The sequence below is a fragment of the Tachyglossus aculeatus genome, chromosome 9 (genome assembly GCF_015852505.1).
Source record: "Tachyglossus aculeatus isolate mTacAcu1 chromosome 9, mTacAcu1.pri, whole genome shotgun sequence".
Taxonomy (NCBI): Eukaryota; Metazoa; Chordata; class Mammalia; order Monotremata; family Tachyglossidae; genus Tachyglossus; species Tachyglossus aculeatus.
The window spans coordinates 64,751,977-64,823,574 of record NC_052074.1 but is presented as its reverse complement, the minus strand read 5'-3'; the positions used below and the strand labels follow the sequence as shown (position 1 = coordinate 64,823,574).

The window sequence follows — 71,598 nt, the reverse complement described above, 5'->3', positions numbered from 1 at the left end:
GTCATTCATTCTCTTCACACGCTCTACCCAGTCTAGCTGTGTTACAGTGAGCATGGCTTCAGTGACATTCTTTGTTCTCTGGGCCTTCGAGCCTTTGTAAATTAATAATTGCTCACGCACTCAACAGTTCACAAGTTCATTCAGTCGTTCATTCATTCAATTGTATTTATTGAGCACTTACTATGTGCAGAGCACTGTACTGAGCGCTTGGGAACTGCAAGTTGGCAACATATAGAGACGGACCCTCCCCAACAACAGGCTCACAGTCTAGAAGACATGCTCACTGGATGTATACTTAACTATTTAGAGTATTCAGTAAACCCCTATAGCATGTAAAATGCGAGGAAAAGGATGCATGAATGAAAGACAGAATCTCTGGCCTCCAGGGGTTCGCAATTTAGGAATAAGGTCGGAGGGGTTTGCTACTGGTAGTTGAGAAAGACGGAAATAACGAGTCTATGTGGTGATGACAATGATAACTAAGAGCAACAGGGCCTTTTAGCTAGAGGAGAGGAGTTTCAGGCTTCTCCCATCCTAATCCAGTGGTCGCAAAAGTCCCTCTACATCCCTCTTTTCCAATGCTGTTTTCTCTCTCGGGGTACAACCTAGATAACTTCAATACCCCAATCTAGAGGGTTCTAAGGGTTAAATGAGGCCCTGAAATTCCAACAAAGCTTTCTTCTGACACAGATAGCGGAAACAGCAAAATGCCACAACGTGGATCTCTTCTGGTATCAATTAGTTTAGCCAAAATGGAAAACAGGGCTGCTGCAGCATGAGAGTGTCCTGGAAATTTTCAAGCACTCCAGACTCATTAGACATTCTTCTCCTCACCACCAGCTGAAGTGCACACACCATCTCTGGAACCTGAGAGCCTTGTCATTTTCTTCTCCCTCGTGGCAGGGAAGTTATTTGGGCCGGTTTATTATCGCCGAAATGGGGTCAAAAGCCCAGGAGCAGAACGCAGCATCAGAAATGGCCTTTTGCTAAAAGTTTCCGAAAAGCCTGTGGTATGTATCCCTGAATACAGTTTCACGTGCTTTGAACACAGGACATAATACCTCCAATATGCTATCTTAGAATGGCAGGCGTTCACTAAAGAAAGACCTCATCTCTCCACTAGATAAGTACGTACAAAATGCAGACCAGGCCAGGCTTTTCTGCATATCACACTGAACTGATCAGTTCTGCAGTCCTCTCTCATTCATTTATTCATTCATTCAATCATATTTATTGAGCACTTACTGTGTGCAGAGCACTGTACTAAGCATTTGGGAAGTACAAGTCGGCAACATATAGAGCCGGTCCCTACCCAACAACGCGTGCACAGTCTAGAGAACGGAGACAGACAACAAAACAAAACACATAGACAAGTGTCAAAATCGTCAGAACAAATAGAATTAAAGCTATATGCACATCTTAACAAAATAGATAGTAAATATGTACAAGTAATGAATAAACAAATCTGTACAAATATATATACAGGTGCTGTGGGGAGGGGAAGGAAGTAGGGTGGGGGGGAAGGGGAATGAGGAGAGGAAAAAGGGGGCTCAGTCTGGGAAGGCCTCCTGGAGGAGGTGAGCTCTCAGTAGGGCTTTGAAGGGAAGAAGAGAGCTAGCTTGGCGGATGTGTTTTGTTTTGTTGTCCGTCTCCCCCTTCTAAACTGTGAGCCTGCTTTTGGGTAGGGACCGTCTCTATATGTTGCCAACTTGTACTTCCCAAGTGCTTAGTACAGTGCTCTGCACACAGTAAGCACTCAATAAATACAATTGAATGAATGAATGCGTGGAGGGAGGGCATTCTGGCCAGGGGAAGGACGTGGGCCGAGGGTCGACGGCAGGACGGGTGAGAACGAGGTACAGTGAGGAGGTTAGCGGCAGAGGAGCAGAGGGTGCCCTGCTATTTCAATAAATCGATCATTCAGTGGTATTTATTGAGCACTTAATATGTGCAGAGCACTGTTCAAAGTCCTAAGGAGAGTACAATAAACAGAATTGGCAACACGTTCCCTGCCCATAATGAGCTTAGAGTCTAAAGGGGAAGACAGGCATTAATATAAATCAATTAGTATTTTATCAAAATAATTTCAAGGTATGTACATAAGTGCATTGGGGTTGAGGGTGGAGTGACTATCAAATGTCCACAGGTCACAGATCCAAGTGCATAGACGATGTAGAAGGGCGAGCGAGCTAAGGAAAAGAGGGCTTAAGTGGGGAAGGCCTCACAGAGAAGATGTGACCTTAGTTGTGCTTTGAAGGCGGACAGAGTGGTGATCTGGCATCTATGGATGGGGAGGGAGTTCCAGCCTAGAGGGAGGACATGGGAAATGGATCAGCGGCGAGATAGACGAGAGCGGGGCACAGTGAATAGGCTGGCTCCAGAGGAGTGGAGCGTGTGGGCTCTTCTGCCCTCGAATACGTGAAATTTAACACCATCCTTAGCAACAGCCCACCTTAGCCAAGGCTGGCTTTGGACTTTCAGCTGCTCCGAGGGAGAGGAGAAATCTGCGGCGTGCTCCCGGTCCCCGTTCTGTTTGCCATCGCTGTATCCCACTGAACCCGCCCATGCTCTGCACATAGTAAGTGCTCAATAAATACGATTGATGATAATGTAACACCAGACCATCACGTGCAATGTTTCGCTGAACCGTATTTCCCCATCACCGCCACGTAATGATAATACCCTCCTCCCAGGGCACACTGGGCAGCTCAGCTTGAGACCATTCCATTCCATTCTGTTACTATCTTTGGGAAGGCCAGTGGTGCAGCCGTCCTTGGGAGGCCCTTAGTGGTGGCCATCATTTGGAGATCCCATGAGGCCATCATCTTTGTGAGGTTCCCAGTAGCTGACCTCATCGTGAGGAGCTCTGGGGAGATGTTGTGTCTTATTTAACTATCTAAAGCTCGCCCTGATCATGCCTCACTGCTGATTATAACCCAGGATTTGCCTAAACTGGATAGATCAGTTGTCTATCCGACCCATTATCCTTTCTCCAACAGTAGCAGAAGATGCATGGATAGGAGTAAGATGGTTGCCTTCCCAAATAGACTTCTTCTTTCCTTCAAGGAAACATCTAGGACTACTTACCCTCCTTTTTATTTTCTGCCTGCACAGCTTCTTGTGACAACTAAGAGTTTCCATCTTGTTTGTTTCTGTGGGGAGTTGGGGAGGACTGCCCCCCCAAAACAAACACATGGGTTTTGGAGCAAATTAAGCCAATGCAGTCTTCGGAAGGTCAAATGACTCGACCTAGATTAGCAAAATTTGGACACACCATCAGGAGAACTAATTCTCTGAAGAAGATATTAATGTGAGGAAAAGTCCAGGGAAAGCGCGGAAGAGTCAGACCAGCTGCTAGATGGCTAGAAAGCATAACAACGATATTGGAAGAACCATTAGCAAAGTTATGGATTATGTCAGAAGATAGGACATTCTGGAAAAAATACTTCCATAGAGTCACTATGAATTGGAAGTGACTCGATAGCACTTGATAATTATAGTAATAACTTCTCTCAAACTAAAGTGGATGCCCCCTACTTCCCTGGTGTATTGGGATTTGGTGACCGACAATTCTGTTTGTGGAGAATAATGATCCCTACATTTACTGTTCAGGATTTTCTAGATTTTAATTATGTTTCCTTTTATCCTGTACAGTCCCTTCAGACTGGACCCCCGCATCTTTCAGAAATAAGTATTTCTCCATCTCCCTGACCATCCTGGTCACACTTCTATTTCCTCCAGTGGTGTTCTGTCACATCTAGGATGCAGTGGGAAGAAATACTTGAAGCCATATGGGGGGGGGGGAAACACACCCAATCGTGTCTCCATTGAATTCATCTTGCAAGCCGCTTCTGCTTAATATCTCGACTGATGACTTGAATTGGCCAATTGATTCTCTGCTCATCAAATGTGCTGATGAGCGGGGATGCTGGTCACTGCAGAAGGTGGACGCAAAACTGAAAGTGACCTAGATAAAAAAAAGGGAAGAATGATGGCCCAAACAGATTCAAGAGCCAGAGAGCATCCTTTGACTTCACTTGGCTTCACTTGGCCAGGATCAGACTTGTTTGGGTATTTGGTTCTGGTTTGGTAACCAGGTTTTAAACAGGTTGTGGAAAAATTGGAAAACACTCAGAGAGGAACAATGATGATTCAAGGTTTGGAAAAGAGGACCCTAAGACAAATTATTGGGAACTGGAGAATTAGGAAGTAGGAGACTCAGTACTGGATTGAGCTTGCTCCTAATCCCAGCTTCGCCCCTGCTGTGTGGCTTTGGGCAAGCCACTTAACTGCTCTGTGCCTTACCTCATTTGTAAAATGGGGATTAAGATAGTGAGTCTTATGTGGGATGTGGATTGTGTCCGACCTGATTAGCTTGTATTCATTCATTCAATCGTATTTATTGAGTGCTTACTGCATGCAGGGCACTGTACTAAGTGTTTGGGAAGTAGAAATCGGCAACATATAGGGATGATCACAGCCCAACAATGGGCTCACAGTCTAGAATCTACTCCAGCCCTTAGTACGGTGTCTGGCACATAGTAAGCACTTTTCAAATAACATAAAAAAAATTAGGCATGATTAGTCTGGGGAAGGGAAAGCTGAGAGGGTGGAATAACTGCCTTATTGTAGTTTGAAGGCTCCATTGAGCCACTAAGTGCTGGTAGAATTGGGGAGAAAGGGGGATGAAAGTGCTGAAGGCATCATCTCCTGTCAGGGGGTTGGAGCAAGGCAGTATCGATTTTGATCAGCCACAAGATTGGGTGCGAAAACAGATCTTATGGTCCCTTCTGAGGAAGATACTGGCAAGTCTTCTTTCGTGTTTGCTGAGAGGCTGAAAGCCAGAAAAATTTCAGGAGGGAATTCCAGAAAGAGCATTGGAATAAGTTTTGAAGAGAAAAGGGGGTTGGCCCTCCTGGAGAGTTTTGTTGTTTATCTGCGTGGCAGGGGAGTGGTACAGATGATGGCTCAGGTCCTGAGCTAGGACCATCTTCTGCAATCTCAGGGTGGAATTGTTCTTTCCACTGTTTATGCTAATCTTCCCCTCAGAAGTTTCTACAACCAGGGAGGATGAATACTTCACCTCTGCCTCACTCCCTCAGAGCAGAAGCTAAGGGTGCCAGCTCACTGGCAGAGATCGAGGAAACACTCCCCCTACTTTGATAATAATTGTGGTATTTGTGGTATTTGTTAAGTGGTTACATATGGTAAGTGCTAAGGTAGATACAAGATACATTACAAGATACAAGAGACAGTCCCTGTCTTCCCTATCCTAAAAAACCCTCCCTGGACCTCACGGCTCCCTCCAGTTATCGCCCCATCTCCCTTCTATCATTCCTCTCCAAAATCCTTGAGTGAGTTGTATACACCCGCTCTCTCAGATTCCTCTCCTCCAATTCTCTCTTTGAACCCTCCAATCTGGCTTCCATCCCCTTCACTTCACAGAAACTGCCCTCTCAAAGGTCACCAGTGATCTCCTTTTTGCCAAATCCAACGGCCTCTATTCCATCCTAATCCTCCTCGGCCTCCCAGCCACCTTCAACGCTATCACTTCCTTCTCCTGGAAACATTCCCAAGCTTGTCTTCTCTGATCCTGTTCCCTCCTAGTTCTCCTTTTACGTCTCTGGCTGCTCACTCTCGGTCTCCTTCGGAGGCTCCTCCTCTGTCTCCCGTCCCCTAACTGTGGGAGTTCCTCAGGGTTCAGTTCTGGAACCCCTTCTATTTTCCACCTACATCCACTTCCTTGGAGAACTCATTTGAGAAGCAGCGTGGCTCAGTGGAAAGAGCGTAGGGCTTGGGATTCAGAGATCATAGGTTCAAATTCCTGTTCTGCCACTTGTCAGCTGGGTGACTTTGGGCACGTCACTTCACTTCTCTGGGCCTCAGTTTCCTCATCTGTGAAATGGGGATTAAAACTGTGAACCCCATATAATAATAATAATGATGATGGTATTTGTTAAGTGCTTACTATGTGCAAAGTACTCTTCTAAGCACTGGGGAGGTTACATGGAGATCAGCTTGTCCCACGGGGGGCTCACAGTTTTAATCCCCATTTTACAGATGAGGGAACTGAGGCCCAGAGAAGTGAATTGACTTGCCCAAAGTCACACAGCTGGCAGTTGGTGGAGCAGGGATTTGAACCCATGACCTCCGACTCCAAAGCCCGGGCTCTTTCCACTGAGCCACGCTGCTTCTCCATGGGACAACCTTATCTCCTTATCCTCCAGAGTGCTTAGAACAGTGATTTGCACATAGTAAGCGCTTAATAAATGTCATCATTACTATTATTATTATTTGCTCCCATGGCTTCAACCGCTGCCACAATGTGGATGATACCCAAAATTTACATCTCCAGCCCTGATCTCTCTCCTTCCCTGCAGTCTTGCATTTCTTCCTGCCTTCAAGAAATCTCTGCTTGGCTGTCCTCCCATCATCTCAAGTTTACCATGTCTAAAACAGAACTCCTTACCTTCCCTCCCAAACCCTGTCCTCCCCTTCACTTTTCCCTCACTGTAGACGGCACCCCCATCCTTCCTGTCTTTCAAGCCCGTGACTTTGGCATTATGCTTGACTCCTCTCTCTCATTTAACCCACATATTCAATCCATCACTAAATCCTGTGAGTTCCACCTTCACAGTATCACTAAAATCTGCCCTTCTCCATTCAAACTGCCACCGCGTTATGATGATCACTTATCCTATCTGGCCTGGAATACCGCATTAGCCTCCTAGCTGACCTCCCAGCTTCCTGTCCCTCCCCACTCCAGTCCATACTTCACTCTGCTGCCTGGATCATTTTTCCGTGAAGACGTTCAGGAAGTGTTTCCCCAATTCTCAAGAAACTCCAATGGTTGGCCATCCACCTCTGCATCAGACAAAAACTCCTCACCATTGGCTTTAAAGCACTCATTCACTTTTCCCCCTCCTATCTTACCTTGCTACTCTCCTGGTATAACCCAGCCCACACGCTTCCCTCCTCTAACCTTTTCACTTTATCTCGATCTTGTCTATCTTGCTGACTGTCAATTACTCTTCTCTTCTTCAAAGCCTTATTGAAGGCACATCTCTTCCAGGAGGCTTTCCATGACTAGGCCCCCCTTTCCTCTTCCCCCAAACTCTTGACTTGCTCCCTTTCTTCATTCCCCCTCCGACCCCCATGACACTTATGCACATATCTGTAATTTATTTATTGAGATAGATGTCAGCCTCTCCCTCTAGACTGTAAGCTAGTTGTGGGCTGGGAATGGGTCTGTTTGTTGTTATATTGTACTCTCCCAAGTGCTTAGTACAGCGCTCTGTACACAGTAAGTGCTTAGTGAATTCGATTGAATGAATGGGACTAAGTAGGTGTGATACTAAATACTGAATTCCCGTTTTACAGATGAGGAAACTGAGGCACAGAGAAGTGAAGTGACTTAACACACAGAAGACAAAGAGTGGGGCTGGGATTAGATCCCACATCCTCCGCTTCCCAGGCCCAGCCACTAAGCCATACTGCATCTTACGTGGCACTGTCCAAATTTTCCTCATGAATTGGGCTCCGGGGCCGGTGTCCTGAGGTTACTCACCCCTCCCCAGCAGCTGGCTCAGGTTGAATCTCTGCTTCCTGACACCTCCAGTGCCTTCCCATTTAACGGTCCGGGGGGCCCAAATCTCCCTTCTACCTTGCCAAAGGCTGAATGTGCGCTAAAGGTTGACTCGATGCTCATTTGGGTCACCTGAAAAAAAAAGACCAGCTATTTTTTTTCTAAATTCCAGGGCGATCCAACCCACAGGTAGGGACTTTGCGTGGTGAACCTAAATGCGATTTCTCAAAAGGTGTGTGTCCCCACAGGCTGGCCCAAGACTTCCCTGAAAATCTGGCACCAGTGTCTTCTAATAAATACGCAAAACCCAACCATTTTAAATATGCAGGAAGCAAGAATGATCCCACTCATTGAAAATTTAAATAACTCTGCTGCTAATTGTGTGTATGTGTGTAACTTTGGACCATCATTTGATTTCTCTGAATTTCTGTTTTCCTAGTCACAAAAAGCGCAAAATCACCAGTCACCTCCCCCTCACACATAGGCTGGTAAAGAGGAGAATGTGTTTCTAAAGTGAATATTTTCGAAGAGATGAATCATATACCGCGCCGAGTATTATCCACCGTGGATAATTCTAAATTAATCTTATTTTTAACTTCCAGTTCTGTAACATTCATTAGGTCGTAACGCACTTTCGGGGTAATTTTCCGCCTCTTAGTTTAGTGATCCTCTTCTGTTTCATTAATTCTTAGCCCTGTAGTGAGGAGGAACTCTTGGTCAGGCTACCGATGATTGGTATCAGAGAAGACCTTTCGGGCTGGATTAGACCAAGGGCCTGTTTAGGGAAACATTCAATTCCCGACAGGGCCTCGGGTCTAATATTTGTCCTGTAATGGAAAGGGGAAAGATGGCAAAAATAGGTTTCTTTTTATTGTTATGGTATTTGTTAAGCCCTTAATGTCAAACAATCAATCGATCATGTTTGTTGAGTGCTTACTGCGTACAGAGCACTGTACTAAGTGCTTTGTTCATTCATTCATTCATTTAATCGTATTGAGTGGTTACCGTGTGCAGAGCACTGTACTAAGCGCTTGGGAAGTACAAATCAGCAACATATAGAGACGGTCCCTACCCAACAACAGGCTTTCAGTCTAGAAACGCTTGGATGGATACAGTATAAAAGAGTAGGAAGCCCTGTTCCAAGCCCACAATGCGCGTATAGTCGAGAATGGGAGACAGATATTAATATACGTTATGCAGATTTATAAATTAGTAAGTAAATTATGACTATGTCCACAAGTGCTGTGGGACTGAGGGAGGGGGCGAATATAGGGAGCAAATTCAAGTGAATAGGTGATGCAGAAGGAAATGGGAGGAGAAGAAATGGCAGAGCACGGGTGAGAGATCGGCAGTGAGATAGATGAGAACAAGGAACAGTGAGTGGGTTGGCATTAGAAAAGCAAAGTTTGTGGGCTGCATTGTAATAAGAAAGCAGTGGGGTGATATTGGAGGGAGCCAACTGATTGAGTGCTTTAAAGCCAGTGGTAAGCAGTTTCTGTTTGATGCGGAGGTAGAAGAGCCACCACTGGAGGTTCTTGAAGAATAAGGAAACATGGACTGAACGGTTTAGAAGAAAGATGATCTGGGGAGCAGCATGAAGTGTGGACTGGAGTGGGGAGAGACACGAGGCAGGGAGGTCAGTCAGGAGGCTGATCCAGGAATCAATCCCTGTCTCCATGTTTTATCTTGTCGTCTGTCTCCCCCTTCTAGACTGTGAGCCCGTTGTTGGGTAGGGACCGTCTCCATACTTCCCAAGCGCTTAGTACAGTGCTCTGCACACAGTTAGCGCTCAATAAATACGATTGAATGAATGAATGAAAGGGTGGGATGGGATAATTGCTTGGATGAACATAGTACCAGTTTGGATGGAGAGTGATGTTGTGAAGGTTGAACTGACAGGATTGGGTGACAGATGGAATATGTGGGTTGAATGAGAGAGACGAGGATAACGCCAAGCTTACAGGCTTGTGAGACAGGGAGGATGGTTGTGCTGTCTACAGTGATGGAAAAGTCAGGAGAGGACAGGGTTTGGCAGGAATATGAGGGGTTTTGTTTTGGGCTGGGCTGAGGGAGATACAAGTTAATCAGATAGAACCAAGTCGCCCATCAGGGGTCACATTCCAAGTAGGAAGGGGATCAGGTATTTAGTCCCCATTTTACAGTTGAGGAAACTGAGGCACAGAAGAATTGCCTTGCTGGGGTAGGTGTGAGGTAATCGGTTTGGACACCATCCATTTCCCAAATGGTGTTCACAGTCTTAATCCCCATTTTACAGATAATAGAGAAGCAGCATGGCTCAGTGGAAAGAGCCTGGGCTTGGGAGTCAGAGGTCATGGGTTCAAATCCCGGCTCTGCCACTTATCGCTGTGTGACTTGGGGAAAGTCACTTAGCTTCTCTGGGCCTCAGTTACCTCATCTGTAAAATGGGGATTAAGACTGTGAGCCCCCCGTGGGAAATCCTGGTCACCTTGTATCTCCCCCAGAGCTTTGAACAGTGCTTGGCACATAGTAAGCGCTTAACAAATTCCAAAATTATCATTATTATTATTATTATTATTATTATTATTATTATTATAACTGAGCCACAGAGAAGTGAAGTGACTGGCCCAAAGTCACACAAGCAGGCGACTGGCAGAAATTGGATTAGAACCTAATAATAATGATGGCGTTTGTTAAGCGCGTACTTGTGCCAAGTACTCTTCTAAGCACTGGGGTACATATAAGGTAATCGGGTTGTCCCACGTGGGGCTCGCAGTCTTCATCCCCATTTTACAGATGAGGGAACTGAGGCCCAGAGAAGATAAGTGACTTGCCCAAAGTCACGCGGCTGACAAGTAGCATGGCTCAGTGGAAAGAGCCCGGGCTTTGGAGTCAGAGGTCATGGGTTCAAATCCCGGCTCCGGCAATTGTCAGCTGTGTGACTTTGGGCAAGTCACTTAACTTCCCTGTGTCTCAGTTACCTCATCTGTAAAATTGGGATTAAGCCTGTGAGCCCCCCGTGGGACAACCTGATCACCTTGTATCTCCTCCAGAGCTTAGAACAGTGTTTTGCCCATCGTAAGTGCTTAATAAATGCCATTATTATTATTATCATGATTAAGTAGCAGAGCCGGGATTAGAACTCACGACCTCTGACTCCCAAGCCACGCTGCTTCTCTCTGACTCTAATTTCCCTGCTTTTCCCTAGGCCATGCTGTTTCTTCCTAGCCTCTGACCCCAAGTGACATTCCAAAACCGAATAGCACTCCTTCAGGGAGAAGAAAATTTCCGAGTTGTAAGTTTTTTGAGAGCAGGGAATGTGTCTATCACATCTATCATACTGTACTTTCCTAAGCACTTAGAGCAGTGCTCTCCACCCAGTAAATGCCCAGTAACTTCCATTTATGAAGGAACTGCACAGCCTACTGGAAAGAACACAGGCTAAGATGTCAAAGGACTTGACTTCTAATCCTGGCTTGCTTGCTGTGTGACCCTGGGCAAGTCACTCAACTTCTCTGGGCCTCAGTTTTCTCATCTGCAAAATGAGGATCAAATATCTGTTCCCCTTCCTACTTAGGCTAAGCCGTACGGGGGACAGGGACTTTATCCCAACTGATTATCTCTTACATATTACAGTGCTTGGCCCAAGGTAAACACTCAACGAATGCCACAGTTATAATTACTACCATTGATTGATACTTGGAATAATAATGATAATGATAACAGTAATAATGATCATTATGGTGTTTGTTAAACATTTAATATGTACCAAGAACTTTACTACCCGCTGAAGTACATACAAGATGATCAGGCCAAACATCGTCCCTTTCCCTTTTGGGGCTAACAGTCTAAGTAGGAGAGAGTAGAATATAATCCATATAGTACAGATGAGATAACTGAGGCACAGATAAATTAATCTGCGCTTAGAACAGTGCTTTGCACATAGTAAGCACTTAATAAATGCCATTAAAAAAATCTCTGCATATTTCAGAGGAAAATGAACTCTTTCTCTTAAAATGTGATTTATTGATCAAGGTTTTCTAAAGAGGGAAGAATCTTACCAAAAGCTTGCAAATCCCCTTCCAGGGTTTGATTGGTTTATCTTCAACAACAACAGTTCTGGTTTTAAAATGATTCATTATTATCAAAAATAGGGTAGAATGCTATGAGTCAGCGCTGAACTGAGAACAAATCCTAACCATTTCTTCTCCCAGACTTGCTTAATTTTCTGAAAATCTCGTAGTCCAATGCCTCAGTTTCTCCAACCCTAAAATCCAGAAAATATGCAGATCTCCTGACAGAGGTGTGGGAAGAAACAGTAAGAAAGGCCACGAAATGTTTGAGACCCTTTGGAGCAAAATAGGATGTATTTTGAAAGCCAGAAGGGGTGATGTGATGACTTTGTTAGAGAGCTTCTTAGGCTAGACAAACCTGGTGTGAAGCGTTTCCTTTTCCGTTTCCTTGTTTGACTGTTCTCCGCTCCCTAGGACGATGCCTTTTTTTTTTCACCGGGAGCCACACGGAGAAAATCGCTTGTGTTCCTGTTTGATTGGCGGCTCTTCCTCTGAGACGGAATAACTCATTTTGGTCAGTCAGTTGTCACTGAGGAACCGCTAAATTTCCGACCGAGTCCCCAAAGCAGACTTCGGCCCAGCTGCCCGGTGTTAGCTGCCAACCCATGGTCAGTTGCTGGAAAAACCCATTTGCTGTAATTCTTCGTTAATTTATTCAGCGCCGGCCTCATAAATCAAAGAGCTCAGTTGCGATAAAATCCTCCATTAAGAATGAATGCCAATAGACGCTTAAAGAATCAAATGCAGTGTTTCACTCTCTGCTCAATCACTATCCTGAGTGGTTTAATAATAATAATAATAATAATACTGAAGGCATTTATTAAGCGCTTGCTATGTGCAAGGCACTGTTCTAGGCGCTGGGGTGGATACAAGGTGACCAGGTTGTCCCACGTGGGGCTCACAGCCTCCATCCCCATTTTACAGATGCGGTAACTGAGACTCAGAGAAGTGAAGTGACTTGCCCAAAGTCAACCAGCTGACAAGTGGCGGAGCCAGAATTTGAACCCATGACCTCTGACTCCAAAGCCCGTGCTCTTTCATTCATTCATTCAATCATATTTATTGAGCGCTTACTGTGTGCTGAGCATTGTACTAAGCGCTTGGGAAGTACAAGTCGGCAACATATAGATATGGTTCCTAACTAACAGCGGACTCTTTCCACTGAGCCACGCATCACACATAGTAAGTGCTTAGCAAATGCCGTCATTATTATTGATTATGTTTTAGTGTAGGAACACCGTGTGAAAATCAGAAATACCTTTGTTTTGCTTTTCTGTACTGTGCCACAATGATAAAAAAACACTCGCTTCATGGGACTTAAACTTCTGATTCATTCTAGAGTTTTGCTTTTAACTCTAGCCGTAATTTCAAGTGTTATTAAAATAACAGCAGCTGCTTCCCTGTGTGCTTTTAAGAAAAGGCGCTTTTGTGTATATTTCCATATGACCTTGTTGCCAATTTGTACTTCCCAAGTGCTTAGTACAGTGCTCTGCACACAGTAAGCGCTCAGTAAATACAATTGAATGAATGAATGAAGGGTACATGGAAGAACTGCCGCGGACACTGCTGACCATTCCCCTTCTCCTGGAAACGTTATCCAACCTTCGCTTCACTGTCACTGTCCTCTCCTGGTTTTCTTATCTCTCTGGCTGCTCATTTTCAGTCTGTTTCATGGGTTCCTCTTCTGCCTCCCACCTCCTAATTGTGGGGGTCCCTCAGGTTTCAATTCTGGGCCCTCTTCTTTTCTCCAACTACACTCTCTCCCTTGGAGAACTCATTCTCTCCAGGAGCCGCAACCACCACCTCGAGGCGGAAGATTCCCAGATCGGCATCTCCGGCTCTGATCTTTCTCCCTCTCTGAAGTTTCACATCTCCCGCCTACAGGACACGTCTCCTTGGATGTCCTACCATCACCTCAAACTTAACATGTCCAAAACAGAGCTTCCCACCCAAACCCTGCCCTTCCCCTGACTTTCCCATCACTGTATTCATTCAGTCGTATTTATTGAGCACTTACTGTGTGCAGAGCACCGTACTAAGCGTTTGGGAAGTACAAGTTGGCAACACATAGAGACGGTCCCTACCCAACAATGGGCTCACGCCGCCCTCCTTCCTGTCTCACAAGTCCATAACCTTGGCATTGTCCTTGACTCTTCTCTCTCATTCAAATCACGTACTCAATCTACCACTAACTCCTGCCAGTTCAACCTTCAAAACATTAATAATAGTAATGGCATTTATTAAGCACTTACTATGTGCGAAGCACTGTTCTAAGCACTGGGGAGGTTACCAGGTGATCAGGTTGTCCCACGGGGGGCTCACAGCCTTAACCCCCATTTTACAGATGAGGAAACTGAGGCCCAGAGAAGTGAAGTGACTTGCCCAAAGTCACACAGCTGACAAGTGGCGGAGCCGGGATTTGAACCCCTGACCTCTGACTCCAAGGCTCTTTCCACTGAGCCACGCTCCTTTCCTCTCCATCCAAACTGCTCCCATGTTAATCGTTACATAGTAAGCGCTTAATAAATGCCATCATTATTATTAATCCAAGCAATTGTCATATTCCGCCGCTATTACTGTGTCCTCACTAACCTCCCTGCCTCCTGTCTCTCCCCACTCCAGTCCATACTTCACTCTGCCTGCCCAGATCGTTTTTCTACAAAAACGTCTCGGTCCATGTTTCCCCGCTCCTCGAGAACCTCCAGTGTTTGCCCCTCCACCTATAAATCAAACAGAAACTTCTTACCTTTGGCTTTAAAGCATTCAGTCACCTTTCCACCTCCCACCTCGCCTCACCGCCCTCTCACTACAACCCATCCTGCACACTTAGCTCATCTAAGTGAGCCCCACATGGGACAACCTGATTGCCTTGTATCTAATCCAGTTCTTAGGACACTGCTTGGCACATAGTAAGCACTTAACAAATACCATAATTATTATCCTTATAATTATTATTGGATTCAGACTGACTTGTGTTCTAATCCCAAATCTGCTGTGCGTAATCTAATGCCAAACTACTCTCTGTACCTCGATCTCATCTTTCTCACCGCCCACGTCCAGCCTTTGGCCTGGAGTGCCTTCCCTCTTCTTATCTGACAATGACTCTCAATCAATCAATCAATCAATCATATTTATTGAGCGCTTACTATGTGCAGAGCTCTGTACTAAGCACTTAGCACTGTACTAACTGACTTAGCTTAGCACTTAGCTTAGTTTAGTTTAGCTTAATTTAGCTTAGCTTAGCTTAGCTTAGCGCTTAGCACTGTACTGACTCTCCCCACCTTCAAAGCCTTATTGAAGGCACATCTCTTCCAAGAGATTTTCCCTAAGCCCTCCTTTCTTCTTCTCCCACCCCCTTCTCCGCTGATCTGACTCGCTCCTTTTATTCATTCATTCAATCGTATTTATTGAGAGCTTACTGTGTGCAGAGCACTGTACTAAGCGCTTGGGAAGTACAAGTCAGCAACCCATAGCGACAGTCCCTATCCAACAATGGGCTCACAGTCTAGAAGGGCACCCTCCCTTCCAGCCCCCATAGCACTTACATAAATATCTGGAATTTTATTTATTAATATTATTGTCGGTCTCCCCGCCTAGACTGTAAGCTCATCGGGAGCAGGGAATGTATCCGTTACATTGTCATACTGTACTCTCCCAAACTCTCTGAATATGATTGATTGATTGATTGATTGATTCCAAAGGGGGAGTTCTCTGGGTTGTTTCTGACAACAGGCAGGAAGAAATCATTGTTACTATCAAACCCTGCCATTACAACAGTGAAACCAGAGGAGAGGCCTGAAATAATAATAATAATAATAATAATAATAATAATAATAATAACAATAATAGCATTTATTAAGCACTTACAATGTGCAAAACACCATTCTAAGCGCTGGGGAGGTTACAAGATGATCAGGTTGTCCCACGGGGCCTCACAGTCTTCATCCCCATCTTACAGATGAGGTCACTGAGGCCCAGGGAAGTGAAGTGACTTGCCCAAAGTCACCCAGCTGACAAGTGGCAGAGCCGGGATTTGAACTCATGACCTCCAACTCCAAAGCCCGTGCCCTTTCCACTGAGACACGCTGGAGCAGCCTCACCTGGTGGAAAGAGCATGGGTTTGGGGGTCAGAGGACCCGGGTTCTAATCCCAGCTCAGCCACTTCCCTGCTGTGTGATCTTGGGCAAGTCACTTACCCTCTCTATGCCTCAGTTTCCTTTTCTAAACAACGGAGATTAAGTACCTGTTCTCTCTGTTCATTAGTGTGGCTCAGTGGAAAGATCATGGGTTTGGGAGTCAGAGGTCATGGGTTCAAATCCCGGCTCCATCAATTGTCAGCCATGTGACCTTGGGCAAGTCACTTAACTCCTCTGGGCCTCAGTGACCTCATTTGTAAAATGGGGATGAAGACTGTGAGCCCCCCGTGGGACAACCTGATCACCTTGTACCCTCCCCAACACTTAGAACAGTGCTTGGCACTTAACAAATACCAAAATTATTGTTATTATTATTAGACTTTAAGCCCTTTGTAGAGCAGGGACTGTGTCTGTCTCCATTCTTTTCTATCTACTCCAGCACTTAGTATAGTGCTTGTCACATAATAAATGCTTCACTCATGATTAATTATGATATTATTATTATATGATATTATTTTAATTATTAATGACTACATTTGTTAAGCCCTTACTGTCTGCCAGGCACTGCGCTAAGCGCTGGGGTGGTTACAAGCAAATCGGGTTGGACACAGTCCCTGTCCCACATGGGGCTCACAGTCTTCATCCCCATTTTACAGATGAGGTAACCAAGGCCCAGAGAATTTAAGTGAGTTGCCCAAGGTCACACAGCTGACAAGTGGCAGAGCCAGGATCAGAACCCATGACCTTCTGACTCCTAGGCCTGTTTATTTATTTATCATATTTATCATATTTATTGAGCACTTACTGTGTGCAGAGGACTGTACTAAGCGCTTGGGAAGTACAAGTTGGCAACATATAGAGACGGTCCCTACCCAACAGTGGGCTCACATTATGCTTCTCTTCTTTTATTATTCTGCTTCTCTTATTATTATTATTGTTATCATCATCATCATCATCATTATTATTATCCCTACAAAACCTTTTGACCACATCACCAAGCATCAGGATCAGATGAGGGCCAATGTGGCTTAGAGTTTGGGAGGATCAAGGCCAGAGACCGTGTCTAATTTCCACCTATATCCTCTTTTCCAGCACCTAACACAGTGCTCTGCACACAGTAAATGCTTCATAAATATGATTACTGCCACGATTATCACTGGAGGCAGGAGGATCCAGGCTCCTGGGATGGATGGGATTTAGCTCTCCTCCGAACAGTCAAGGCCTCCACCTGTCTTGGGGCAGGAGGATGGACCAGACGGCCCCTTGAAGCCAAGTGTTCCCGTGACCATAAAATAAATAAGCATTTATGGAACTAGGGAGTCAATAGAGACATCTGGGAGCTAATTCCTTTCAATCTGCCCTCTGGGAAAATAGATGCCCCAGATATTAGAGGTAGTGGGGTCAGCTCTGGAAACATCATCTCCACTAAAGTCGGGGCTGTGAGATCAATCACTCAATGATGATAATAATAATAATAATGGTGGTATTTGTTAACGCTTACTATGTGCAAAGCACTGTTCTAAGCACTGGGGGAGATACAAGGTGGTCAGGTTGTCCCTCGTGGGGCTGACAGTTTTAATCTCCATTTTACAGATGAGGTCACTGAGGCCCAGAGAAGCTAAGTGGCTTGCCCAAGGTCACACAGCCGACAAGTGGCAGAGCTAGGATTTGAACCCATGACCCCTGACTCCCAAGCCCACGCTCTTTCCACCAAGCCATGGCGTCTCAGGGATTTTCCCCCATGCAGCTGCAGCTTGGAAAATCCCCACAAAGTAAGTTCATATTTCCCGAAAGCCATGGCAAGCCTTCTCTTCGCAGGAGAGCAGCATAGGTTTTTATCAGCTGACAGTCCTGAGCTCTGACCCAACTAGTGTCGCAAACACAGATATATTCCATTTCCAAACGGGAATCATCTCCGGAAACGCCTAATTTTAGACCCTGGAACATCTGTAACCTTATATGTTTTATGGACTATAGAGAACTTTTTCTCCCTCAGTCGTAATGACAAGTTTAGACCAGGATTTATGGTAAACGCTTTTTTTCCATCTCAGCCGAGCCATCAAAAGAGACAGTTTAAATGGCAGCGGGAAGGGAGAGGAGGTAGGGAAGAAGCCATCGCAAGGGTGGGCATGCTAGCTATATGGTAATTACACTTTCAACAAATTTCAAGCCGTCAACTTGGATTTCCTACAGCTCAGGTTACACACAATGGGAAGGAATGCTGCAGTGTGACTTTTCCCTCCGCTTGCCGAGCGTGGAAATTGAGACTTCAGGCTAAACTTCTCTGTTAGAGAGTAGCCATCAAAGGCTGGCCAAGATGTCAAGTGGGAAAACCAAGGGCCTGGGAGACGGAGGAACTGTATTCGGATCTCCACCAGAACGCTTTTCCCCGCCGTGTGGCCTTGGGTGAGTCACTTCCCTTCTTCTTGCTTCAGTTTTCACCTCTGTAAATGGGGATTCAATCCCTGCTCTCCATCCCCCTCAGCCTGTGAGCCCCAGGGGGGATAAGGACTGCGTTGGACTCGATTATCTTCTACGTAGCCCAGTGCCTGGCACTTATTAAGGGTTTAAGATCCAGGGAGAGGTGTTTGTGGGGTGAATTTGCTTCAGACTTAGGGACTGGGTAGAGAGGTGGCCTGGGGTCGGAGAGTGAGCAGGGAAGAGAAAGTGGCACATGACAAAAATAGTTGGGAGAGGGAAGCGGAGGGAATGACATAGCAATAATCAGTCAACGAGGGTACTTGTTCCAAGCAAATGAGAGAAGAGAGCAAGAGTGAAACACACATCTCCTTCCCTCAAGGGATTTACGAGACCGTAAGCTCTCTGTGGGCAGAGAACATGTCCAGCAACTCTTGTGCTCTTTCCAGCCCTTAGTTCAGTGGTCAGCATTCAGTAAACACTCACTCAATCTCATTGAAAGGATACAGGGGAGAAGGATACTGACAGGTAGCGAGAAGGTGATAAACAATTGTAAAGCAGGAAGCAGTATAAACAACTGAATAGTGGAGTGTACGGATAAATATATAAAAGAAAATACACTTGTGTACGTGCTGCTCAGAACAGGATTAAAGTACCCAAGGGCTAAGGTTGTTGGTCTGACTCCACCTCGGTGTGGTGAATTACTCAGAAAAGATTTCCTGGTAGAGGTAGGATTTTATTTTATTTTTAATACTCTTCAGGACCTGTCACCCAAACAATTATCTCCAGCAATACGGAGAAACGTTTCTGAGCCTGGGTCAAGGGGCATTAAGAAGCAGCGTGGCTCAGTGGAAAGAGCCCAGGTTTGGGAGTCAGAGGTCATGGGTTCGACTCCCGGCTCTGTCACATGTCTGCTGTGTGACCTTGGGCAAGTAACTTCACTTCTCTGAGCCTCAGTTCCCTCATCTGTAAAATGGGGATTAAGACTGTGAGCCCCACGCGGGACAACCTGATCACCCTGTATTGCCCCCCTTCAGCTCTTAGAACAGTGTTTTGCACATGGTAAGTGCTTAACAAATGCCACCATTATTATTATTATTATTATCAATGGTATTTATTGAGCACTGCACAGAGCATTGTACTAAATGCCTGGGAGAGTACAACAGAGTTGGTAGACACGCTCCCCGCCTGCAGGATGCTCACAGTTTAGAATCCTTCCTATGCTCCTCGCCCCTCCCTGCTTTTTTGTCTGCGACCCCCCGAAAAGTCCCGATAGTATGAAAGCGGCTTCCGGAGCGAATAGCCTCCCAATCGTCCTGGGTTCTCCGAGCCGGATCTAGGCACGGATATCCTTCCTCTTCATGCTTCTTCCAGAAATCAAGATGCCATTTCTAGTCAAAACCTCCAGTCTTTCAATCCCTTCCCACCAGCCATGACCAACCCAACCATCCAAGCCAGGGGACAATAGCCCATCGTCCTGATGAGTCCAATAGTCCAGTCCCGAAACTTCAGCAGGCACTCGTTTTATGGACAAGCCAAATCCCAGGAACACAGTTCAGCCCTCCAAATGGGGACAAAAGCAACCGACATGACTAAATACTCACCAACTCCTTGGGGAGACATTGTGTTCAAGTTTGGTGCTTTTAGTGGAATCTGATGCTTTTCTGAATCCGTGGCTTGTTTTTCCTGTTTAAAAAATGTGCTCACTTAATGCTGACTTTTACATTCATTCTGCGATCAGCATGCCGCAGTGCTCTAACGAGATGCAAAGAGATTTTTATGGCTTCAGATTTGTGTTCGGCTGCTAGCCGCCATAAACTCTTTGGGTTTTGCGTTTCGTGATCCACCAATCAGAAAAGCAGGTTAGATGCTGATTTGTTTTCGTTTTTATGACTTTTATTGTAGGAAATAAAGCTCCCCAGGTCTCAATTTTCTAGATTAAGAGGGATTTTGCTAATGAGATATTTCCCTCCTGTCTGGCTTCCTAGGGAACTCTAGACCCTAAGAAAATACAACCCTGTGACGCATTAAGAAGAGGCAGAGGTCATCCAAACAGGCCTTGTTTATGCAATTTTCTCTTCTGCCGGACTTTATTTCGGCACCATATGCTTTGCTCTGTTTTCTTACTGTGTGAGGTTGGATGCTTAGGCTAGCTAAATTTTTAATTGGACTTGTCAGGAATGATGTACACTGTGACCATCATCCTGTAGCTGTTGATGAGATGAAAGTCGATGCCTATCAAATATGGTAATGAAAAGAATTTCAATATACATTTATTATCTAAACACATTTCTGGAGAAAAAAAGTTCCTTTGGCAACCAGACAGTTTTTATGGAGAATTCAGTGCTGCAGGGGTGGCATATTTTCAGTACAAATTAATTAGATCGGTGAAGTGAAGTGGGCTGAGTCAAAAGAAATAAAAGGAGCCACATAACCTGAGCTTTGCGAGTCCCAAGCCTTTCCTTCTGCAATTTTAATTCCATTTAGATGATCAGACATCGGATACAACCGAGCAGGCTTTCCGCTGGCTGATTACGGCAGAAATCACAAATCAGATTCATTTCGGTAAGACGAGATTGCCTGCTTTGAAAGTTTCTGTTTTGAAATTAACTTGCGTGGACCGAAGGCATTTTCTAGACATCTCTTGGGTCCAACGTTTTCTTGAACGTCAGCTTTATTTGGGGTAAGTTTAGGTATCGATTTCACGCGACGGTTCAGATGTCCGTCCTTTAGGTTTTCCTGTGGGTTCCGGTAACCAAAATGGGAGAGGCGAAGATTTCAAATTGAACCCCATAATTATGCTATTTGCTAGATAAATGAGGTACTGTGTGCCTGGAAGAAATCATATCATAAGAAAGGGTAAAGGGAAAAGCAGCGTGGCCTAGAGGAAAGCTCACAGTCCTGGGAATCAGCAGACCTGGATTCTATCCAACTTATCACTTCCCGGCTGTGTGAACTCGGAGAAGTCACTTAACTTTTCGCCGCCTCGGTTTCCTCACCGGGGAGTGCATCACCGTCCTCCCTTCTGTGAGCCCCGTGTGATACAGGGATCGTGTCCAACCTGATTATCTTCAATTTACCTCAGGGAGTAATACAGTGCGTAGTACAGAGTGGGCATTTAACAAATACCACCATTATTATTATTGAAACACTGACTGTATCAAAGGAACTATTTTCCTTCAGTGGAGGTTTGGAATGCTCACCGAGCATGCACGATGGCTGCGAATGGGTAAGGAGTCCAGTGTAGAATTACACAAATTGTGTAACGCTCCCAATCTCAGACACCATAAGCTTCGCCAAAGGATTTGAGCAAAACAGAGCAACGAGCAAAATTCTTTCAAGTGGTCTGATTTTTTTTTTACGTATAAGATGCATGGCAAGAGTGATTTTGTCATTATTATTATTATGAATAACAACATTTCATCACTTTACATTTATGGAAACATTTTCTGCCTCTCTCCCTTGGGTGCTTTCACCCACATTAGACTGCCTGGATTATTTAGCGGCACCGATCCACTCAACAATTGATACGCTTTTCCTTTTAGACCTGGGGCTTCACTGGGAAACATTTTCCCTTAAATATCTTCTTCTGGAATGAAGTTCGCTGAGCAGTCTCTGTAGATGCCGTGCCAGTGAGTATTTTCCAATCTATCTCAAATTGGGATGCTCAGATGAAATATGGAGCAGATAAAAGACACATTTATTTTAAGATCCAAGGGAGGAAAAAAAAATCACAGAAAATGAGAAGTTTAATCACGAATGCATCAATGAGTTTTCCCAGAGAGCTGCAGAAACGGTTACTGAACCTCGTCATGGCAGACTCAGGTGATGACTCTCTCAATATTTTGAAGTGAGGCTTCTAGCTTATCCTAATATCCCAAACAGGCTAAAGTCAACCTTTGGCAAAGGCCCAGAGGGTGAAGGGAAGCAAGCCAGTTACATTTGGTATTGAGCTCCCCAGACTCCTGCCTCTTTTCTGACAAAATGACCTCCTTCCTTTGGGATGGGAAGGCGGGCGCTTGCCTAGCAGTCTCTTAAATGGTAATTTTATAGCAATTTGGACTCCAGGAATCGATCGGGTGGTCTTTAAACTCCAATTTCTTTTTTAAAGATCATTTTTATCATCTTACATACAAGAAAATTGGATACGGAGGATTCCAGAGATCGGAGGGCTTTAGAGACTTCTTTTAGACCAGACTCTCAGGGACTGGATCTCTGGGAAATGGAAATTCCCATTCAAGTCCATGGGAGCTCCTGCAGCTGTCTATTCTGCGAACTCTGATCCTTCTGGGACCATCTTTCAGACCATGGCAGTTCTTCACACCTCCAAGAGGTGATTAAGGCCTTCCAATCAATCAAGCAATCATTGGTATTTATTCAGAGCTTACCGTGCGCAAAGTACAAGTCGGCAACATCTAGAGACAGTCCCTACCCAACAACGGGCTCACAGTCTAGAAGGGGGAGACGGACAACCAAACAAAACATGTAGACAGGGGTCAAAATCGTCAGAACAAATAGAATTAAAGCCTCTTCAGCACTGAAGTTCTAATGACCAGCTGTCTACATACATAGCTTCTTTAGTCTATTGCATCCTCTTGACCATAATCTATTTTAGTGTCTGACTCTCCATCACCTCACCCCCTCCTACCTCGCCTCATTTCTCTGCTACTACAGCCCAGCTCACAGACTTTGCTCCTCTAATGCCAAAATACTCACTGTACCTCGATCTCGACTATCGCCCCGCCAACGTCTCTTCCATGTCCCGCCTCTGGCCTGGAATACCCTCCCTCGACAAATCCGACATTTACTCCCCCCCCTTCAAAGCCTTCTTGAAGGCCCATCTCCTCCCAGAGGCCTTCCCTGACTAAGCCCTCCTTTCTTTCTCTCTAACTTCCTCCCGCATCGCCCTGACTTGCTCCCTTTATTCATCCCCGTCCGAGCCCCACATCACGTATGTACATATCTGTAATCATAATAATAATAATGACCTTTTTAAGCGCTTACTATGTGCAAAGCACTGTTCTAAGCGCTGGGGAGGTTACAAGGTGATCAGGTTGTCCCACAGGGGACTCACAGTCTTTAATCCCCATTTTCCAGATGGGGTAACTGAGGCCCAGAGAAGTGAAGTGACTTGCCCAAAGTCACACAGCTGACAATTGGTGGAGCCGGGATTTGAACCCATGACATCTGACTCCAAAGCCTGGGCTCTTTCCACTGAGCCACGCTGTAATGTATTTCTTTATATTAATGTTTGACTCCCCCTCTAGACTCTAAGCTCACTGGGGGTAGGAAATGTGCCTGTTTACTGTCATATTGTAATAATAACAATAATAATGGTATTTGTTAAGTGCTTACTATGTGCCAAGTACTATGTGCCAAGAAGTACTGTTCTAAGCACTGGGGGAGATACAAGGTAATCAGGTTGTCCGACATGGGGCTCAAAGACTTAATTCCCATTTTGCAGATGAGGTAATCTTACAGATGAGGTAACTGAGGCACAGAGAAGTGAAGTGGTTTGCCCAAAGTCCCACAGCAGACAAGTGACAGAGCTGGGATTAGAACCCATGACCTCTAACTCCCAAGCCCAAGCTCTTTCACTATACCACTCTGTTTCCCTATGCCATGCTGCTTCTCTCTCCCAAGCGCTTAGTACAGCGCAATGCCCACAGTAAGTGCTCAATAAATATGATAGACTGTCCAACTCTCCCATTAGGTCTCTGAGGGAGTGATTGGGTATTCTTACTCTACTGTCTTCTCCCAGTTGATTACTGCAGTGCTCAGCGCAGAGTAGATGCTCAGTAATTCCTACTGATTGATGGATAGAATGGAAAATCACTGGCTCACATGTTTTATATATTGGTTTCCTCATCTGGCGAAAGGGGATTTCTCTCCCCCTAAGTCTGTGAGCCCCGGGTGGGACGGGGACTGTGTCTGACTTGATTATTTTGTGTCCTCTAATAGTAATAATAATTTTGGTATTTGTTAAGCGCTTTCTATGTGCCAAGCACTCTTCTAAGCCCTGGGGGAGATACAAGGTAATCAGGTTGTCCCACACGGGGCTCACAGTCTTAATCCCCATTTTCCAGATGTGGTAACCAAGGCACAGAGAAGTGAAGTGACTTGCCCAAAGTCACACAGCTGATAAGTGGCGGAGCCAGGATTAGAACTCATGACCTCTGGCTCCCAAGCTATTTCCACTAAGCCACGCTGCTTCTCTAGAGTTTTTAGAGTCTCTAGACTCTAAACTCATTGTGGGCCAGGGATACATCTGTTTATGGCTATATTGTACTCTCCCAAGCACTTAGTACAGTGCTTTGCACAATAAGCACAAATCAACATGATTGAATGATGGAATGGATGTACTCTAGTGCTGAGCACAGTGTTTGACACACAGTAAGCACTTACCAAACGCCACAATTATTACTTATTCTGGCGTGTGAGCTTTCCGCAGGCTCCTACACATATTTGTGTTTCCCCTTCTGTCACGGTCCTGGTTCCAAGCTCCTCTCCAGCCCTTCCATCATATACCACTCTAATCCTCACACCCAGGCAGGATTCTCTGTTGCCATAGAAACCCCACTCCCACCCCCTGATGCTCAGCTTCACCAAAGCCCCATTTCCCCCACGTTATTCTAAAGCCCCATCGCCTCCGTGAAACCTTCTCCGACCGCGGGGAGATGAAATAAAATACGGCCCATTCCCTGTGACACACTTCCTTGCAGCAAAGCCACAGATGTGCACAAGAGCACATTTAAATTATTTATTTGATGATAAGCCATAAGGCATGCATTTTAGTGACCAAAGCATGGGCCTGGAAATACAGGGACCTGGGTTCTAAAACCCGCTCTACCATGCCTGCTGTGTGTCCCACGCAAGCCACTTAACCTCTCTGTGCCCCAGTTTCTTCATCTGTAAAACAGGATTAAAGACCAGTTCTCCCTCCCCCTTAGACTGGGAGCGGAGACTATGTCCAGCTGGATTATCTACCCCCATGCGTGGCACATATAAAGTGCTTATCAAACACCACAACCGTTATTATTATTATCTCAGAAGTATAGTTTTTTCTGCTATCCGTTAGGCACTTACTATGTGCCAGGCACTGTTCTAAGTGCTGGGGTAGATGCAAGATAATCAGGTAGATGAAAGATAATCTGATCAAGAGAATAAATCCCTATCCCTTATGGGGCTCACAGTCTTAATCCGACTGAGCCCCTTTTTTCCTCTCCTCCTCCCTATCCCCCCCACCCTACCTCCTTCCCCTCCCCATAGCCCCTGTATATATGTTTGTACAGATTTATTACTCTATTTATTTTACTTGTACATATTTACTATTCAATTAATTTTGTTAATGATGTGCATTTAGCTTTAATTCTATCTGTTCCAATGACCTGTCCACAAGTTTTGATTTGTTGTCCATCTCCCCCTTCTAGACTGTGAGCCCGTTTTTGGGTAGGTACTATCTCTAGATGTTGCCAAATTGTAATTCCCGAGTGCTTAGTACAGTGCTCTGCACACAGTAAGCACTCAATAAACATGATTGAATGAATGAATATGCCAGGCAGTGTAATAAATGCAGAGGCAGATACAAACTAATCAGGTTGGACACAGTCTTAATCCCCATTTTACAGATGGGGCTCACAGTCTTAACCCCCATTTTACAGATGAGATAACTGAGGCACAGAGAAGTCAAGTGACCTGCCCAAACACATAGCAGGCAACACTTCAAATGGCATGCTGGATTTTTAAATTCTATATTTTCTAGTGTGCATCACTGGGGAATGGGTTGCCTAGGTCACGGAATTTGGTGTCTGCTTTTTTGCTCTGTTTTTGATGTGAATAGGCTTTCCTGGAACTAAGCTAAGTCGCGACCTCCATTTTTTTTTCACCGTGCTGAATCTCCAAAGGGATTCATAATCTACTTGTGTGGATGGCTCTACAGCACAGTACTACCACTTTACAAGCAAGAAATACAATTTAAAGTGGCCTTGATTAGTTAGAAGGATGGCCCTTAAAAGAAGCTGAAATTCAGAAAGCACAAAAACAACCCTGTTACAGAATGTGGAAAAATTGGATTTTTTTTTTGGTCTACCTGACCAAAAAAAAGTCATCAACATAATGGTGTGGTTTCAAAAGCCAGCATGACACAAAAGCACATGAACAGAATGGTGACCGGATGATGATGGCATTTGTAAAGTGCTTACTATGTAATAATAATAATGGCATTTATTAAGCACTTACTATGTGCAAAGCACTGTTCTAAGCACTGGGGAGTTTACAAAGTGATCAGGTTGTCCTACGTGGGGCTCACAGTCTTAATCCCCATTTTACAGATGAGGGAACTGAGGCCCAGAGAAGTGAAGCGACTTGCCTAAAGTCACACAGCTGACAAGTGGCAGAACCAGGATTAGAACCCATGACCTCTGACTCCCAAGCCCGGGCTCTTTCCACTGAGCCGCGCTGCTTGTGGGTTTATTCCTTCCCCTCTGCTCCATCCTGGCTGGATCTTTGCTCAGGTTTGGTGTCCAGTTTTGCTCATTCTACTCCAAAGGGGATGTGGAGGAATATGGAATATGGAATGTGGAGCAAAAACCTGGCAAAAAAGAGAGAAGAAAGGGGTCCTCGAAGAAAGGGGAACAGAAGCGGGAGTGCTTAGAAACCGTTTTCAAATCCTTGACGAGTTTTTTTTTAAGGCGGGGCCTACTGACCAATTGTCTGGGCTGCCGCCGAGGAGTAAACTAGAAGAAACATGCTTAATATAGAGCAAGGGAGGTTTCGCTTGGCTGTAAGGAAGAATTCCTCGATCGTCAAAGTGAGACAGCACTGCCTTGGGCTTCAAAGGGAGATAGTCGTGTCTCCGTTGTTGGAGGTTTTCTGAGCCAGACACCTATGGAGCTCTTGCTATGTAATAAATGCTGAGGAGAGTGCATGCTTATGAGATAACAAGATGAACTCTTGTTATCCCCGTGACTTCATCTCAATGACTATTAATGGGCTGACTCTGGGGCACCTGCTGAAATGCACTCTACTGTTCCGAGTCTCCAGTGAATAATAGCTTTGCCGAGTCCAAACATCCGTCAGGACAACACTCTTTCAAGGTCAGACCTCAGGATAAGACAGGGCTTATTCTCCCGTCTCCCATGATTCAGGCAGAATCCTTTCACCGCGATCATCACCTCATGGCTGGTGCCAGTCAACGCAAACTGCACTCTGTTCCTTCAAATTGACAGTCAGAGGCCTTGAGTGACAACTTCCAAAGAGGAAGGAGAGGAGAATAAGGAGATGTGTCTCCACTCTGGCCCCTCTGCTCTGACTGTCTGAGTGCATCTCTCAAAACTCAGCTGCTCAGTTCCATGTGTGATGCTGCATCTGTTTCTCCTTCCATTCTGTGGGGAGACAGTTCCTGATATGGAGCGAATTCTCTGTGTTGGGCATTGTGGCCCATAATTACATTGGATTTAATTAGATTATTGTGTGGCCTACCTTGAATGGGAATTTTTTAGGAAGTTAGGGGAAGCACAGCCATGGAAACATTTGAAAAGATCCTTTCATCCATCTAATAAACTTTCCCAGACTGTGGGGGATGGATTGATGGATCAGTCAGTTGTATCAAATGCTTACTGTGGGTAGAGCACTGTATTAAGCTCTTAGGAGGGTACAAACTCTTGGGGAAGCAGCGTGGCTCAGTGGAGTCAGCGGTCATGGGCTCAAATCCCAGCTCCGTCAATCGTCAGTTGTGTGACTTTGGGCAAGTCACTTAACTTCTCTGTTCCTCAGTGACCTCATCTGTAAAATGGGGATGAAGACTGTGAGCCTTCCATGGGACAACCTGATCACCTTGTAACCTTCCCAGTGCTTAGAACAGTGCTTTGCACATAGTAAGCGCTTAATAAATGCCATTATTATTATTATATTAGGAAAGGGTTGGTAGACATATTCCTTGCCCTCAGGGATGTGTCAGATAAAAAGGACCTAGAACAGAACCCCCATTCCTCTCCATTCCCCATTCCCATTCAACACTCCCCAAATGCAAACTATTAGTCTGGAAGCAGAATTGAACCATTTGGGACTAAGATAATCGGTTTCGATTTATTATTGCAATTGAGCACCAAATTAAGAGATTGGAGAAGTTCATATTTTTTTCCATCTAATTCCTGACATTTATTGCAGTTTAAACCGCTAAGATATATGGGAAATGACACTGGTTTTTATTAGTATGTAAAAGGAGACGATATTTCATTGAAACACAGAAGCGGAATGAAACAGATGACTAGCCTTGTCTGTAGCAGTGACTAGGTAGGAACTAGAAGAACTGGAGATTTAAATTGAGGCTCTATTTTATTGTACTTTCCCAAGTGCTTAGTACAGCCCTCTGCACACAATAAGCACTCAGTAAATTTGATCGGATGATTGTTCTTGGCAACGCTTTTGTTAAGCTTATTATCATTAGCTCAATTTGTTGATGGAAAACCGATAGGCCTGAATATTCCCTTAAACGACCCTGATAGATCAAGCAGATGTCGGTCTCCTCAGTTAGTTGATAAACTTCATGTGGACAAGGAGCACGTAACAAACTTTGGTTGTTTTTCCCCAAATGCTTATTTCAACACAGAGCTGTCCACAGATTCTCAATGAACACCGTTACAAAAAGTCCACGAGACTGGTTCCTGAAAACCACTATCAGATGTGGAAAGATGCCTCGCTGACACCTCCAACTTGACATTCCCAAAACAGAACTCTTCTTCCCACCCAAACTCTGCCCTCCCCCCGTCTTTCCCATCACTGAAAACAGTACCATCATCCCCCCATCCCACAACATCGCTAAAAACCACCCTTTCCTCTCCATTTAAACTGCTAACAGGTTAATACAATCACTCATCCTACCCTACTTGGGTTCCGCGTCAGCCTCCTTGTTGACCTCCCAGCCTCCTGCTCTTTATGGGAAGTAAAATATTTGCACATTTTTGTTTAAAATCCTCGAATGGGAACATCCCCCAAACCCAGTTTTTTTTTTTTTTAAATGGTAGTTTCTGAGAATAGGGTGTGATGGTTATTTAGGACTCATAGGGAAATCTTTCAAAGTCAGTGGGGAATTGCTGCCATCTAATCAGAGGAAATCCTTCCCTGCAGAAAACTATTTTGCCAGGTGAGGCCCATGCATTGCTGAAAGTTAAATTTTTATCTGCAGCAGAGTATGTGTTGTTAGAGCTTCCTGATAGTTAGGGGTCGTGAGGTCAGTTGGCGGTTTGCATTCTCTGGAATGTCTAAAAAGTAAATAAGTCAAAAGGATTCCGGCTGGTGAGGGAATGGAAGATTTTTGTTTCTTCCTCTGACCCTGAGCCCGTGCAGGTGGGGGGAAATATCTTACCGAGCAAGGTAGCTCCGAGATGGGTAAAGTTGTAAATTCTGACAACAAACATCAGCCTCCTGTCACAATTTTGCCATCACCTTTCTCATTCGCTTCTCCAGACAGCCAGGGTCACCTTCGCATCACTTGAGCATCCAGCTCCTTCTTCACATTCCTCCCTTCCCCTCCAAGCCATCCATAAATCGGATTACAAAAACGTCTCTTGAGATTAGCATTGATGGGAAAATGGAGAAATGCATGGCAAAGACTTCCACTGTTTACCTTCCTATACCCTTAGTGGGTGATTCTTGTGTTTTAAAGCGCTGCCATTGTCCGTGAGTTGTTATCCCAAATGTAATTATCTTTTCCGTAGGTTTGCACTTCCCCCACCTTAATGGGGAGCACTTGAGGGCGAGACACTATGTCTGAATGATTTTATTTTGCAAACTACTTGAGGTCAGGGATTATGACTACTTGTGATACTGCACTCTTCTAAGCTCTCAGCACAGTGGTCTGCAAACAGTAATCATTCAATAGATACCACTGATGGATTGATTTACCCGGTGTTGAGCACAGTGCTCACTCCATAGTAAGAGTCTGTTAATAATAATAATAATAATAATAATAATAATAATGGCATTTATTAAGCACTTACTATGTGCAAAGTGCTGTTCTAAGCGCTGGGGAGGTTACAAGATGATCAGGTTGTCCCACGTGGGTCTCACAGTCTCAATACCCATTTTACAGATGAGGTAACTGAGGCCCAGAGAAGTTAAGTGACTTGCCCAAAGTCACACAGCTGACAATTGGCGCAGCGGGGGTTTGAACCAGGACATCTGACTCCAAAGCCCGGGCTCTTCTCCACTGAGCCACGCTGCTTCTCTAATAATAATAATGATGGTATTTGTTAAGCGCTTACTATGTGCAAAGCACTGTCCTAAGCGCTGGGGGGATACAAGGTGATCAGGTTGTCCCATGTGGGGCTCACAGTCTTAACCTCCATTTTACAGATGAGGTAACTGAGGCACAGAGAATAATAATGATGATGATGGCATTTACTAAGTGCTTACTACATGCAAAGCACTGTTCTAAGCGCTGGGGAGGTTGCAAGGTGATCAGGTTGTCCCATGGGGGGCTGGCAGTCTTAATCCCCATTTTCCAGATGAGGTAATTGAGGCCTAGAGAAGTGAAGTGACTTGCCCAAAGCTCCATAAGCGCTGGGGAGGTTGCAAGGTGATCAGGTTGTCCCATGGGGGGCTGGCAGTCTTAATCCCCATCTTCCAGATGAGGTAATTGAGGCCTAGAGAAGTGAAGTGACTTGCCCAAAGTCACACAGCTGACAATTGGCGGAGCGGGATTTGAACCCATGACCTCTGACTCCCAAGCCAGGGCATGACCTAACAAAATAGATACATTATGGTCAATAGGAGACGCTTGAAGATCAATTAGTCCATTTGAAAATTGATGACCCAGAACCCCTTTTGGTTGTCCCCAAGGCATGCAGACTGATCAGTCGATCGATCAATCAATTGTGGTGTTTGTCAAGCGCTTACTATGTGCCAGGCACTGTACTAAGCACTGAGGTGGATACAAGAAAATCAGGGTGGACACAGTCTCCGTCCCGCATAGGGCTCACAGTCTCAATCCCCATTTTACAGATGAGGGAACTGAGGAACAGAGAAGAGCCCAAGGTCACACAGCAGACAAGCGGCAGAGCTGGGATTAGAACCCATGACCTTTTGATTCCCAGGCCCGTTATGCATCCACTACACTGTGCTGCTTCAGATGGCATTTATTAAGCACTTACTATGTACCAGTCATTGTCCTGAGTGCTTGAGTAGATACAAGGCGATCAAGTTGGACACAGTCCAGTCCCACAAGGGGTTTACGATGTTAATCCCCATTTCACAGATGAGGGAATTGAGGATTAAGACAGTGTGTGGAGCACTTTACCAAGTGCTTGGAGAGTACAGAGAAGCAGCATGGCTCAGTGGAAAGAGCACGGGCTCGGGAGTCCGAGGTCATGGGTTTGAATCCTGGCTCCGCCACTTGTCAGCTTTGTGACCTTGGGCAAGCCACTCAACTTCTCTGGGCCTCAGTTGCCACATCTGGAAAATGGGGATGAAGACTGTGAGCCCCACGTGGGACAACCTGAGCACCTTGTTTCCCCCCAGCGCTTAGAACAGTGCTTTGCACATAGTAAGCGCTTAATAAATACCATCATTATTATTATTACAATATACCAGAGTTGGTAGACACGTCCCCTGCCTGCGGAGCTTGGAGCCTACAGGAGGAGACAAACACTAAAATGAAGTGTGGTTATGTACATAATTGATGTGGGGCAGAGTGGGGGAAACATAAAGGGCACAAATCCTGGTTCAAGAGTGATGCAGAAGGGAGAGAGAGTAGAGGAAATGAGGGCTTTGTTGGAGAAGGCCTCTGGGTGGAGACTTGATTTTAATAAGGCTTTGAAGGTGGGGCAGGTGATTGTCTGTCGGCTAAGAGGGAGGAAGTTCCAGACTAGAGGCAGGACGTGGGCAAGGATTGAGTAGAGAGATGGATGATATCAAGGAGCAGTGAGTAGGTGAGCATTAGAAGAGCCAAATGTGCCGGCCGGGTTGTGTGGGAGATCAATAAAGTGAGGTAGGAGAGGGTTGGGTGCTTTATAGAAAATGGTAAGGAGTTTCTGTGCTATAGAGGTGGGTGGGAAACCACTGAGGGTTCTTGAGGAGTGGGGAAACATGGATCGAACATGGACCGAACAGGGACCGAAGTGTGGAATGGGGTGAGGAGAGAGAGGAGGCAGGGAGATCAGCCAGGAGGCCGAGACAGTAGGCGAAGTGGGGTAGGATGAGTCTGAGGAAACATCTGGAAACAGGAGAAGAGAAGCTCGGGATGTGGATTGCCAAGATTCACTACATCTGGCAGGGGTGGAAGTGAGAAGGTGGTAGAGAAAGACTGCCTCTGTTGCCCACTCCTTAGAGAACCTCTCACTGACTTCCAGACTCTCTTACCCCAAGCTGTCAAGGGCTAAATCTCTGGCACATCCTCCTCCTCCTCTCTCCTCTGAGACTCCCCCACTTACTGATGAATCCCCTCGGTATCTCTTTCCAGGAAGGGAGGGGCGGGCTTGTGAGCAACTGTCCCCAAATCAATCCATTTTCTCTAGACACACCCTGGGAAAAATCTTTGACAAAAGCTAAATAGAAGGGAACAGCGAACTATCTTCAGGACTGCCTGATGGTTAGAGGGGCTCAGACTATGCAGTGATGCAGCTCATATAGGATTCTGATGTCCAGGTGAGGTCTTAAATCTGAGAACCAAGTTACCTTCAAGACATGGCTTTCCAAATGGAAATTAATGGCCTCCTTTGGGGCTGGAATGGGAAAGAAGCTCTCGTCCCATTAGGAAACTGGAATTCTCCCTGCCATAGGAATGTGCCCGTCCTCCAACTACGGGCTCACGGGTGAAATGCCAAGAATCGTGAATCCTTCTACTTAATCAAAGGAACAGATTTTACTTATTTAAAAGAATATCCCTCTAAGTCACAGCTTGGAGAAGCAGTTTTCTTCTGTAATAAAATAAAAATGGAGAAAACCCTGAAGATGATGTCAGAATTGTAGCAGGATTTATTGCTGAGAAGATAGAATTTAGCCAGGTGCTGCCATTTCTTAGAAATTCAATATGTCTCTGCAGGATTTTGAGCCGCAGATACAATAATCCTGTTTGATTTATATAACCCTGATGGAAAAAAAAATGATAGAAAGAAAGGTCTGGACCGATTCTTTATGAACAGGGCCTCCTTTCTACTAAGATCCTGTTTTCTAAGAGCTGTGGCCTAACACTCTGTGCTGGGTTATCTCAGCTTGGGCCGCATTTCCATGTAATTGCTTTGCTTGGTAATGATTTGATTTGGAAACCGTTGTCCAGAGCATGACTTTCCCCAGGTGGGCCTCTGAGCAGAGTAGTTTGGGGACGAGATGATATCATACTTTTATGCCAGTTTTCTTTGAGGTGGGGGAAGACCACATTTACGGGACAGGGAATGATGCCCTTTCGTTATCCCGATGTAGCACCGTTGAACCGCCAACAGATTCTTCTGCCGCTGGGGTCTCTCCAGGGTCCTGGGTCAGCCTTATCCCAGTGGGTTTCTTGTCCCGGGGTGGAAATTGCCACTTTTCAAATTCAAAGCACATCAAATCTTTGTGTATCAAATATGTCCTCATTAAGCTGTACTAAGTGCTGGGGTAGAGGCACGATAATCAGGTTGGACATAGTCCCTGTCCAATCTGGGGCTCACAGTCTCCATTTTTACCAAAGAGGTTGCTGAGGCACAAAGTATTGAACTGACTTGCCCAAGGTCACACAGGAGACACGCGGTGAATCCGGGATTAGAACCCAGGCCCTCTGACTCCTAGGCCTAATAATAATAATAATGGCATTTATTAAGCACTTACTATGTGCAAAGCACTGTTCTAAGCACTGGGGAGGTTACAAGGTGATCACGTTGGCCCACGGGGGGCTCCCAGTCTTCCTCCCCAATTTTCCAGATGAGGGAACTGAGGCCCGGAGAGGTGAAGTGACTTGCCCAAAGTCACACAGCTGACAAGCAGAGGAGCCGGGATTCGATCCCATGACCTCTGACTCCCAAACCCTGGTTCTTTCCACTGAGCCACGCTGCCTGGGTTCTTTCCATTAGGGAGCACCGCTTCTTAGTGAATTTGCCCGGAGAGTAGCTCCCTTTCCATCCTCCCTCACCTGGCCTTCCCCATTGCTGGTAGGTTTCCTGGACCCTCCCAGAAGGAGGGAGGTCAAAGAGGAGAACCTCCTCCTCTCCTCTCCCTCCTCTGCTGCTACTTGCTGTCTCTTAGCCTCCTCTGACTCCATCCCCTTCCCTGCGTGGTTATGGAGAGTTGTAGGGGGAGAGTCTCTGGACGGTGAATTCTGAAGAAGCAGCAGAACTGTACGGCCTAGTAGAAAAAGCGCCATCCGTGAGTCAGGAGACATGGCTCAGCCACTTGCCTGCTTTGGGACTTTATCTTTGCCTCCATTTCCTCGTTTCTAAAACAGGGATTAATTACCCCTTCTTCTTCCCCCTCAAAAAGAAAACCCTGTATGGGACAATAATTATATCTGATCTGATATAATATATATGATTTGACACCTGTCCACATGTTTTGTTTTGTTGTCTGTCTCCCCCTTCTAGACGGTGAGCCCGTTGTTGGGAAGGGACTGTCTCTATATTTTGCCAACTTGCACTTCCCAAGCACTTAGTACAGTGCCCTGCACACAGTAAGCGCTCAATAAATATGATTGAATGAATAATAATAATAACAATAATGTTAGTATTTGTTAAGCGCTTACTATGTGCCAAGCACTGTTCTAAGCTCTGGGGGGATACAAGGTACTCAAGGTTGTCCCATGTGGGGCTCACAGTCTTAATCCCCATTTTACAGATGAGGGAACTGAGGCACAGAGAAGTTAAGTGACTGGCCCAAAGTCACACAGCAGACAATTGGTGGAGCCGAGCTTAGAACCCATGACCTCTGACTCCCAAACCCAGGCTCTTTCCACTGAGCCATGCTGCTTCTCAATCTGATCATCTGGTATGTAATGTGGGGATTAAATCCGCTCCCTCTTACTTAGATTCTGAGCCCCATGTTGGACGGGGACTGGGTTTGACCTGATTATCTCCTATCTAGACCAGTGCTTAATACAGTGCTTGATATAATGTCTGACACCTAACATGTGCTTAATAAATACTATCTTCCTTTCACTGGAATTCACAACCTGTGCAACCTTGAACTCTTTTTACTTTGAACTTCGACACGCAAGAAGTTCTGCAAATTGATACAGACTGCACACAAGCTCCTTTTCATCCTCTCCTTTTCATTCATTCATTCTTTCAATCGTATTTATTGAGTGCTTACTGTGTGCACAGCACTGTACTAAGCGGTTGGGAAGTACAAGTTGGCAACATAGAGAGACGGTCCCTACCCAACAGCGGGCTCACAGTCTAGAAGGGGGAGACAGACAACAAAACAAAACATATTAACAAAATAAAATAAATAGAATAGTATTCTATTTATTTTCTCTCTTCTCTTCTCTTCTCTTCTCTTCTCTTCTCTTCTCTTCTCTTCTCTTCTCTTCTCTTCTCTCTTCTCTTCTCTTCTCTTCTCTTCTCTTCTCTTCTCTTCTCTCTTCTATTGTATTATTCTATTCTATTCTCTATTCTATTCTATTATTCTATTCTATTCTCTATTCTATTCTATTCTATTCTATTCTATTCTATTCTATTCTATTCTCTATTCTATTCTATTGATTCTATTCTAGTATTTCACCCTCTACAGACTCCTGGTGTTTGGAGTCTGTGTTTACCGACTCTATTATACTGTACTCTCCCAAGCTCTTAGTAATAATAATGATAATAATAATAATGGTATTTGTTTAGCACTTACTATGTGCAAAGCACTGTTCTAAGTGCTGGGGAGGTTGCAAGGTGATCGGGTTGTCCCATGGGGGGCTGGCAGTCTTAATCCCCATTTTCCAGATGAGGTAACTGAGGCCCAGAGAAGTGTATTGACTTGCCCAAAGTCACCCAGCTGACAGCTGGCAGAGCTGGGATTTGAACCTATGACCTCTGACTCCAAAGCCTGGGCTCCTTCCACTGAGCCACGCTGCTTCTCTACTTTGCGCACCGTAAGTGCTCAATAAATGCAATTGATTGATTTATCAGTGCCCTCAAACGTCGTGTGATCCCAGCAGACCTAGAAGGAGGCTCTCTTAAAGATTATTTTAAAGATTCTCCTAAAGCAAAGTGTAGGAATATCTGGTGAATAGAAGAACGATGTAATAGCAGCCTGTTACATGAAAGACATTGCATTGTGAGTCCCTTAAGGATAAGGATCATGTCTAGCTACTGTATTGCACTCTCCAACGTGGCTCAGAGGAAAGAGCCTGGGCTTGGGAGTCAGAGGTCGTGGGTTCTAATCCCGGCTCCATCACTTGTCAGCTGTGTGACTTTGGGCAAGTTACTTCACTTCTCTGTGCCTTAGTTACCTCCTCTGGAAAATGGGAATGAAGACTGTGAGCACCCATGGGACAACCCGATCACACTGTATCTACCTCAGCGCTTAGAACAGTGCTTCATACATAGTAAGCGCTTAACAAATGCCCTCATCATCATCATCATTTAGTAGAGAAGCAGCGTGGCTCAGTGGAAAGAGCACGGGCTTTGGAGTCAGAGGTCATGGGTTCAAATCCCAGCTCCACCAATTGTCAGCTGTGTGACTTTGGGCAAGTCACTTCACTTCTCTGTGCCGCAGTTACCTCATCTGTAAAATGGGGATTAAGACTGTGAACCCTCAGTGGGACAACCTGATCACCTTGTAACCCCCCAGCGCTTAGAACAGTGCTTTGTACATAGTAAGTGCTTAATAAATGCCATTATTATTATTATTATTATTATTATTATTATTATTATCTGCACCCAGTAAGAGCTCAATAAATACTACCAATTGATTGTACTGAGAGTCTTTGGCACGAAGAGTAACATACTGGAAGCTCATTGTACATACTGGTTACTTACTGAATTTAGAGAACCTATTTCAACCTCCAGGCCTCATCTCCCTGGATCTGTACAACCAACAGATAAAAGAAACAAGTGGGTTGTCTATGCTGACGGCTCTCCGAGATCAGTCAGGGGAGTAACATGGCCTAATGGAAAGGGCACAGGCCTGGCAGTTAGAAGTCCTGGATTCTAATCCTAACTTCATCACTTAACTGTGGTGTGACCTTGGGAAGGTCATTTATCTTCTCTGGAGCTCAGTTTACTCATTTTTTTTAATTAATGGGGATTGAATCCTACTCCCTCCTGCTTAGACTGTGAGCTCTTTACCAGACAGGGACTGAGTCTCAGCTGATTATCTTGTATGTAGACTAGTCCTTAGTACAGTGTTCTGCACACAGTAAGCACTTAACAATTGTTATTAAAAAAAATTGTGTCCCCACAGAATAATAATAATAATAATGATAATGATGGCATTTATTAAGCGCTTACTATGTGCAAAGCACTGTTCTAAGTGCTGGGGAGGTTACAAGGTGATCAGGTTGTCCCTCATGGGGTTCACAGTCTTAATCCCCATTTTCCAGGTGAGGTCACTGAGGCCCAGAGAAGTGAAGCGACTTGCCCAAAGTCACACAGCTGACAAGTGGCGGAGCCGGGGTTTGAACCCATGACCTCTGACTCCAAAGTCCGGGCTGTTTCCACTGAGCCACGCTGCTTCCGTCCAGGAACAAATAATAGAAGAAAAAGAAGTGGTTTCTGCTTTCAAGAAGCTTGCAGTCTAATAGGAGAGGTAGGAGGACTTCACTGGATTTTATTTAATTGGGATGACAGTCTTTTTTTGTCTTATGCTGTTGAGTCATTTCCGACCCACAGCGACACATCTCTCCAAGAACGCCCCACTCTCCACCTGCAGTCGTTCTGGTTGTGTATCCATGGAGTTTTCTTGGTAAAAATATGAGAGCAGTTTACCATCGCCTCCTTCCGCGCCATAAACTTGAGTCTCCACCCTCGACTCTCTCCCACGTCACTGCTGCCCAGCACGGGTGAGTTTTGACTTGTAGGAGATTGCCGTCCACTCGCTAGCCACTGCCCAAGGTAGGGATGGAATGGGTAGGCCTCTGCTTGACTCTCCCTCCCATAGTTGAGACTGGTAGAGGACTGGAAATTCTCCAGTTGCGACCCTGAGAGGGGGGTGACAGCGAGCCACCATGAAAAACACCTGGCATGATGATGTATCTTGACCCAATCAAGCTCCTGCTGTAGCCGCCTTTACTTTCATTTAAAGCAGTCCAACCTGATTTTTCGGCTTTCTTCCAACTTCAAGAACGCTTGAAGTATCAGGGCAGCGACAAGCTGGGACTAATTTGGAGTTTAAAGGGTGCAGGAGGTCTGGAGGACTATTAAAGGTTGGGGGGAAGTGGCAACGCTCAGGCTCCTGAAGAGGCCAGAAAGGATTTCATCCGAACTCAAGCAGTGCGGAGGATGAGCTGTGGCACTAGAAGCAGAAAAATTCCTGGGGACCGATCTGCCCAGTGGAATTTTAAGAGAGGAAAACGCAAGCAAGATCTGTGTGCCATTTAGCTTTCTGACTCTGGCATTGAAAGAGGGCTTTAAATCCAAGCATTTCAGCCACGGTACGAGAGCCAGACAAGTGTAATTCCCTCTTGAGCTGGGCTGGACAAAGGGAGAACAATTAGAACAGAAATGAAACTTGCCTTAATAGGAATGCTCCATGCGAAAGCTATTTAATGCCTCTATTTGGTTATTGATCATTGGATTATGGATTTCCTCCTGCGGGGCGAAAATTTTCAGCATGCTCTGTAGTGGATTAGACATGCAAATCCAAAATATTATTAGCCGGATTTGCATATCTAATGCACTGTACACGGAATTGAAAATTGACGTATCTGCTGTTGAGAACTATGGATATCACAGGATCCTTCATTTGGTCCTAGTTAGCTGTGGACAGGAAGAGCTAGGAGTTATTAAAACCACGTCTCAGCTTGGGCGATTTCCAGGAGCATGCATGGGAAGTTGTGAAAGTCTTCAGATTGGACGTGATTACTTCCCATTGGGGTATAGAGACAGACGTGTTTCTTTTTCATTGAGAAGGCAGTGTTTTTGTATGAGAAGAATTCGATGTAGTGCATGGGGACATCTCAATTCTTTTATCTTTCTTTCTTGAGTTCCCCAAAGTGAGAAAATATACTTTTGCACCAGAGAGAAGTCCCCTTTTTGGGAAAAGGAGAAACCTGTTGAAAAAATGACTTTGAATCATTTGGCTTCCAACGCTTCCAAGCTCACAATGCTTCCACAGTTGAGTGGCAGACAGATGCAGCAGAGATTGATTTAGATATTGATTGATGTATGGAGCGGAGAAGCAGCGTGGCTCAGTGGAAAGAGCATGGGCTTCGGAATCAGAGGTCATGGGTTCAAATCCCCGCTCCGCCACTTGTCAGCTGTGTGACTTTGGGCAGGTCACTTCACTTCTCTGGGCCTCAGTTAACTCATCTGTAAAATGGGGATTAAGACTGTGAGCCCACGTGGGACAACCTGATCACCTTGTAACGACCCCAGTGCTCAGAACAGTGCTTTACACATAGTAAGTGCTTAATAAATGCCATCATTATTATTATTATTATTATTATTATTATTATTTAGCATAGCAATAATTCCATTTTCAACTCATTTACTGTCTTTTCTCCAAATGACTCCAACAGACTCAGTTATAGACTCACAAAGGTCCTAGAAAAGCAGCGTGGCTGAGTGGAAAGAGCCCGGGCTCTGGAGTCAGAGGTCATGGGTTCAAATCCCAGCTCCACCAACTGTCAGCTGTGTGACTTTGGGCAAGTCACTTCACTTCTCTGGGCCTCAGTTATCTCATCTGTAAAATGGGGATTCATTCATTCAATCGTATTTATTGAGCACTTACTGTGTGCAGAGCACTGTACTAAGCGCTTGGGAAGTCCAAGTTGGCAACATATAGAGACGGTCCCTACACAACAGTGGGCTCACAGTCTAGAAGGGGGAGACAGACAACAAAACAAAACATATTAACAAAATAAAATAAATAGAATAAACATGTACAAATAAAATAAATAAATAAATAAAGAGAAGCAGCATGGCTCAGTGGAAAGAGCCCGGACTTTGGAGTCAGAGGTCATGGGTTCAAATTCCAGCCCCGCCAATTGTCAGCTGGGTGACTTCTGGCAAGTCACTTCACTTCTCTGGGCCTCAGTTACCTCATCTGTAAAATGGGGATTCATTCATTCAATCATATTTATTGAGCACTTACTGTGTGCAGAGCACTGTACTAAGCGCTTGCACTGTACTAAGACTGTGAAGACCGATGAAAACTGTGAGCCCCCCGTGGGACAACCTGATTACCTTGTAACCTCCCCAGCGCTTAGAACAGTGCTTTGCACGTAGTAAGCGCTTAACAAACACCATCATCATTATTATTATTTAGCATAGCAATAATTCCATCTTCAACTCATTTAACGTCTTGTCTCCAAACGACTCCACCAATCAATCAATCAATCATATTTATTGAGCACTTACTGTGTGCAGAGCACTGTACTAAGCGCTTGGGAAGTACAAGTCGGCAACACATAGAGACAGTCCCTACCCAACAGCGGGCTCACAGTCGCAGTTATAGACTCACAAAGGTCCTAGAGGAAGGTATCAGTAGAGCCATTTTGGAGATGGGAAAACTGAGGCATAGAGAGTCATATCTGCATTGCGTAGAAGCTAGACAAAATTTCTTCAACAAATAAGAGACCATCCCTGCGTCCTATGAAGGGGAGAGGGCATTGTTGTAAATACCCTCAGGGAGGAATTGTATTCTTGCAGGAAGGAAGGATATACCAATCAATGGATCAGTGGTATTTACTGAGCACTTACTGCATGAAGAGCACTTAGCATTTGAAAGCTTTGGTAAACATGACCTCTGCCCTCAAGAAATAATCCGCTCCTCCCTAAGGGCCCATCAAGCTAGCCTTGGGAGCTGATGACCATGGAATATATTTCTCAGAAGAGTTGCAGTGGTTTTTCTGCTGCAATTTGTACCTAGGTTTTACAGCTAGTTTTGAGCAGCAGCGTGGCTCAATTCATTCATTCATTCATTCATTCAATCGTATTTATTGAACGCTCACTGTGTGCAGAGCACTGGACTAAGCGCTTAGGAAGTACAATTTAGCAACATAAAGAGCCCGGGCTTGGAAATCAGAGGTCATGGATTCTAATCCCGGCTCTGCCACTTGTCAGCTGTGTGACTTTGGGTGAGTCATTTCTCTGGGCCTCAGTTCCCTCATCTGGAAAATGGGGATTAAGACTGTGAGCCCCACGTGGTACAACCCTGATTACCTTGTATCCGTCCCCCCGCCCAACGAGTGCTTTTTAGACTGTGAGCCCACTGTTGGGTAGGGACTGTCTCTATATGTTGCCAACTTGTACTTCCCAAGCACTTAGTACAGTGCTCTGCACACAGTAAGCGCTCAATAAATACGATTGATTGATTAAAACAGTGCTTGGCACATAGTAAGAGCTTAATAAATGCCATTATTACTATTATTATTATTATAATTTCAGCCACGGAGAGCAGCAGGCTAGTCTCAGGAGAGAGATGGTTGATGCCAAAAGAGCGTCTAGGTCAGTAGATAAGAAGTGGGTCAGCCTCTCCAGAGAAGATAATAATAATAATAATAATTATGGCATTTATTAAGCATTTACTATGTGCAAAGCACTGTTCTAAGCACTGAGGAGGTTACAAGGTGATCAGGTTGTCCCACGGGGGGCTCGCAGTTTTAATCCCCATTTTACAGATGAGGTAACTGAGGCACAGAGAGGTTAAGTGACTTGCCCAAAGTCACACAGAGAAGCAGCGTGGCTCAGTGGAAAAAAACATGGGCTTTGGAGTCAGAGGTCGTGGGTTCAAATCCCAGCTCTGCCAGTTGTCAGCTGTGTGACTTTGGGCAAGTCACTTCACTTCTCTGGGCCTCAGTTCCCTCATCTGTCAAATGGGGCTGAAGACTGTGAGCCCCCCATGGGATACCCTGATCATCTTGTAACCTCCCCAGTGCTTAGAAAAGTGCTTTGCACATAGTAAGTGCTTAATAAATGCCATTATTATTATTATTAATTGGCAGAGCCAGGATTTGAACCCATGACCTCTGACTCCAAAGCCCGGGCTCTTTCCACTGAGCCATGCTGCTTCTCATGCATTCACTCGTGAAATCAACCGTGTTGGAATCGGTTTTCACATCCAAATATTAGAATTAGGTGATTAAATGACACCTTTCCTCTCTTCTTCGAATGTGCCTGACCCGATGAACTTGCCTCTACTCCAGTGCTTAGCGATAATAACTGTGGTATTTGTTAAGCACCTACTCTGTACCAAGCACAGCGTGGCTCAGTGGAAAGAGCCCGGGCTTTGGAGTCAGAGGTCACGGGTTCAAATCCCGCTCCGCCCACTGTCAGCTGTGTGACTTTGGGCAAGTCACTTCTGTGTGCCTCAGTTCCCTCATCTGGAAAATGGGGATGAAGACTGTGAGCCCCACGTGGGACAACCTGATCACCTTGTATCCCCCCCAGTGCTTAGAACAGTGCTTTGCACGTAGTAAGCACTTAACAAATACCATTATTATTATTGTTATTACAAGCAAGTCGGATTGGACACAGTCCCTGTCCCACATGGGGCTCACGGTCTCAATCCCCATTTCGCAGGTGAAGTGATCGAGGCCCAGAGAAGTAAAGTGACTCACCCAAGGTCACACGGCAGACATCATCATCATCATCATCAATCGTATTTATTGAGCGCTTACTATGTGCAGAGCACTGTACTAAGCGCTTGGGAAGTACAAATTGGCAACACATAGAGACAGTCCCTACCCAACAGTGGGCTCACAGTCTAAAAGAGACATGTGACGGAGTGCTCGGAGTCCGTTCTCAACAAATATCGCAACGAATATTATGATTTTGGAAGAAATCAGTCCTCAAAAGGACCGCGAAAGGAGGCAGACTGCTACTTTTTCCTGACATTGGGTTGTAATATAAGCATCTGTTTTCGTAACGAGCCCGTTAGACCACAAACCCCATGATCGCTGGCTTGCTCCCGAGGGTCACAGGGCAGACTATTCAACAGCCAGGTGGTCCGTGTGACCATTCCTCCCACACCAACTGTGCATTAATTGCTCCATTAGATACGCAGGGCAATCCCAGGCCTTGGGAACAAATTGATTCCGAGTCATCCAGGATGTTATTAAGCCGTCAAAATCTGTCAATAAGGAGTGTAACGACAACACGGGAAATTCTATTAAAGAGCCATTAACGAGGGCTTCGACCTCCGTGTCCATGCCGCCGCCGAGTTTCCCAGGCTGCTGGGCCCAAAACCGCTCCAAAAGTACAAAGCTCCAACTCTCCCACTCCATCAATCAATCAGTGGGATTTATTGAGTGGATACCGGGTGAGAACACTGTGCTAAGCGTTTGGGAATGCACAGTCCGGAGAAGCAGCGTGGCTCAATGGAAAGAGCCCGGGCTGCGGAGTCAGAGGTCACGGGTTCCAATCCCGACTCCGCCAACTGTCAGCTGTGTGACTTGGGGAAAGTCACTTCACTTCTCTGGGCCTCAGTTACCTCATCTGTAAAATGGGGATTAAAACTGTGAGCCCCCCGTGGGACAACCTGATCACCTTGTAACCTCCCCAGCGCTTAGAACAGTGCTTTGCACATAGTAAGCGCTTAACAAATGCCATCATTATTATTATTATTATTCTCTGGGCCTCAGTTACCTCATCTGTAAAATGGGGATTAAAACTGTGAGCCCCCCGTGGGACAACCTGATCACCTTGTGACCTTCCCAGTGCTTAGAACAGTGCTTTGCACATAGTAAGCACTTAACAAATACCATCATTATTATTATTATTATTCTCTGGGCCTCAGTTACCTCATCTGGAAAATGGGGATGAAGACTGCGAGCCCCCCATGGGACAACCTGATCACCTTGTAACCTTCCCAGTGCTTAGAACAGTGATTTGCACATAGTAAGCGCTTAACAAATGCCATCATTATTATCATTATTATTATTATGATACAAATATAGTTGATAATAATACTAATAATAATTATTATTATAATGGTAGACACTAGCCATGCCCACAAGGAACTTAGAGGGCAAGTCAATGGGGAATAATAATAACAATGACTATTTTGACACCTGTCTACATGTTTTGTTTTGTTGTCTGTCTCCCCCTTCTAGACTGTGAGCCCGTTGTTGGATAGGGACCGTCTCTATATATTGCTGACTTGTACTTCCCAAGTGCTTAGTACAGTGCTCTGCACACAGTAAGTGCTCAATAAATACAATTGAATGAATGAATGAATAGTAATGATGCTATTTGTTGAGTGCTTCTATGTAGCAAGCACTGTTCTTAGCGCTGGGGGTAGATACAAGCTAATCAGATTGGCCACGGTCCCTGTCCCACTTGGGGCTCGCAGTTTTAATCCCCATTCTACAGATGAGGGAACTGAGGCACAGAGAAGCCAAATGACCTGCCCAAGGTCACACAGCAAACAAATGGCAAAGCCGGGATTAGAACCCAGGTCCTTCTGATTTCCAGGCCTGTGATCTAATCCACTAGGCCATGCTGTTTCCCTACATTTTCCCATGTTCCAGACTAGCCCGGGCTTTGGAGTCAGAGGTCATGGGTTCAAATCCTGACCACCAACTGCCAGCTGTGGGACTTTGGGCAAGTCACTTCACTTCTCTGGGCCTCAGTTACCTCATCTGGAAAATGGGGATGAAGACAGTGAGCCCCCCGTGGGACAACCTGATCACCTTGTAACGTCCCCAGCGCTTAGAACTTATAGTAAGTGCTTAATAAATGTCATTATTATTATAATTATTACCAGAGTGATTCATGCCAAAGGAGGGCCATCCTTCAGACAGGATTATCCTTCTTGCATCCTGAAGCTCTCCCACCTCTTGGAAACCATTCCCTAGCTGAAAGTAAAGACGATCCATCTCTCAGGCCTTCCAGCAGCCGGGCTGAAGTGGCAGTAAAATCCGAAACACAATTATCTTCATATCCTGACGTTCCTGCACCGAGGCATTTGCTAACCTGGTCAGCTCCAGCGATGGGCCCCACAGGATGACACAATCACGTCGTGCGGTTCTCTCAACCCCCCCGTGATTATTATCAAATTCTCCCCGTTACTCGGGTAGCGCGGGACGGATGGCAGGATCTGCCAGTCAACCTTTTTTTCCGCCTGTCGTTACCCTGTCGACTGCTAAGGAGATTGGTGCCATTTGCAAATGGCAGAAAGTCAGCGTGACTTTATTTTGGCCCCTTCCATAGAAATAGCCGACAGACTCAGAACGGAGCTGGTCATTATCGTTTTCCTTCCTGCCGTAAATATAGCTCAAATTGCCGATGGCTCGGTACTGTAGGTGAAAGGCAGTTTGTGTGTCTACATAGCTTATTCCGTGATGTGCCGTGTAGATTGATGATATGCTACTGCTTGAAAGGGCGTTAGGGAAAGAGAGCCAGGAGGAACACTGCAACAAGTTAGCTACTTTCCGACTACTCCGATAAAAGTTGATCTGTCAAAAAAATTCCCGGAGCTGCACACGAAAGGAAAAACAATGCCTCCCCATTTCTCTCCAAGAAATGTTTTAAGAGGAGTCTACTTACGGGTGTCAGATTGAGCTAGCGGGTATGTCAGGGAATTAAAATTGGAATGGGATACATCCATTAAGCCCCCTTCTAGACTGTGAGCCCGTTGTTGGGTAGGGACCGTCTCTATATGTTGCCAGCTTCCCAAGCGCTTAGTACAGTGCTCTGCACATAGTAAGCGCTCAATAAATATGATTGAATGAATTAAGCCTTGTTTACTCCCCTCAATCTTGATTCTTTGGGCACTGTCTGTCTGAGGTCTTGAAGGCATCGAGCCGCACGTGCCAGCATGACAACTGGGAAAACGGGACAGATGTGAGTTATTTTAGAATGCCCGCCACCTTATATTCATTCAATCATATTTATTGAGTGCTTACTGTGTGTGGAGCACTGTACTAAGTGCGCTTGATATCTAGAAAAGCAGCGTGGCTCAGTGGAAAGAGCCCGGGCTTAGGAGTCCGAGGTCATGGGTTCTAGTCCTGGCTCCACCGCATGTCTGCTGTGTGACCTTAGGCAAGTCACTTAACTTCTCTGAGCCTCAGTTACCTCATCTGTAAAATGGGGATTAAGATCGTGAGCCCCACATGGCAAATAGTAAGTGCTCAACAAATACTATCATTATTATTATAAGGGAACATGTCTAGCAATTCAGTTGTATTGTACTCTCCCAAGCATTTAGTACAGTGTTCAGCACACAGTAAGTGCTCAATAAATACCCCCCAGGGTTTAGAACAGTGCTTTGCACATAGTAAGTGTTTAACAAGTGCCATTATTATTATTATTATTATTATTATTATTATTATTATTATTATTACCACAGTGCTTGGCACATAGTAAGTGCTTAACAAATACTATCATTATCATTATTATTATTAGGGAACATGTCTAGCAATTCAGTTGTACTCTCCCAAGCATTTAGTACAGTGTTCAGCACACAGTAAGTGCTCAATAAATACCTCCCAGGGTTTAGAACAGTGCTTTGCACACAGTAAGTGTTTAACATGTGCCATTATTATTATTATTATTATTATTATTATTATTACCACAGTGCTTGGCACATAGTAAGTGCTTAACAAATACTATCATTATCATTATTATTATTAGGGAACATGTCTAGCAATTCAGTTGTACTCTCCCAAGCATTTAGTACAGTGTTCAGCACACAGTAAGTGCTCAATAAATACCCCCCAGGGTTTAGAACAGTGCTTTGCACATAGTAAGTGTTTAACAAGTGCCATTATTATTATTATTATTATTACCGCAGTGCTTGGCACATAGTAAGTGCTTAACAAATACTATCATTATCATTAGGGAACATGTCTAGCAATTCAGTTGTACTCTCCCAAGCATTTAGTACAGTGTTCAGCACACAGTAAGTGCTCAGTAAATACCCCCAGGGTTTAGAACAGTGCTTCGCACATAGTAAGTGTTTAACAAGTGCCATTATTATTATTATTATTATTACCACAGTGCTTGGCACATAGTAAGTGCTTAACAAATACTATCATTATCATTATTAGGGAACATGTCTAGCAATTCGATTGTATTGTACTCTCCCAAGCACTTAGTGCAGTGTTCAGCACACAGTAAGTGCTCAATAAATACCATTAAAGGGAGATCTGAACTGTGTTGTGCACATCTTCATGTCTCCCCATCCTAAAAAAAATCCCTCCTTTGCCCCAAGGCTCCCCCCCGTTATCGCCCCATGTCCCTCCTACCATTCACTTCTCCAAACTCCTTGAGTGAGTTCTCTAAACTTACCGTCTCAAGTTCCTCTCCTCCAATTCTCTCCTTGCCCCTCTCCATTCTGACTTCTGTCTCCTTCCCTCCACAGAAACCTCCCTCTCAGAGGTCACAGATGATCTTCTTATTGCCAAATCCAGTGGCCTCACTCTATTCTAATCCTTCTGGATGCTCTCGACGACTCCCTTTTCCTGGAAACATTGTTCAATCTCGGCTCCACTGAGATTGTCTTTTCCTGTTTCTCTCATCTCACTGGCCACTCCTTCTCAGTCTCTTTTGCGGGCTCCTCCTCTGCCTCCCACCCCCTAAGTGTGGGGGGTCCTTCAAGGTTTAATTCTGGGTCTCCTTCTGTTCTCCATTTACACCCACGCCTTTGGCGAATTTTTCTGTTCTTACCACCTCTACGTCGTCGATTCCTAAACCCCTCTAGACAGTGAGCTCACTGTGGGCAGGGAATGTGTCTGTTATATTGTTATACTGTACTCTTCCAAGCGCTTAGTATAATGTTTGGCACACGGTAATCACTCAACAAATACGTTTGATCGATTGGTTTTTCTACATCTCCAGCCCTGATCTATAACCCTCTCTGCAGTCTCGCATTCCCTCCTGCCTTCAAAACATCTTTACTTGGATAATAATAATAATAATGATGGCATTTGTTAAGTGCTTACTATGTGCAAAGCACTGTTCTAAGTGCCTGGGATACAAGGTGATCAGGTTGTCCCACAGGGGGCTTATAGTTTTAATCTCCATTTTCCAGATGAGGTAACTGAGGCCCAGAGAAGTTAAGTGACTTGCCCAAAGTCACACAGCTGATGATTGGCAGAGCTTGGATGCCCTCCCGTCCCCTCAAGCTTAGCATATCCAAAACAGAGCTCCGTATCTTTCCACGCAAACCCTGTCCTCCCCCTAGACTTTCTCAACACTGCAGACAGGACCACCATCCTTCCTTTGTCTGTAACTTTTACCGTTATCCTCGACTCTTCTCATTCGGCCCACGTAATCCAACTGTCACTAAATCATGTTAGTTCAGGCTTCATAACTTTTCTAAAATCTGCCCTTTCCTTCCCATAATAATGATAGCATTTATTAAGCACTTACTGTGTGCAAAGCACTGTTCTAAACGATGCTACCCCATTAATCCAAGGATTTAGACTGTTCTGAATACTGCATCGGCCTCCCTGCTGACCTCCCTGTCTCCTGTCTCTCCCCACACCAGCCCACACTTCTCTCTGCTGTCCAGATTATTTCTCCTAAAAAAATTCAGTCCATGATTCCCCACTCCTCAAGAAACTCCAGTGGTGGCCCGTCCACCTCCTCATCAGATGGAAATTCCTTACCACTGGCTTTAAAGCACTTCATCACCTTAACCCCTCTGACCTCACCTTACTACTCTCCTACGACAATCCAACAATTTCACTCCTCTAAATCCAACCTACTCACTGTACCTCTATCTCATCACTAATCTCACCCACATCCTGCCTCTGGTATGGAGCAGCCTCCCTTCTTCACAACCGACAATTTCTCCCCTTTCAAAACCTTATCGAAGGCACATCTCTTCCAAGAGGCCTTCCCTGACTCAGCCCCCATTTCCTTTTCTCCCACTTCCTTATGCTTGCTCCCTTTATTCCCCGCCACCCCCCAGCCCCATAGCACTGAAAAATTTAACAAATTATGGATATTTACATATTAATGTCCATCTCCCCCTCTAGACCAGAAGCAGCGTGGCTCAATGGAAAGAGCCCAGGCTTTGGAGTCGGAGGTCATGTGTTTGAATCCTGAGCCCACCACTTGTCAGCTGTGTGACTTTGGGCAAGTCACTTCACTTCTCTGGGCCTCAGTTACCTCATCTGGAAAATGGGGACTAAGACTGTGAGGCCCACATGGGACAACCTGATCACCTTGTAACCTCCCCAGCGCTTAGAACAGTGCTTTGCACATAGTAAGCGCTTAATAAATGCCATCATAATTATTATTATTATTATTAAACCGTAAGCTCGCTATGGGCAGAGAATGTGTCTGTTATATTGTTGTGCTGTACTCTTCCAAGTGCTTAGTACGGTGCTCTGTGCACAATGAGTGCTCAATAAATAAAACCGATTGATTGATGACCCCTAGTCCGACTTCTACACTCATTCACTTCCTAACCCGGTTCCTCTCCCTGACCCCCAGGGAAACCAACCCCAACCAAATCCACCTAGCAGACAGGAGCACAGAGGCGTGATTGCTCTGTGTCCCAACTTTCAGTGCTCCCCAGGCATCAGCCCATGGCCGGTGGGATAAGAAGTAAGACACAGCTCATCTGCAGGAAGATTTGTATATTTTCCAGGATATCACGTTTATGCACGAAACCGATGACTGTGCCTCGGTGAGCCCAATAAAGCTTCAGATGGGCCTTATCTTCTTGCAGACTTCAGGGGGCCCCGGGCCTCTTTGGGCCTATTTTGTGAAGATATCCCGAGGATGATGTCTGGGGCTGTTTGGGGAGAGGCCCACGGGTCAGCAGGGTGGAGAATCCTGGCTGCAGGGTAGAGGGACCCTGGGGGAAGAGCGGCTTGGGAGTCCCCAGTGAGGTAGAGCTCTTCTTCTTTAGCTCCCCCGAGGCGGTTGTCAGCTGAGCCCTGGCGCTGATGTCCGCCTGCCGGCCTCTGCCAATGGTGCCAAACCACATCTTCAGTTTATCAGAAATCACGGCTCTGGGCAACGTCTGGCAACCCCTGCTGACCCTCACTGGGCCCGACGTGGGAACTTGAGGGCCGCGGGACCTGGTGGATGCCACATCCCTTGCTGCCAGGGCAGAGACAGGGGCTCTGTCGCGGCCTTGGCCGGCATTATTCTTCCTCTCCTGGATCCCTGCTGGAGCTCCCGAGTCTCCTGCAGCCCTGGGAGGGCAGAGCGATGTCTTGGAAGAACATACAGACAACTGAACTGGCTTCTTGCTCTCCTGCCCTGAGACCGGGGCAGTTGGACTGGCAGGCCTTTGGTCCCGAACTTCCTCGGCCTGGCAACGGTCCTCGCTGCCCAGTGAAGCCTCTTGGCAGGCCGCAGTTGGGGAGAGTTTTGGCTCTTCGGATTTCTCTCCCTCTGGTTCATCTGTCGCAGTGTGTTCTGGACAGTGTTTGTGGTCTGTGCTCACTGGCATCCGGGCAAGGACTGCTGAAGGAACCATACTGGACATGGCCATGTTGTAGAGCAGACAAAACCCAGTGACGAAGTCCAGGTATTTCTGCTTCAAGACAGATTCCAAGTTCTTAACTGATTCCTCAGACAGGCCCAAGGTTTTAACCAGGAATTGTTCCTCCCGCGGTCTGGGCTTCAACCTCAGCATCAGAGATGAAGTGAATCTCTGTTCCGGCTTCCGAGGTCCGGTCTCCAGGGAGCCCGGGGTGGGGGAAGATGCCAAGATGGGGGCCAGATTTCCGGAGCCCGAGAGAGCTTGGGGGCCCGGCAGGGGGAGAGGGGCTAGTGGTGGTGAGGTGTTGGTGTCATCCTGACCACGGTGCACTACTGAGGGGATTTCTCCTTGTCGAAGCTGGTGGGATTTTTGGGCCATGTGTCCCTCTAGGGCCTCCTTCCCTCGGTTCAGAGTTTTCAGCCTGCGGGAGTCTTCAGGCATTAGGACTCTTACGGCGGCACCGGTCCCTTCCGAGACCTCTCCTCCTGAGTCCTCGGGAAGTGCGAGCCCCGTGTAGCTGGACACTTGATGGACGGAGCTCTGTCTTGAGGAAGAGCCGGGGCTTTTGTGTTTCTCTTGGGCATTCCGGCCTCCTTTCGGTTGTGAAAACTGTCTTCGGGCCTCCATGATGCGTTTGGGCAGTCCCCACCTGTGTTGGACGATCATTTTCCTGATGTTGCCCTCCAGTAACTCCTTGGCGTCACTGGGCACAAAGGCCAGATCGCCGGTGTCGATGGATATCAGTTTCCGGTGCTGACTAGCTGCTGTGGCCTCTGCGGGTCGAGGAGAGGTTTTACTGCCGGCCACAGAGTCCGGGGTGGGTTGAATCCTGGGATCATGGGAGGGCCCAGTCTCTGTCTCCTCCTCCAGACTGCGTCTCTCTGGGTCATCTTGCCCCTGGGTTGGAGACGCCGATTCCTTTGGTTCCCTCTGCAAGGGGACGGGGTGGGCGGGAGTCGCGGGCACCCTCGGACTCTGGGAATTCTCGACCCTGTTGGGCAGCCCCCATTTCTGGAAATGGTGGATGCGCTTCAGATGGCTCTCCAGGAGGCCATAGGTCTTGGGGCTGAGGAGAGGGGGCTGGAAGAGGGACACCGTCTCTGTGGGCGAGGCCTCGGGTGCAGTCCGCAGCTTAAAGGAGGCATGTTCCCTGTCTATGTGGACCTCTTCTTTAGGGCTCTCCGACCGTGCGTGGCCAGAGTGCGGAAAGCCCGGCTCCCGGTATTGGCGACTCTTCTCCTCCAGCTGCAGGGTTGCAGGCAATTCTTCCAGAGGGAGAATCGGGATCCTGGAACTGCAGGTACAGTGAGCTGATTTGGAGGCGTTAAGCCGTGAGCCGTGCTTCTGGAAATGGTGGTTTTCTGACTCCAGGCATCTGTGGAAAGACAAGCCAGGCCATGTCACCTTATCCGCCCTGGAGGGGAGGGGGAGGGACACGGTGGAATGGGTACGTTCCTCCAAAAACTCGCCCTGAGCTTCCTTTCTGAGGCACTGGCAGATGGCGTAATTGGGTTTGCCGCAGAACAATGTCATGCCTGGAAAAGTACGGCCGCTGTTCCCAGCTGAGGGGAAACCGACTTCCGGTTGGCATTCAAAGTCTGGGACTTCAGAAGCTGGCTTGCAGTTTCAATCTCGTTTCTACTGGGATCACTAAATTCTTGACCACCAAATCCAACCAGGGACCACAGCTGAAGAGACAGGAATGGGGATTGGACCAGATTAGGATTTGTGTTGGGATTTGAGCACAGTTGATGGGCTGGGGCCTGTGATTTGACCGCAGCTGGTGGGATGGGGACTGGGATTTGACCTGAGCTGGTGGGATGGAGCCTGGGATTTAACCACAGCTGATGGGATGAGGTCTGGGATTTGAATGACGTCAAGGTAGCGAGGGGTGGGTTTGCGTTGCCCAGTGGAGAGCAGCAGGAGGGAGAATGCATCAGGGACCGGACCATCACATATCTAAAATCCCCTTCCCCAGAGACTTTGCAGGACAGGGCGGACCCATCTGTCCTAGCAGGGGACAGGGGACAGTTTGCTCTAGTGGAAAGAGCTCAGATCTGGGAGTGAGGACGATAAATACAATTGAATGAATTTGTCTGCTAGGTGATCCTGGGCAAGACATTTCTCTAATCTGAGCCTCTGTTTCCTCTCCTGGAAAATGGGTATTAAATGCCCGTACCCCTAGCTCCATAGACTGGCAGTCCGTATGGAACAGTGACTGCTTGTATGTACCTCAGCGTTTAGCACAGTGTTCATCACATCACCCTTAATTCTTTTTATCATTATCTTATCATTATACTATTATTTTATGATAGTCTTCAATTATCATTATCTTCCAGACCGTAAACTCACTGTGGGCAGGGAATATGTCTACCAACTTTGTTATATTTTATTCTCCCAATCACTTAATACAATGATCTGCCCACAGTAAGCACTCAATAAATGAATTATTATTATTATTATCCCAAGTAAATCAACAAGGTTTCCCATCTGGCCTGTAAGCTCACCGTGGGCAGGGAATGTGCCTGTTTATTGTTGCATTGTACACTCCCCAATGCTTAGTAAAGTTGCGTGACTCAGTGGAAAGAGCACGGGCTTGGGAATCAGAGGTCGTGAGTTCTAATCCCAGCTCCGCCACGTGTCAGCTGTATGACTTTGGGCAAGTCACTTCACTTCTCTGTGCCTCAGTTCCCTCATCTGTAAAATGGGGATTAAGATTGTGAGCCCCATGTGGGACAACGTGATTACCTTGTATCTACCCCAGCACTTAGAACAGTGCTTGGCACATAGTAAGTGTGTAACAAATATCCTCAGTAAGTGCTTAGTACAGTGCTCAGCACACAGTAAGGGCTCAGTAAATATGATTTAAAAAATACTCTGCAGACGGGAACTGCTCCATAAATACTACTGACTGACTATCAATACTGTGGGCCCTGTTTTTATTTCAGTGTGGCACAGTGGAAAGAACCCAGGTTTGGGAGTCAGAGGTTGTGGGTTCTAATCCCGACTCCACCAATGATCAGCTGTGTGACTTTGGGCAAGTCACTTGAACTTCTCTGTGCCTCAGTTACCTTATCTATAGAATGGGGATTAAGACTGTGAGCCCCATGTGGGACAACTTGATTACCTCATATCTATCCCAGTGCTTAGAACAGTGTGTGGCACATAGTAAGTGCTTAACAAATGCCATTATTATTACTATTATTATTTCTTCTCTTAATGACTCAATACATTCATTTATTTATTCATTCAACTGTATTTATTGAGCACTTACTGTGTGCAGAGCACTGTACTAAGCGCTTGAGAAGTACAAGTCGGTGACATATAGAGACGGTCCCTACCCAACAACGGGCTTACAGTCTAGAAGGGGGAGAAGGACAAGAAAAAAAAACGTGGACAGGTGTCAAGTCATCAGAACAGATAGAATTAAAGCTAAATGCACATCATTAACAAAATAAATAAAATAGTAGAGATGGACAAGTCATTGTTTCATTTCCTAAAGTTGGGTCCACATTCAATCCTGTGAAGACTCTCTCTTTGGGATCCATCTGAAGTCCATCCACTTCTAGACTGTGAGCCCACTGTTGGGTAGGGACCGTCTCTATATGCTGCCAACTTGTACTTCCCAAGTGCTTAGACAGTGCTCTGCACACAGTAAGTGCTCAATAAATGCGATTGTATCCACAGTCCCAGTTTCAAGGAACTGAGGGATCCCCCAGAGCGGTAATGAGGAGGGTCCCAGTTCTGACCTCTGCACAGCCGGGGGTCACAAGCTCCCCTCTCCGATGGAGTCCTGAGCCCTGGCCTCCTGTTGACTCGCCAACCGTGCCCAACAATCATAACACACGTGTCCACCCGTCGTACACGGTCATCCTGGGCATTATCATTCATTCCTCATGTCTAAACTCCCCTCCCTCCCAACCCACATTGGACTCCTCCTCCCTGGCTCCCTCGCTTCCATCCTGGGGAGTCTCAGAGTCTAGGTGGGGGCCCGGGGTGGGGTGGGGGGGACCAAAGGAAGAAACAATCACCTTGTCAGGACACGCAGGACTTCCGCTTGATCCTTGGCGTGTTCTTGACACAGCCTCCAAACTAGAACCCAAGAGAACGGTTACTTGGGGTTCCTGCCTCTCGCTGCTACTCAGAGCCAGACTGTGCCCGGTAGCGTAGGGCGGATAGGTCCCTGAGAGCAGTTGCCACCAGTGTCCCCTCTCCTCCCTCTTCCACAGGTCATTCGAAGCCCCATTACGGCCGGACTCTCTTCTAGCACTCTAGGACTTCAAGGGAGTGGGGCCTTTAACTTGGGCAGGCCTGAGTCTGGTCCTATGCCCCCTGAGAGCAGATGAAGACGATCCTGGGACCCCAGGGTTTGGAGTTGACGGCTTGGGCATGGACACAAGAGAAAAGAGGTGGACGGTACCTTTATTCGACGTGTTGTCCGGTGCGTCCTTCAGGAAATGCAGAGACTGGCTGGAAGCAGTGCGGTGAACGGGGATGTGGGCCGGATGCTGATCTCTCTGTTAGGCAGGAAGTCAAAAAAACTTCATTTTCTCTCTTTCCCATCTCCCCCCAACACTGGCTGACACTGCTGGGCCTCCTTTCCTCTGGAAGAAAATTTTTGTTTCCTTAGAAGAGGGCCCCTGTCCCTGCTCCAGGAGATTTGGGGCGGGCCAGAAGGGCAAGTGAGAGTCGGAGCAGACTTGGACTGGAGGAGGAAGAACCAGGCGGACCAAAGTCCAGAGAGCCCGAGTCCGGCCCAGGTCCAGAATCCAGGAGGCCTCAGACACCCAAAAAAAGATCTCCGTGAGCGGCAGAGGCCCTAGCCAGGGCTGACTGCAGGGGATCCTCAGTTGGGGAACTGGACACCTGTCGCACAGTGGACTAAGGGGAGGAGGACGGTGAACGGGGATTGAAAAGGGATGGGGAAAAAGTGACCAGGGGTAGCTTACAGTTCTCAAGCTGTAGCTACAATAATAATAATAATAATGGCATCTATTAAGCTGTTCTAAGCACTGAACGTGCCAGAATTCCCTACCAGGCTGTGGATCTCATCCTGCTTCCCCCACAGTCCAATGCGGCCCCTCTGGACCTGCCAAAACAGCACCACGAGGAAGAGGAGCACGAAGCCCCCATCAGAGCAGGGCCATTCCAAGGTCCACAGGATGGCGACGATCGGGATCAGAATTGCTTCCAGTATGTCCCACATCGTCCAGGACTGGGTTGACTTTTCTCGCCCTGGCTGACCCAATGTCTGGACCTCTGAGGGGCTACTTGCATCACTGAATTGGGAACCAATCCCCCAGAGCTGTGTCACAAAGAGAGTTGAGTCACGAGGGAGGGGGCTCTCGTCAGGTGGTGACGGGGGAGGGAGGGAGAGAGAGGGAGCTGGGGAAAGAGCATAGTCGGGGAGGGTGAATTTCATTCATTCATTCATTCAATCGTATTTACTGAGCGCTTACGGTGTGCAGAGCACTGTACTGAGCACTTGGGAAGTACACGTTGGCAATATGGCGGCCAGTTCTGGAGGGATAAAGGAAGGGAAGGGGAGGTTCTCATGGGCAGTGAAGGTAGTTCCCATGGAGGAGAGTGACTCCTGAGCAGTGGTTGTGTCTGGAGAGAAGGGGGCTCATTTTCAGGGGGAATGGATGAATGGGTGGGATCCAACTGTGGGAGCAGCCCGGCTTAGTGGAAAGAGCCCGGGCTTGGGAGTCACAGGTCGTGGGTTCTAATCCCGGCTCCGCCACTTAACAGCTGTGTGACTTGGGGCAAATCGGTTAACTTCTCGGCGCCTCAGTGACCTCATCTGGAAAATGGGGATTAAGACTGTGAGCCCCACATGGGACAACTTGATCACCTTGTATCTACCCCAGGTTATGGGCCTGAGAAACAGGGAGGATGGCAGTGCCTTTTACAGGGATGGGAAAGTCAGGGGAAAGACGGTTTGGGAGGGAAGAAAAGGAGTTCTGTTTTGGACTTGGTAAGCTTGAGGTGATGAGAGATATCCAAATAGAGCTGTCTGGAAGGCTGGAGGAAATGTCCAGAGATCCAGGCTGGAGATGTAGATTTAGGTGTCATCCGCATAGAGATGGTAGTTGAGCCGTGGGAGTTCTCCAAGGGAGTATATGTAAATGGAGAATAGAAGGAGAACCTTGATGGACCCCTGCAGTTAGGGACCGACCCCGCGTGAAAGAGATTGAGAATGAATGGCCAGAGAGATAAGATGAAAACCAGGGGAGGACAGTGTCAGCGATGCCGAGGTTGGATAATAGAGAAGCAGCGTGGCTCAGTGGAAAGAGCCCGGGCTTTGGAGTCAGAGGTCATGGGTTCAAATCCCGGCTCCGCCAATTGTCAGCTGCGTGAGTTTGAGCAAGTCACCTAACTTCTCTGTGCCTCAGTTCCCCCATCTGTAAAATGGGGATTAGGACTGTGAGCCTGCCGTGGGACAACCTTATCACCTTGTAACCTCCCCAGCGCTTAGAACAGTGCTTTGCACATAGTAAGCACTTAATAAATGCCATCATTATTATTATTTTTCCAGGAGAATCGGGTGGTCAATGGTATCAAAGGCGCTGGGAGGGCCATGAAGGAAGTCAAGTATCTGGGGTTCGGGGTCATTCATTCATTCAATCGTATTTATTGAGCACTTACTGTGTGCAGAGCACTGTACTAAGCGCTTGGGAAGTACAAGTTGGCAACATATAGAGACGGTCCCTACCCAACAGTGGGCTCACAGTTTAGAAGGGGGAGACAGAGCACAAAACAAAACATATTAACAAAATAAAATAAGTAGAATAAAAATGTACAAGTCAAATAAATCAATAAATAGAGTAATAAATACGTACAAACATATATACATATATACGGGTGCTGAGGGGAAGGGAAGGAGGTAAGGCAGGGGGGATGGGGAGGAGGGGGTCAGGATTCCTGGGTTCTTTTCGAAGCCGTGGCATTGATTTGTTGCGTAATCTTGAGGCATGCTTGCAGTAGAGCTGGAATTAGGTCTCCTCACACCCGGTCCTTATTTCAATCCCCATTTTACTGCTGAGGAAGCCGGGGCACATAAGAACACACTCTAACTCATTTGGAGGGGGTTGAGGGAGTCTTTATTTGGGCAATGTATAAGACATTATTCAGTACTTATTTTAAGATACTTGCTTTTAGTAGAAAGTCTACCGGTTTCAGTCCTTGACACTCAGCGGGGCTTAGAGACTAAGGGCCTGGGAGTATTCATTCATTCATTAATTCAGTCGTATTTATTGAGGGCTTACTATGTGCAGAGCACTGTACTAAGTGTTTGGGAAGCCGGCAACATAGAGAGACGGTCCCTACCCGACAACGGGCTCCCAGTCTAGTAGGGGGAGACGGGCGACAAAACGAAGCATGTAGACAGGTGTCAAAGTCATCAGAACAAATATATTGAAGCCCATTTTATTGATGAGGGAACTAAGTCATAGAGAATGAATAAATAAATAATGTCGGTATGTGTTAAGCAGTTACTATGTGCCAAGTGCTGTTCTAAGAGCAGGGGAAGATACAAGGTAATCAGGTTGTCCCACGTAGGGATCACGGTCTTCATCCCTGTTTTACAGATGAGGTAACTGAGGCACAGAGAAGTGAAGTGACTTACCCAAGGTCACACAGCAGACAAGTGGCAGAGGCAGGATTAGAACCCACGACCGCTGACTCCCAAGAGCATGGTCTTTCCACTAAGCCACGCTGCTTGTCTAGAGAAGTTAAGTGACATGCCTGGCTCAGTGGAAAGAACCCGGGCTTGGGCGTCAGCGGTCATGGGTCCTAATCCTGGCTCCGCCACTTGTCAGCTGTGTGACTTTGGGTAAGTCACTTCACTTCTCTGTGCCTCAGTTACCTCATCTGTAAAATGGGGATTAACACCATGACCCCTGAAGACGTGGGACAACCTGATTACCTTGGATCACCCTGGCGCTTAGAACAGTGCTTGGCGCATAGTAAGCGCTTAACAAAAGCCATTATTATTATTAATATCCTTCAGCAGGCACAGGCAGAGCCAGAGTTTGACCCTGGGTCTCCTGACCCCCAAACCCATTCCTGTCTACTTGGCCACACTTCTTTGGTTTGGTTGTACTAACCGCTTAATACAGTGCTCTGCACACAGTAAGCACTCAAGAAATACGCTTGAATGAATGAATGGTTGGTGTCCCAGGCCCATTGAACTCCATTCTATCTATTTCATGTGAGTTTCTTGGATGCCAAGAGAGAAGAGCGTCAAATTCCCTTCCCCTTCCAGGAAATCCCTTTCCTGGAAACTCCCTTAACATGACTAGAGAAGGACGACGCCTCTTCCAGGGAGCCCAGCTCCCCTAAGAAGCTGCTGAAGTTTTGTTCCTGGAGACAGACGACGGGGTGCTAAAACCCCATAGTTTACGTTGTCTCCGAGATAAATTGAAATGTTTTGGATTCATCCATGCCACTGCCCCACTAAAGGTGGCTAGTTCAGTATCCAGGGCACCTGGGACTTCAAACTCACACTGCTTTGCACTTTTCAACATTTCTTTTTACCCCATTGCTTCCCCCTTCTCATAATTGACTTTGGTGAATCAGCTAGGTTGCAATTCTTTGAGGGCACTTCTCCAAACTGTTCAATACGTGGCTCTGCAGCAAAGTCAGTTCTCTGTAAATACCGACGATATTTATTGAATGCCTGCTTGTCTACCGTATCTTCTGTCCAGATTCCCCATCCCCTGAGCTGGGAATTGGGAGGCCAGAGCTATTGGAATGTTCCACCTGGCCCAGAAACATTGGATTGGTGGAACACGTTGACAGAAAATAGTCCTTTCGGGACCCAAAATAGCAAATATCATAGAATAGCAAAAGCCTTCACTTCCCAAAGGCAGTCTGATTGGTTCACATTGATTACCCGGAGAGATAATTCCTGAGTGGGATAATTCCACTCCGGGGAGACGGGCATCCGAAGGAGTAACATGATTGGCCCCAGGGACTCCAGCTGGTCTGATCAGATCCTGGGACATGATAATAATAATAATGATGGTATTTGTGAAGCAATTACTAAGCAGCTTGAGCCTGGAAGTCAGAAGGTTGTGAGTTCTAATTCTGCCTCAGCCACTTGTCTGCTGTGTGACCTTGGACAAGTCACTTCACTTCTATGTGCTTCAGTTCCCTCATCTGTAAAATGGGGATTAAGACTGTGAGCCCCCACATAGGGCAGGGACTGTGTCCAACCCAATTTCCTTGTATCCAGTTTGCTTGCCCGGCACATAATAAGTGCTTAACAAAAACCATTATTATTACTATTCTTGGTATCCAGTTTGATTGCCCGGCACCTAATAAGCGCTTAACAAAAACATTATTGTTATTATTATTATTATTACGGTCAAGCACTGTTCTAAAGTGCTGGGGTACCTACAATATAATAAGGTTGGACACAGTCTCTGTCCCACACGGGCTTACAGTCTTATTCCCCATTTTACAGACGAGGTGACTGAGGCCCAGAGAAGTGAAGTAACTTGCCCAAGGTCACACAGCAGATGAGTGGTGGAGCTGGAATTGGAAGCCATGATCTTCTGACTCCCAACCATGCCATTGTTGGGAGATGGTGGCGGTGCATTGGGGGGTGGGGAGTGGAAGGGGAGGCTGTGGGCGAGGAGGGGAGAGGAGAGGGAGAGCTGTTTCTGGTTGCCCCCTTCATCACCTTCAGATAATAATAATGATAGCATTTATTAAGTGCTTACTATGTGCAAAGCCCCATTCTAAGCGCTGGGGAGGTTACAAGGTGATCAGGTTGTTCCACGGGGGGCTCATAGTCTTGATTCTCATTTTCCATTTGAGGGAACTGAGGCCCAGAGAAGTGAAGTGACTTGCCCAAAGTCACATGGCTGACAAGTGGCAGAGCCCGGACTTGAACCCATGACCTCTGACTCCAAAGCCCGGGCTCTTTCCACTGAGCCGGATTGCTCCAGTTTGGGCGCAACATCCAACTTGTACTTCCCAAATGCTTAGTACAGTGCTCTGCACACAGTAAGCGCTCAATAAATACGATTGATTGATTGATTGATTGATTGACTGATTGATTGAATGAATGAATGAACATCCCCAATTCAGCAAAATCCCCCTCACCCCAACAGGTTTTCCACCCTGCCCCAGTTCCCTCATCCCCAGAAAACACAAGCTCCTCCCATTGTCCAGCACTGCTCAGAGGCAACATGGTGTAATAATAATAATGATGGTATTTGTTAAGCGTTTACTATGTGCAAAGCACTGTTCTAGGCGCTGGGGAGGTTACAAGGTGATCAGGTTGTCCCACGGGGGGCTCACAGTCTTCATCCCCATTTGAAAGATAAGGTAACTGAGGCCCAGAGAAGTTAAGTGGCTTGCCCAAAGTCATATAGCTAACAAGTGGTGGAGCCGGGATTTGAACCCATCACGCCTGACTCCAAAGTCTGTGCTCTTCCCACTGAGCCACGCTGCTTCTATAATAATAATAATAATAATAATAATAATAATAATAATAATAATGGCATTTATTCAGTGCTTACTATGTGCAAAGCACCGTGCTAAGTGCTGGGGAGGTTACAGGGTGATCAGGTTGTCCCACAGGGGGCTCACAATCTTAATCCCCATTTTACAGATGAGGTAACTGAGGCCCAGAGAAGCCCAAAGTCACACGGCTGACAAATGGCAGAGCCGGGATTGGAACCCCTGACCTCTGACTCCAAAGCCCGGGCTCTTTCCCCTGAGCCACGCTGCTTCTCTGATACTACACGGGGTAAATGGGCCATCATTAGTTCAGGGGCAGGCACAGTACAGCAGGAGGGAGGACAGTGGCTGTCCCTCTGGCCACCTGGGCCTCTCCAACTGTCTGGGACGGGGATACCGAGCTCTGCGGTACCCTGACCGCAGTGCTCCCTGGGAAAATCCCTGACCCTGACCCCGTCTGTTCGGCTCTCAGAAAAAACTCCTCCGTGTCTCGACTCGGAAATTCTTCATCCCGAGCTGTCCTTCGGTGGCCAATATGGAGGGCAGGAAGAGAGATCTGAGATGGGTCACGCCCGACCGTCTCCACATCCACCCTCCCCTGACTTCCACAAATCCTCGCCCTGAGGATGAATTTGTTGCCGAACTGTATTTTCCAGGCGCTTAGTACAGTGCTCTGCACACAATAAGCGCTCAATAAATACGATTGAATGAGTGAATCCCTGTTCCTCTCCCCAACCCTCAGAAGACACCATATCTATAGACAACATATCTATTCTATTTATTACATATCTATTCTATTTATTTTATTTTGTTAGTATGTTTGGTTTTGTTCTCTGTCTCCCCTTTTAGACTGTGAGCCCACTGTTGGGTAGGGACTGTATATGTTGCCAATTTGTACTTCCCAAGTGCTTAGTACAGTGCTCTGCACATAGTAAGTGCTCAATAAATACAATTGATGATGAAGACACCATCCAAATTCCCCCAGCAGGACGAGCCCTCGGATCTGGCTGCAGCTGGGATCCGAGTTCCAGAGTTTCCCCAGGCCCCGGCCCGGGGCTGGCGGGACAGATGGCAGACACGGCTCTCCGGAAGGAAGAGGAATTTATTTGAAAGAGGACTGGGATGGTGAGTGAAATTGGTGACTGGGCTGTAATGAGAACTAGCTGATTCCCCGTGCCTCTTATCTTGATGTTTCTGCAAATTTAGGGGGCTCTGTGTCGGGGCCTGGGGATATGGTCGGAGTATGATATCTGGGGCTGTGCGGGGCGAGGCCTGCGGCTCATCGGGGCAGAGAAGCCGTGCCGTAGGTGAGTCAGACCCTTGGAGAAGGGCAGTTTGGTGTTCTCTGGTGATGCGGACCTAAGCTTGCCCGGTTCTCTTAAGGTGACTATCACTGGAGCTCCAGGGCCGACTCTCTCCTGCCAGCGTTGGCCAAGAGAGCTGAACCACGTCTTCAGTTTTTCAGAAAACGTGGCTTTCGGTGGAGGCTGACTGCCTTTGTTAGCCCTAGCTGGGCCTGGGATGGAAACCCCAGGGCCACAGGAGCCGGCGGTTTCCAGGGCCGAGAAAGGAGCCCCGCCGTGGCCTCGTCTGGCGGCCTTCTTCCTGCTCTGGATCACGGTGGAAGTTCCCGAGGAGCTTGTAGTGTTGCGGGGGCAGAGTGATGACTTTGACCGTCGGGAAACCTGTTGGCCTAACCCCTGGCTCTCTTGCCCCGAGGCCCAGGCAGGTTGGCTCTGAAGTCTGCTCCGGTCGAGGGTTACTTTGGAGTGGCGACGCAACCTACTGCCCGGTGGAGTTTCTTGGCATTCAGCAATGGGGGTGAGTTTCGGCTCTTCTGATTTCCCCTGCTTCAGTTCATCTATCACACTGCGTTCGGAACAGTCTCTATCCAGCGTGGGCTTGACCTCTGTGCTCGCTGGCATCCAGGGAACCGCCGCTGGAGATACCGCAATGGACATGGCTATATCGTAGAGCTGGCAAAACCCAGAGAGGAAATCCACGTACTTCCTCTGCAAGACAGATTCCAGGCTCTTAATTGAGCTCTCCGGCAGGCCCCAGAGTTTGACCAGGAGTCGTCCGTCCTCTCGTGGTCTGGGCTTCAGTCTCAGTGTCAGAGTTGAGGTGAATCTCTGGCCTGGCTTCAGAGATGAGGATGTTGCCGTGGAGGAACTTCCGGGGCCCGGGAGAGCCGAAGGGCCTTGCGGGGCCGGAGGAGCCCGTGGTGATGAGATGCGGGTGTCACCCTGACCACCGGGCACAACAGAGGGGATTTCTCCAAAGCTAATCTGGTGGCATTTTGGGGCCTCCTTGTCTCTCTTCGGAGTATTAATCCTGAGGAAGTCTTCAGTCAGGGCTGAACCTTTTCTCCAGAGAGCGGAAGGCTGGACATCCAGCTCTCCTGCCTGGGACGCTAACGGACTCTGGGCTTCCAGGACCCAGTTTTGCGTCCTCGATTTCTGGATGTGGAGCATGGACTTTAAATGCTCCTCCAGAAGGCTGCGAGTCTTGGGGCAGAGGAGTGAGGGCCGGCAGCAGGGCTCCGTTCCCACGAGTGAGGCCACAGGCTCTAGTAGCTGCCCAAGAGGTGTTTTTTCTGTGTCTTTGTGGGCTTCCTCTTTAGGGTCCTCTGACATACTGAGGGCAGAGGGCGGGAAGTTCTCCTGTTGATGCGTCTTCTCCAGCTGAGGAGTTTGAGGTCCTTCGTCCCTAGTGGGAGGTGGGTCCTCTGTGCCACAGACATATTGGGCTAACTTGCAGTCATTGGGCCGTGAGGCGGTCTCCTGGGAATGGTGAGTTCCCGACTCCGGGTCTTGGTAGCAAGGCAATCCGGACTGAGTCACCTTCTCAGTGGGTGGTTGGAGCACGGAACAGGGGGCACCACCCTCCAAGGACACCCCTTGGGCTTCCTCACTGAGGTGCTGACGGATGGTACAATCCAGTTCGCCGCAGACCGTGTCTGTGTCGTGCCTGAAAAAGAACGGCTACTTTTTCCAGCTGAGGGGAAGCAGCTCCCTGTCACTCTCAGACCCTGCTCTCACGCTCCAGGGCTTCAGCAGTTGGCTCTCGTTTTCCTTCTCTTTTCCAGATGGATCAACACACCCTTGGCCACCTGGCTGAGTCAGGGACCACAGCTGATGGGACAGGGAATGGAATTCGACCATGGCTGACGGGACGGGGACTGGGATTTGAAAGATATCAGGTCAGTAGGAGCCAAGAGAACTAGGAACTTTATTCGGGTCTGAACAGTAAAGGGCTTGAGGCTCTTTACCCACTGGAGAGCAGCGGGAGAGAGCCTGTGGCAGGGCCCTCAGTTGGGCCGTCGCATATGTAAAATTTCCTTCCCCAGAAACCTTTCAGGACAAGCCAGATCTGGCAGTCTAAGCAGGACCACAGGCCTAATGGAAAGAGCGTAGTCCTGGGATGCAGAACACCAGGATTCTGATCCCAACACCACAATTTGACTCCTGTCTATACTTGGGCAAGTCACTTCACTCCTCTGGGCTTGTTTCCTCATCTGTGGAAAAGAGATTCAATTCCTGTTCTCCTTGCTTCTGGGAACCCACGAGGGAAAGCTATCTCTTGTCCCTACTCTGGAGTTTAGCGCAATGCTTATCACATAAGCCCATAATAATTGTTATAGTAATAATGATGGCACTTGTTAAGCGCTTACTATGTGCAAAGCACTGTTCTAAGTGCTGGGGGAGATACAAGGTAATCAGGTTGTCCCACGGGCTCACAGTCTTCATCCCCATTTTTACAGATGAGGTAACTGAGGCTCAGAGAGGTTAAGTGACTTGCCCGAGGTCACCCAGCAGACATGTGAGCCCACTGTTGGGTAGGGACCGTCTCTATATGTTGCCAACTTGTACTTCACAAGCACTTAGTACAGTGCTCTGCACACAGTAAGCGCTCAATAAATACAATTGATTGATTGATGGATGTGATGGAGCTGGGATTAGAACCCATGACCTCTGACTCCCAAACCCAGGCTCTTTCCACTGAGCCAAGCTGCTTCTCTAGCATCATCTCTATCATCTCTACTATCTCTATCATTATCATTATTATTATTGCTATTTCCTGTCAAATCAGCATAAATGCTCCTCACCAACTGGTCCCTCTTACCTATCTCCATTGTCAGTCCTGTTCCATTTAGATTTCTTTTTTCTCCTTATTCAGGAAATTTGTTTCCTCTTTTAAAATCGGGTGAACTGTTAATCATGGTCACCCTCATTTGGGTTTATCTGCATCCTCGGTCCCAGTGGCAAGAAACTGAGGGAACCCCAAGACGAGTAAGGAGAAGGGGCCCAGTCCTCACCTCTGCAGAGCTTGGGGACAAATTCCCAAATCTGAAGGAGTCCTGAACCTTGAGATCCTGTTGACTCCCCAGTTCTGCCCAGCTGGCACAGAACAGATGCCCACCCACAGTGTCTGCCCCCCTCCCCACAACATCCCCAGAATTCAGTATCAATCCTCCTTAAGGAGGACTGACATTGAGATGAGTGTGGGGGCGGGACATGTTGCTGAATTACATCTACATCAGCGTGGATATATATATATATATATATATATATATATATATATATATATATATATATATATATATATATATATATATATATCAGAGAAGCAGCGCGACTTTGTGGAAAGAACATGGGCTTCGGAGTCAGAGGTCTTGGGTTCCAATCCCCGCTTTGCCACTTGTCAGCTGTGTGACTTTGGGTGAGTCAGTTAACTTCCCTGTGCCTTAGTTACCTCGTCTGTAAAATGGGGATTAAGACTGTGAGCCCTAGGAGGGAGGACCTGATAACTTTGTATCTACACCAGTGCTTAGAACAGTGCTTGGCACGTAGTAAGCACTTAACAAATACCATCATCATTATAATTATTATTATCATTATCTATATTGTGGGCAGGGAATAGACCCACTCTCCTGTATTATACACTCCCATTCATTCATTCAATCGCATTTATTGGGCATTTACTGTGTGCAAAGCTTGGGTGAGTACAACAAAACAATAAAAAACATATTCCCTGACCACAATGAGCTTACAAGTCTAGAGTTCCCAATTGTTTCCATACAGTGCTCTGCACACAATAAATTCTCAGTAAATACTATTGACTCTATACCAACTGATATGAGGTTTCGAGTATCCAAACTGTATGAATGGATGAATGTTGTAAAGAGCGGGTTGACAGGGTGGGACAGTTTGTTACTGGTAGTAGCCCGGCAATGAATAAAAACCCAAGGAGGATGGGATTAGGAAAATTAGAGGCACAGCGGAGAAGGACAGTGGGACCACAAGACGAGGAGGTCATCCCATCATCCTCAGGATTTTTAAAAATATGCAGGCGCCCCTAATGAACCCCCAAGCCACCCAGTGTGATGTCAGAGTTGAGGAAGCCTACTTTGAGGGCAGAAGTGGAAGGGCAGAGGATGTTGGAATTGGTAAAAGAGGGATCGGAGGACAATAATCTCTGCTCTACGGCAGGAGTCCACCGGTCTCTGCAGCGATGTGGGATGAACCCGGAAACTATGTGGCTTTGGCCCTCTTGAGGCATCATCCCTTCCTTGGATTGGTAGTTATTCCGGGGTGACGGGCGGAATATTTCCCTTCTGGGAGGGGATCACTTACGGGAACTCCAGTACGTTGCTAATGTGAGGCCGTCGTCAGCAACCCAGGCAAATTATGCTTTCACCCCCAAGGCTGTACCCCTCTTACCCGGAGAGTCTCGTAGCCAAGCGGGTGTGAAAAAGAGAAAGAATAGATCACCTTTTCAGGAGGCCCAGGACCTCCTCTGGATCCTCGGTGCGTTCTTGGTCCAGTGTCCAAACTAGAAACGAAGAGAATGGGTTACTTGGAGTTCCTGGGAAGGGGTGGGTTCTGCTATTTGGAGCCGTACTATGCCCAAGCACTCTTCTTCTCTACCCTATAACCACTGCAGGCCAACCCTCAACACAGATAGTACAATAGCCCTCTGCTCCTGCCTCCCACCTCCATTCTTTTCCTAAGATTATTGGATCATTGAGAAGCAGCGTGGCTCCATGGAAAGAGTGCGGGCTTTGGAGTCACAGGCCATGGGTTCAAATCCTGGCTCCGCCGCTTGTCAGCTGCGTGACTTTGGGCAAGTCACTTCACTTCTCTATGCCTCAGTGACCTCATCGGTAAAATGGGGTTGAAGACTGTGAGCCCCACGAGGGACAATCTGATCACCTTGTAACCTCCCCAGCACTTAGAACAGTGCTGTGCACATAGTAAGTGCTTAATAAATGCCATCATTATTATTATCGTTATTATTATTATTAAAATGGGGATTAAGATTTTGAGCCCCACAAGGGACAACTTGATCACCTTGTATCCACCCCAGCTCTTAGTAAGCGCTTAACAAACACCAAAATTATTATTACTATCATTAGAGCCCCCCCTTACAGCTGAGCTCTGTTCCACAACTCTAGGATTGAAAGGGCTGGAAACTTCGTACTGTCTTTCTCTGGACAAGATCCTTTTACACCCTAGAGCTGGGGAGGAGACTCTGGATGCTAGGGTCCCGTGGCTGGGAGCACTCGGGGTCCTGTCCGGAAGGAGGGAAAGGGAGGGCAGTACCTTTATCTGATGTATCCTCCAGTTGATTCTTCAGATGATGCTGATGCAGGAAGGAAGCAGCATGAAGAGCAGGGGTTTGGGCTGGGCTCTGGTCTCTCTGCCAGGCCAGAAGGCAAACAAACTTTATTCTCTCTCTTTCCCTTCACCCCCCTCCCAACCTTGATGAGAACCACCTGGGATTTCTTTCCCCTAGAAGGAGATCTCCCCTCTCGAGGTCACACCCGAAGAGTTTCCAGTAATCTACTAGTCTCGGCTATGGGAGGGAGGGGCAAGCAGAGGCCTACCCATCCCATTCCTAGCTTGGCCAGTGGCTAGTCGGTGGAAGGCAACCTGCTATAAGTCAAAATTCACCCATGCTGGGCCGCAACAGCATGAGAGAGTCGAGGGGGGAACTCTCGACTTGACTCGACTCGAGTTTACCACATGGAAGGCGGCTGCGGTAAACCGCTTCTGGATTTTTACTGAGAAAACGCTACGGATCCACTACCGGAGCGATCGCAGATGGAGAGCGGGGCATTCTGGGAGAGATCATCATCATCAATCGTATTTATTGAGCGCTTACTATGTGCAGAGCACTGTACTGGAGAGATGCGTCTGCGGGGTCACCGTGGGTTGGAAACGACTCGACGGCCTAAGACAAGAAGGAGTTCTTCCCTTCACTAGAAGGGGGCCTTCATTCAGTCGTATTTATTGAGCACTTACAGTGCTCTGCACATAGTAAGCGCTCAATAAATACGATCGATTGATTGATTGATTGATTGATACTGTCAGCAGAGCACTGTACTAAGCGCTTGGGAAGTACAAGTTGGCAACATATAGAGACGGGGTCCCTACCCAACAACGGGCTCACAGTCTAGAAGACGGACTCCTGGCTCTGTTTCAGGAGACTTGGGTTGGGTCAAGCGGGGAGACTGAAAGTGGAATCCGACTTGCACTGGAGGAGGACGACTCTGACAAACAGAAGCCCAGAGAGCTTGCCTCCGGCATGGGTAATGCTCAAATTCAGCCCAAAGGCCTCAGACCAAACCATGAACCCCGTGGGCTGCCCGGGGCTTGCTGCGGAGAACAGGACAGTGGTCCTCACTTGGTGCTCTGGACATTCATTTGGGGCTGGTTCTCTTCCCCTCGGGGGAAGGGGAAAGAAACGGGTTTGGGAGTGTGGGGAGCCGACAATCCTCTGAGGCCCTTAAAACCCAGAGGGTGGGTTACGCCGGGGTCCCTACCAGGTTGTCTTTCTTCTCCCACAAGGCCACGTGGCCCCTCCGGCCCTGCCAGACCAGCAGCAAGAGGAAGAGAAGCGAGAAGCCCTCATCAGAGAGGGGCCACTGTAGGGCCCAGAAGACGGCAACGATGGGGAACAGAAGGGCTTCCAGGACGTCCCTCATCATCTAGGACTGGGACACTTTCCTTGCCCAGCCGGCCCCCAGGAACGCATCCGAGTGGCCCCAACTGCGTCACCAGGGTGGAAACCGATCGCCCAGGGCCGGGTCACAAAGGCAGTTGAGTCACGGGAGGGAGGGGCTCTCATTGGTTGGTGGGGGAGGGGGAGTTCTGTGTGTGGGCATGGGGCTGACTCCCAGGGGATTGGATGGATGGTTCCCATTGGGATGGGAGACTCCCGGAGTGACTGGGATGGGGAAGGAGTTCAGTGGATGAGGGTTGTCTCCCCTTGAGGCATCTGAGGCCTGTGTCATCCTGATAATGGGGACAAGGAAAAGAATGGCTCAGTGGAAAGAGCCCGGGCTTTGGAGTCAGAGGTCATGGGTTCAAATCCCGGCTGTGTGACTTTGGGCAAGTCATTTCACTTCTCTGGGCCTCAGTTACCTCATCTGGAAAATGGGGATGAAGACTGTGAGCCCCACGTGGGACAACCTGATCACCTTGTATCCTCCCCGGTGCTTAGAACAGTGCTTTGCACATAGTAAGTGCTTAACAAATACCAAAATGATTAAATTATTATTAAGCAGGGACTTTGGGAAGGAGCCTGGACTTGGAAGTCAGGGGACTTGAGTTCTACCACTTGCTTGCTTTGTGTCCTTGGTAAAGCACTTGACTTCTCCGTGCCTAATTTTCCACATCTGTAAAACAGAGAATAGAAACCTATTCTATTCTCCAGGCTCCATGTTTTTTGGTCCCAAGTGAAACAGGGACTTTGTCTGACCTGATTATTTTATTTCTGGGATGGGTGGGTCCTAGGACTCCCAGCTGCAGCTGTGCTATCCAAATGAGGGAGGAGACCTGCAAACTTTTATTTCTCTCTCGCAAAGAAGCAGCTGGCTCTCCTTCTACCCCCACGCCACACTTCCCCAGCTCCCAATTTCTTTCCTAGCCTGTTTCTAACGGTCGGAAGAAAGTTGAAAATATTCAACCAGGAGCTGGGGAGCTTGACTCCTGGGTCCTTTTTTCGGCCTTGCCATCGGTTTGCTGAATGACCTTGGGGAAAATTCAGGGCCAGGGATTAGAACCCAGGTTTCTTGGCATTCAGTTCTTTTTAAATCCCTATTTTATGGATGAGGAAACCCGAGGCCCCCCCAAACACATTCAAACTCTCACTTGGAAGGGGTGGGGTTAACATTTGGGTAATATGTATGATGTATATTCAGTATTTATAATAAGATATTGTATTTTAAATGGTAGAGAATCACATTGGTAATAATCCTTGATCCTTAATGGGGCCAGGAGACTAAGGGTGTGGGAAATCATGTCTTTAAGGCTGATTTTATAGATGAGGGAACTGCTGAGGCACAGAGAAGTTAAATGATGCACCCAAGGTTGTAGAAGCAGCATGGCTCAGTAGCAAGAGCCTGGGCTTGGGAATCAGAGGTCATGGGTTCTAATCTCGGCTCCGCTACTTGTCAGCTGGGTGACTTTGGGCAGGTCACTTAACTTCCCTTGGCCTCAGTGACCTCATTTGGAAAATGGGGATGAAGACTGTGAGCCTCACGTGGGACAACCTGATCACCTTGTATCCCCCCAGCGCTTAGTGCATCACACATAGTAGGCACTTAACAAATGCCATCATTATTATTATTATTAAGTGGTGGAGCTGGGGTTTGGCCCTGGATCTTTGAACACCCAATCGGGTGCTCATCTACTCAGCCCGGCTGCTTCTGATGGTGTCTGAGACCCAGTGGACTCCAATCCTCCCAGGTTATGTGAGTTTCCTGGATGCAAAGGCTGAAGAAAATGCTCTGATTCCCTTCCAGGATTCCCCTTTCCTGAATCTTCCCTTAATCCCTCCACCTTTAACACTTCAATGCCTTTTTTCAGGGAACAGGGTCTCAGCTCTCATTAGAAGCTGCTGATGTTTTTTTTTCCTGGAGGCTGCAAACAGGCTGTGAATAATAATAATAATTATAATGATAATGGTATTTATTAAGTGCTTACCATGTGCAAAGCACTGTTCTAAGCACTAGGGAGGTTACAAGGTGATCAGATTGTCCCACGGCAGAGGGGGCTCACAGTCTTCATCCCCATTTTACAGATAAGGGAACTGAGGCCCAGAGAAGTGAAGTGACTTGCCCAAAGTCACACAGCTGACAGTTGGTGGAGCTGGGATTTGAACCCATGACTCTGACTCCAAAGCCCGGGCTCTTTCCACTGAGCCATGCTGCTACTTTCATCATCTCTGAGATGAAACAAAATGATTTGGGTCCAATCACCGGATACTGCGGCACTTGAGCGTTCCTCACCCGAGTACCTGGGAATTCACCCCAAAATTCCACTGCATGTGTGTCAATTTCTTTATATTCTATTGTTTCCCTCTACCTGTAATTGCCTTTCTAACATCTTTCTCCCCTGCTAGACTGGAGGTTCCTGGAGGACAG

General features: G+C 46.9%; 2 protein-coding genes across 2 annotated transcripts; both read right to left on the bottom strand.

Annotated features, from left to right (window-relative positions):
- Nucleotides 1-49,831: 49,831 nt before the first annotated feature.
- On the bottom strand, nt 49,832-55,943 carry FAM205A (family with sequence similarity 205 member A). Its single transcript, XM_038751699.1, has 4 exons — nt 55,729-55,943; nt 55,114-55,210; nt 54,725-54,785; nt 49,832-52,068 (listed from the first exon to the last, which is right to left on the bottom strand). Exons 1-4 carry the CDS (start codon nt 55,897-55,899, stop codon nt 49,932-49,934), a joined length of 2,466 nt encoding a protein of 821 aa, XP_038607627.1. The 5' UTR covers nt 55,900-55,943; the 3' UTR covers nt 49,832-49,931.
- A 6,307-nt stretch (nt 55,944-62,250) lies between these two features.
- On the bottom strand, nt 62,251-69,168 carry LOC119932481. The gene is made up of 4 exons (XM_038751705.1): nt 68,995-69,168; nt 67,772-67,868; nt 66,941-67,001; nt 62,251-64,136 (listed from the first exon to the last, which is right to left on the bottom strand). Exons 1-4 carry the CDS (start codon nt 69,157-69,159, stop codon nt 62,369-62,371), a joined length of 2,091 nt encoding a protein of 696 aa, XP_038607633.1. The 5' UTR covers nt 69,160-69,168; the 3' UTR covers nt 62,251-62,368.
- Nucleotides 69,169-71,598: the final 2,430 nt, after the last annotated feature.

Excerpts from the sequence above, each read along its gene's own strand:
- FAM205A (XM_038751699.1), bottom strand. The coding sequence starts at position 55,899 with ATGTGGGACATACTGGAAGCAATTCTGATCCCGATCGTCGCCATCCTG. Across the intron at positions 54,786-55,113 it reads GGACAACACGTCGAATAAAG|TTTGGAGGCTGTGTCAAGAA; the intron begins GTACCGTCCACC and ends CTTGGGTTCTAG. Across the intron at positions 52,069-54,724 it reads GTCCTGCGTGTCCTGACAAG|ATGCCTGGAGTCAGAAAACC; the intron begins GTGATTGTTTCT and ends GTCTTTCCACAG.
- LOC119932481 (XM_038751705.1), bottom strand. The coding sequence starts at position 69,159 with ATGATGAGGGACGTCCTGGAAGCCCTTCTGTTCCCCATCGTTGCCGTC. Across the intron at positions 67,002-67,771 it reads GGAGGATACATCAGATAAAG|TTTGGACACTGGACCAAGAA; the intron begins GTACTGCCCTCC and ends CTTCGTTTCTAG. Across the intron at positions 64,137-66,940 it reads GTCCTGGGCCTCCTGAAAAG|GCACGACACAGACACGGTCT; the intron begins GTGATCTATTCT and ends GTTCTTTTTCAG.